Below are 71,225 nucleotides of genomic sequence, written 5' to 3' on the forward strand. Positions count from 1 at the left end.
TTGGTTTTTGTAGATGCATAGATATTATTATACATCTAGACATAGGATATATCTAAGTGCGTAATAAATTCTATGAATCTAATCAAGTCAAAATGATCTATATAATTTGGAACACATGAAGTATATATCTAAGTGAATAGTAAAATCTAGTAATCTAAAAAAGTCAAAATAAAAGGACGGCTTCTCATCCACAGCTCCCTTCTATGTGCACTCCAACCAAATTTTCCACTTACATCTATTTTATTTATATCTTGTGACTACCAAGCTAGCTGTTTTACGAGTAAAAAATGGTTGTCTTTGTTACTAATATTGATGAAATTATTATTTTTTGTAGCGTTTGTTTTTCAAAGAGCTATTTATAACGCTTATTTTTAATTGTTACTTTTAAAGGCTATAGTCGACACATAATGACAAACTGAAGTAAACATGATGTATTGTTCCTACGAAGTCCACAATAATTAAAAATACACTATTTAAAGAAAGAGAACACATGGCAGATTGATAAGAAATTAAAGAGTACTCCGTCCATTCCAAATTGGATGTCATTTGATTTTACTAAGTTCATAGATATTTTTATGCACGTAGACATACACTATATCTAGATGCATAATACTCCCTTCGTTCCAAATTGTAAGTCGTTTTGACTTTTCTAAGTTCTTAGATACTATTATGCACCTAAACATACTATATCTAGATACGTAATAATATCTATGAACCTAAGAAAATTAAAATGACTTACAATTTAGAATGGAAGGAGCAATATGTATGAACTAAAAAAACTAAAATGGCCAACAATTTGGTACGGAAATATTATATGATTTACTGCAGGAGAGACGTGAAATTTGCATACGCAGCACACAAAACGACTTTACAAAGCTGTGATTTTCTCTGTCGTCTCCGCTCTCTACGGCACCAGCAGTCGCGCGCTCTCCCTCCCGCGCTCCCGGTCTCTTCTCTCCCTCCATCCTCTCCATTAGCGTGGTGGCCCAGCCACGTCGCCGCTCCCCCATCACCGCAGGGCTAGGGGATGGGCCGCCGCCGACGGGAGGAGATTCGGCGGTGCGGATAGCAATTGGCAGCGCTGGAATTGCTAGTACGTGCACTCCTCTCTCTTGATTTGAAGGCTGGAGACGAGACATCACTAGTTGTACTCCGGTGAAGGTCCAGCCGGCCTGATGAGTAATCGGGCTTCTAGCATCTGAAATCCGTCATCAGTGTTTCCTCCCTGCACCTAAATCGAGAATCACACCTTAGATTTCTTCCCCAGCGCTCGTTCAGTGGTGTCTCCTGCAGCCGCGCTGGGATTTGCTCCTGTTCCTTTCAGCTTATTCACTTATTCAGTCGGTTTATCAGCCACCGAACAGTATTTTTTTCTCACAACAAATCAGCCGTTTCAGCTTTTCAACCGGCTTATAAGTCCAGCCGAACAGGCCCTTAGACACAATTTTCTATTTGACATCAGAAAAGTTACTTGTTCCTTTCTTAGGGAGTGTTTGGATCCTGGAGCTAAAGTTTAGTCCGTGTCACATCGGATATTCGGATGCTAATTAGGAGGACTGAACATGAGCTAATTACAAAACTAATTGCAGAACCCCTAGGCTAAATCGCGAGACGAATCTATTAAGCCTAATTAATCCATCATTAGCGAATGTTTACTGTAGCACCATATTGTCAAATCATGGACTAATTAGGCTTAATAGATTCGTCTCGCGATTTAGCCTAGGGGTTGTGAAATTGGTTTTGTAATTAGCCTATGTTTAATACTCCTAATTAGTGTCCAAACATTTGATGTGACGGGGGCTAAAATTTAGCCCGGGGATCCAAACACCCCCTTAGCTATCAAAATTTTTTCTTTCCCTATTGTTCCTCTCAAAAAATTTTCTTTTCTTATTTGACACTGGGTATAACTTTGGTTCCTTATATGACACTCTGTTAGATTTTTTATAAATACTCTATGAAAAGATGATTTTACCCCTACTGGAAGAATGTGGACCCACCGCAGCCACCTTTTCCTTCCGCTCCTCCCCTTCCCTCTTGTTGCGTTTGGATATGCCTTGGGTTGGGGATAGGGAAATGGGCTAGGATATATAATTGGTTGGGTTTGGGTTAGGGATATAGGGGGTATTTGGATACTAGGTGCTAAACTTTAGCAATATCACATCGGATGTTCGGATACTAATTAGGAGGACTAAACTTGAGCTAATTATACAGAACCCTATGCTAATTCGCGAGACGAATCTATTAAACCTAATTAATCCATCATTAGCAAATAGTAACTGTAGCACAACATTATCAAATCATGAACTAATTAGGATTAATAGATTCATTTCGCGAGTTAGACTCCATCTATACAATTAGTTTTATAAGTAGTCTATATTTAATACTCCTAATTAGTATCAAACATCCGATGTGACAGTGCTAAATTTTACTGGGTGTCTCCAAACACCCCCTAAGTTTTATCCCATTGCCATGTGTACATCTGGGTTGGGTCTGGGTTATGTTGATGGGGCCCACGCGTTTATAAAAAACCAAAATACGACAACAACTCCGATCCTCTTATCCATACGCATAGCAAGGGTAGCATTTCGTCGTTCCAATCTCATCCCCAGCGCGGAAGATTCGAGGCCCAGGGCGTGTGGCAGTGTGCGAGGAGCGGCGGCTCCGGTGGCCCGACGCGCAGGAAGTTAGCGCGGTTCCGGCGGCCCGGCGTGCGCGAGGTGTGAGCAGCTTCAGCGGCGCGCGCGTGCGAGGGGAGCGGCTGCTCCGACGGCCCACACGTGCGAGGGGAGCTGCTGCTTCGGCGACGACGCGCGCCAGGCGAGCACGGATTCCGGCGGCGTGCGAGGCGAGCTGGGGCTCCGGCGGCTGGCGAGGCGCGGTTCCGGCGGGCGGCTTCAGCGGCAAGGCGCGGCGGGGAAGGCGTGGGCGCGTGGCCGGCCCGGATAGCGGGATGGCACGGCGGGGGAGGCGCGGCCGGCCTGGAGGCGACGTGGAGGGGTGGGGGAGGTGCGGCCGGCCCGCGCGGCCGCTTAGAGCGACCGGGGTGGCGCGGCCAGCCCGCACGGCGGGGGAGGCGTGGCGGTGTGGAACGGCGGGGTAGGTGGGCGGGAGAGGAGGGAAGGAGAAGGGTGGTGGAGGGGCAAAATTATCCTTTCACGTGGCGTTTAACGGTGTGCCGTTGTTGTTTTGAGCTTTGAGCTTGATTGGTTCGTTGTCAAAATTTTAGCATGCTAAAAGTTTTGAGGCTAATCCCAGTGGAAGTTTCATAAAGGTTTCATGCACATTAAATACGGTGACACATCAGTATATGTGATGACATGGCATGATAGTTATGAAGTGAGAGAGGGAAGGAGTTTCATCAGGATGAAACTGTGTATACACTGTTTCCAAGACTATGAAACCTATTGATACTGGCATTGGGGGCTATAGAGTTTCATTTCATCTAACCATATCCAATCACATGCCTCACAATTAAATGTTATGGGCATCCTATGAAATCGTGAAATGAAACTGTGCACTGGGACTCCCTATTTCATTCATGATAATACACCTCATAAGATGACGTGGCATCCTTAGAAACAGTGCAATGAAACCTTGCCCTAGGACTCGCCCTTTACGATATTTGAGCTACCGTTCGGTCTCTTTTTTATCTTCTCAAAATCGTGACGATATTTTTGCCAAATTTTGGCCTGCCAAAACTTTGGCATACCCAAGTTTTGTCGAGCAACAATCAGGCTCTTGCCGCGTCCGAGCGGCCGATTTCATCTTCTGGTTGTCACGCAAAGAATGCTGCTGCTGCAGGACGCGAGGCCATGGCCGGCGAGCTCCACTTGCAGGTGGTGCTGCTCCACGACCACGGCCGCCATCTGATTGACTTTTCGGTCAGGTGAGAGAGACGACCACTGCTGCGCTTTTGCCGACGTGGAGGTTGTCCAGCGTGGCGCGTAGGGAGGCATGGCTTATCCTCTGTGGCGGTGCGAAATGACGCCCCTGCCCCAGAAAAGAGCAGGAAAGCGAACGCGGCGGGCCCCGCCACCCCCTCGCCTCGCTCGCCCTTTACGCAATCACTACGCTCTGGCTTCCTCTTCGCATTCGCATCCCCCTCTTCTCTCTCTCTTCCCCTTGTGCCGGTGCCTCTGCTTCTCTCCTGCGCAGCCTTTTTCTCTTCTCGCTCCTTCCTTTCTCTCTCTAAAAAAGTGGTTTTCAGCTGGGATTCTCACCTCTTTCTCGAAGCTCCTGGGCTTCTGTTGCCGGTCCTGACCCCGCGGAGGGCTCGGGGGGGCGCCGAGACGCCGCCCGCTCCGGCGGATCTGAGGAACCGGCGAGGCTGGTTCGCCTCTGGTGAGTTATTCAGCCTCTACCTTGTCGCGGGGTTTCGGGCGTGGGATCGAGCTTGGAGGCCTCGGAGCTCCAATCCGAGCGTCTGATTTGGGCTCTGCTCCAACTTTTAGCTGGAAATTTCATTTCCTCCTTTTCTTTCTGGTGTTTCCGATGCGCCTGGCTTGGATTTTGATTGGGTTAGGCTGTAGGATTAGTTTTGTGCGGACTAAGAGCTTTAGAAATGACTGTTCTACAATGTTTTTTAATCGCTCGGGTTATGTTTTCTTCGACATATTCCCCGAATCAACCAAAATGGTAGCTTTCTCTTTTTATTTGTGAAAGATCTTCCGTTTCCTTGAACAACTGTAAATAATTCCTGCTTAATACGCGTGAGCACTGCGTATCTGTTTTAGCTCCCTATAAATATGGTTACATAACTTCTTTTGGGGTTTTTGTTCTTGATCTAAATGGTCATCATATTGCTATTTGGCTTTTGCTACTTCAGAATTTTAGTCTTCAAAGTAAGATATTCTTTTTGCATCCTAATTTGCCTTTTAAAGTCAATTTTTTTTCGTGAAAATCTGTATTTTTTATTTATGTCCTAGCGTTGTGTCTACAAAGATGTGAATTTATTGATTCAAAAATATTCATACTTGTAATCTTTTTGGTGTGCATCGTAGGAGCAGGCTTCCTGGAAATATTTGATTGCCCCCTTCCTAACAGAGTTTTCCACTGAAGTCACCTTTATTGCTTGGTTTGCAAACATAAAACTTTCTTTCAGTCCGGAACCTTCTATGCAACTCTTTGCTTATTTTACTGGTGAAAAAGTAACCTTGGGCCTTTTCATAATAGTTTAACATAAATAAAATTATCACTGACCTGTGTCTTTTTTATTTCATTGGTCCAATCATTCGTGTTTCATATGTTTCGTCTCTAGCATAGTGTTGTACATGCTGTCCTTGGTTGCTTGGAAAAGTGGAGATATTATAGAATAGGATTTTCTAGTGAAACCAATGTCAGGTTTGACTATAAATTGTGTCTTGAGATGGTTCGCTTCCATTTTTTTTGCACATTATCTCTTCTAGGAATCGCAGTGCCTAGTGACCTCGTGGAATATATACTTGTGTTCCTGCGAGCAGTGAGTGGGGGCTCGAATTATAATATATGCTAAGAACACAAGATTCCAACACTAGTTGCCTGCACTTTTGTAGTTCTTTATGCCTTGGTCGGCAAATTGGGGCGGAGTCCACGGATTTATGAGTCCATTGATACCTAGAATTGTCTCAATGCGGATGGCGGCTATATGTCCTAATTAGGAAGTAAATCTATATTATCCATGATATTATATTGCTGGCAGCTGATGCAAGATGTTGATGGTGGAACATGTTTTGAACGCTTCTCTTGGATTAAGTTGAAAAAAGCTACCCGCTGTGTGGGTGGGTACCATGGTCATAGTATCCACCAGTAGCAAATTTCTGTCTTTATGTCAGTGTCATACTATTATGTACACACCATATGCGCTAGTTCGTAAAACAGAAGTGCATACAATAATTCGTATTCCTGTTGTAAAGAGTCAGGATGATTATTGATGTATTCTTTTTAAAAGTTGCTTACCTACACTGCACAGGTTCCTCGTAAACTTGATTGACCGGGAAACACACTGAAGAAGAGTTTGTTGGCAACATATATTCTCCTGAAGTTGTTTTGAAGTTTGCTGATAGGAATCATGGGCGCGCTCTGCGATTTCTGCGGGGCACAGAGGTCCATGGTTTACTGCCGATCAGATGCAGCATCCTTGTGTTTATCATGTGACCGTAATGTTCATTCAGCTAATGCTCTTTCTCGGCGCCATACAAGGACCCTTTTATGTGATCGGTGTGCTTCACAGCCTGCTATGGTCCGCTGTCTAGTGGAGAATGTCTCGCTTTGCCAAAATTGTGATTGGAATGGCCACAGTGCAGGATCCTCAACTGCCGGACACAAAAGGCAGACTATAAATTGTTACTCAGGGTGTCCATCATCTGCTGAACTTTCTAGAATCTGGTCCTTCGTTTCAGATATTCCTAATGTAGCACCTGAGCCCAACTGCGAGCAAGGAATCAGCATGATGAGTATTAGCGACAGTGGTGTCAGTAATCAAGACAATGCTGCAGGGGACAATAATTTGTTAGATATGGCTAGTGCAACACTTATGAGTGATCTTGATACTTGTGACAAGCCTTTGGTAGGCTCCTCTTCAGGAGCTGGAGTAAATCTCCTTCCACTTGCTACTGATCAGGCAGCTGGATCTGTGGATTCAACAACACCTAAGGTGCTATAAGGCTATTCACATATCCCTGATACCTCATACATAGAATTAATTACTCACCTCTGCTGCTGCATAATCTACTTCCATGTGCAATATATGTAAGATAACCAATGACTTTTCTCCCTTCAATTGAGGATTATCATTTGACATGTCACGTAACTATTTTTCTTTTGTATGATCTATCATCTGATTGTGTATTTCATTTTAATTCTTAATAAAAAAAGATAAACAATGAAGTATGAACAAAAGAATTACTAATAAGCTTGAGAATCTACTGTACCATGCATGAAGTTACAGATGTTGCTGAGTTTGTATAAAAAATTGCATATCCCTGTCTATCTGAGGTGAAAAACTGGGCATAGTATGTGTCCTTTTTTTTGGTTATGTTCATTATTTGGCATTCACATCTGAATCTTTCGCAGATCTAATTTATTTATCTAGCCACATCTTAGTAACTCCTACACTGCAATTTTTAAACTATCTATGCCCTTTTTGCTTTCTTTGGCTGTGAGAATTCACAGATGTGGTAGGGTGAAAGGACTTATTTGATCTTGTCAAATGTTATGTGTCTTTATAGCATATGCAAAGTCTGTAGGCCTTTTTTCCCCAATGCACTGTGACTTTTTGAATATTAATCTGTCACTAATGTCTCTCATGATTGCCTTAAGCAGGTGCCCTATACGCCAGATAAAGATATGTTCAGCAAGGACAGCATATATGAAGATTTTTGTGTGGATGATGTTGACCTTGCATTCGAAAATTATGAAGAATTATTTGGTACCTCTCATATTCAAACAGAGCAACTCTTCGATGACGCTGGAATCGACAGTTACTTTGAAGTGAATGAAGTGCCTGCTGGGAATTCTACTGAGGTTTGTAGTTTGTTGGTTTGCCAATCAACTGAGCCAATTTCATATTTCTCCCAATCTTCCATGTTACCTCATATAAATTGAATTGAAGGACCTACCACGAAATTGATCTGAGTGATAAGTTTTTCCATGTGTGACTATAATCCATATTTGAGGAAAGCAGCCAAGATACTAAAAAAATACTGGTATATTGTTTGTCATTGACCTCATACTTTCAGGCTAAACTTTTGTGCAATTTAAGTCCTAATTTTAACTAGGGTTAGTAGTCCAGAAGATATGGTATATGGGGTCCGTGTTTTATTTTCTTTATCCATAGATTGTAATTGGCAAATTCTTCAGATTGGGTATATGTTCTGAAGTGAACAAAAGGAAGGAGCAGTCTTGCCTTCTTTCTGTGTGTCTTGGATATATGTTCAGATTGGGCATGGGCCAAGTATTGTATTTGGGATTGTCTTCAAGAATAATCACAACTAAATGTAAATTGTAACCTACAATCATTTAAATGCTCGTTAGTGGATCTGTAATCCATTTGCTATTTTCCATTTGTTGAACATAATTGACCTTTTGCTTTTTTCTGGTTTCATTATATATTTATATAAGGTTCATGTCTCATGCTTTTCAGCAGCCCAAGCTGGTGCAGCCTGCGAATAGCAATGCGGTATCTGCTGACTCTGGGATGTCGAACCCAGGAGTGAAAGGTGATTCTAGTGTTTGCATCCCTGCAAGGCAGGCTAGGTCCAGTCTGTCTCTTTCCTTTTCTGGTTTGACTGGTGAGAGCAGTGCTGGAGATCATCAAGATTGTGTGGTATCATCACTGCTCCTTATGGGTGAGCCTCCTTGGCAGGCTCCTGGCCCTGAGAGTTCCACTCCTGGAGGTAGCAGAGACAGTGCTATCACACGGTACAAGGAGAAGAAGAAGAGAAGAAAGTAAGTTCATCTATTATAAATCCTTGTGTGCTTTTGTAACATTGTGCTGATTTATCATACAATTAAGGAAAAAGTCCATTTTACTCCCCTCACATATTTACTTTGTCCGCTTAACCCCCTAAGCAAAATTTAGGCTCGCTTTAGTCCCCCAAACTATTTCATATGGTCCAATAATCTACCCCCTAATTAGATTTCTCTTTTTTGTTTCTTCGCGTAAAAGTTGAGTTTTAATTTCAGATTTTGTCACTTGACTTATAATTTGTTGCTCTATGTTAGAAAAATACTTTAGAATTTTTTCATGGTTACTTTTCGTACAATTTTGTATATCTAAGATCAATTTCGCATTAAATACTCATAGGCCTTGTTTGTATACACTTTTCCTAGCCACGTTTGGATTATAATCTAAGCGAAGACTTTCTCGCTTCTCGCTTTTCGCTTCTCGTAGTTTAAATCGTTGAAGCGACTTACCACATAAGCGAGAATCGGTGGAAATAAGCAAAGCGTTTGGCGGGATTCTCGCTTATTTCCACCGATAAGCTGCTTATAAGCGGATACGAACGGGGCCATAACCTATGAAAATAATCACGAAAAATTCTTAGTATAATTTTTTTACTAAGGCATCATGTTTTATACCTGCTCACAAAATTTGAACTCAAAATTCAACTCATACATGGAGAAATAAAAAAGAGAAATCTAATTAGGGGGTAGATCGGACCAAATGAAATAGTTCAGGGGAGTAAGGTGAGCCTAAATTTTGTCCGGGGGTTAAGCTGACAAAGTGTATAGGTGAGGGGACTAAAATGGACTTTTTCCTACAATTAAATGAAGAAATTTTAGTTGCAGTAATTTTTAGCATAATCATGTTTTAAGAGCTTTGTTACAATGCTTGTAAAGTACCAAAGTACTTTCCTTTCTTATCCTTCTTACCAGAAAAGAATTAAATAGATTTACACATAATTAAAAGGGCATCATAGTAATTTCTCACTATTTTTGGTACTTGGTCCCACCAAATTGGTACTTCTTGTTACTTTTCTTTAGGTCCTTCATGGTACTTCCTTTGTTTCCACTGTTTGATTTCGCCATATGGACGGCTCTCATATTTTTAAAGAACTCTAAAATTTCTCAAGTTTTAAACACTATGTATCGTTCTAAGTGGTGATTTGCTCATTCTGATAGGTTCGACAAGAAGATCAGGTATGCTTCTCGCAAGGCTAGGGCAGATGTGAGAAAGAGGGTGAAGGGACGGTTTGTTAAGGCTGGCGAAGCATATGACTATGATCCTCTCAGCCAAACAAGGAGTTACTGAAGCATATGACCTTTATCCGGTGTTAGATTAGCAAACTTAAACCAAAGCTTGTTGCAGCTGGCACAACACAAAAGCATCTGATACTCCAAGCAATTGGGCAAGATAAGTGCCTTTGAATGAAAAGGAAAAAAATGAAAGCAGTCAGCAAGACAAAAAAGAAGTGAAAAATATTTGGATGTTTCAGAAGTTTTTTGGATGCACTTCCTCCTTTTTCTCCTGTACAGTGGATGGAGTTTGCATCTTCCGTTTCTTTTTGGGGGAGCGATTTGAGTCACTCTTCACCCTTTTGTGAATTAGACTGGATACGACTAAACAGACTCTTGTTGCATTTTGATCTCCATTGTGCTGGCTGTGTGGCGTTGGTCCGCATAGCCTTGCTGCGATGTTTTTGGCTGTGTTCTTCCTGATTAGACACTGTAGACCTGACCCGTGAAATTTCCTGCTGTACTTTGTTTATTATTATGATGTAAACTTTGCTTGGATCTGGAATCTTTCTGCTATTATGAATGAGTAAATACCAGGCCGGAGAAAAACTGGTGGTGAGTTTGATCTTTTTTATGTTGGTGATGGAGACCACGTATCTGGGCACCAACTTCCTGTGCTCACTCTGCCCAAGCCCACTTCCAAACTGACTGACGGGGTGTTTGATCTTTAGTCGGGACTAAAATTTATGTCACATCGAATACTCGGATGCTAATTAGGAGGATTGAACATGAGCTAATTATAAAACTAATTACACAGATGGAGGCTAATTCACGAGATGAATCTATTAAGCCTAATTAATCCATCATTAGCACATGTTTACTGTAGCATCACATTATCAAATCATGGAGTAATTAGGTTTAATAGATTCGTCTCGCAAATTAGCCTCCACCTGTGCAATTAGTTTTTTAATTAGTTTATGTTTAATACTTCTAATTAATATCTAAATATTTGATGTGACAGAAATTTTAGGAGCTCCTAAAGAAACAAACACCCCCTATTAGTATCTAAATATTCGATGTGACAGAAATTTTAGGAGCTCCTAAAGAAACAAACACCCCCTGAATGTTGTACTGAGCAAGTAAGCGTGTGCTGAAATCTCGAATACGTCCTCTTGTAAACGATATTTTAGGGGAAATTTTTATCCTTTTGTTTTTTGTTGAAACTTTTGGTATGGCTCTTTATACTGGCATTTGTTTTTGTGGGACATTGTTCTTTTAGTGTACGAAGTTTAATTCTACTTCGATGAGATACATAGTCAAAATGAGTAGTAATTTGTGATGGATGGAGTAGTTGTTTGTTGTTTCATAATCGTCCGTGCTAATTTTACGTTAAAACTAGAGCCTTGACTGCTGGTATTGTATTTGTCGGTCTAATGCCGGTACATCCTCTATGCTGCCACGAGTCGAAGTGAATCCTTCGTTAACTATCTTTGTTTCAGAGTTCAGACAAACACAATCTGAACTTCCGAGTCAAACTAAGGCGTTATGATGGATGAATCAAATATGCTTGCATCAATAAGGATAGAGAGAGTATCACACCAACAAGTTAGCGTGAAAAACAATATATTGTTTTTTACTTTTATCCGAAGAAATCTGGATGCACCAACAGAAAATTTAAGTATATTCATCTCATGCAGTAACATCAAACCATGGACCAACCTATTATTCTAGACAGATTTTGGATTGAACCCCCTTGATATCGAAACAAAATCAGCTATGGCTATGGCTGTCCTGCATTTTTCCTTTCTTGTCAGTACTGAATATACATGTGTTGTTTGTTCAGTCAGTACCCAACACTTGACTTCATGTCAGGGGGATGCAAATGTTTACCCACTAGACAATCAAACCTCGACTATATAAGGCAGCAGAGCCGCAGAGGGATATGATATGCAAGAGCAGGAACTTCCTCTGTTTCCTGACATATTTTGTGTACAGTATAGGCTTTTGCGGGGCATCAGGAATTCAGAAATGAGGCTTTCCAAGCATGCTGGCGTCCTGATTCCTTTTGGTGTTTGTTGTTCATGGACTACTATGCAAGCAGTTATGCATATGAACTGCAGGCAAGGGGTATACAGCACTACACCACAGTAGGATACGTATCGGTTCTCCACTGAACTCAATACCATGACAGTGGAGCGCAAGCACAGCCGGGACAGGGATGCTACTGCGGTCTTTTGATGCGATCTGCAATGCAATCATGGCTAGTGGCGTGTACCTGCACTGTAGACTGTAGTTCCTTGTAAGTTGTAAGAGGAGGGGGCTCGGGTGATGCTCTCACATTTGCAGCATTGGAGATGAGTTTTTTCTTGTCAATTTCATTGGTGCCATGGAGCCGTGTTGGTGGAGAAGATTTGCCTAGGCGATAGAGCCGCCAGTGATTTATTGTTAGACAAAACTAGTGCTTTTTTTTTTCCCAGTCTCGGCAATATTTCTGGTGTCCTCTAGCACTGAATTTTGTTCTTGTCTTTCTACAAATAAAACAAGAATCGGATTTTATATTTGGCAGCTGCATAAAAAATCGCACAATTAAAGCACATGGTGGGAGGTTCAAAGAGAAATTGCATTCCTTGACAAGAAGCAGCCCATATGGATTGTTGAGGATGAGAAGTTTTAGACCCCGTTTGTTTGAGCTTCCTAGTAGCTTCTCGGCGTGAAAAGTCAAAAGTTCAAACAAACAACAAGCTTTTTGTGCAGCTTCTGGAAAGCCAGAAGTTCAGAAAAGCTGAGTTTATATGGAAAACTTGAAAGCTCATTTTTCTAAGCTTTTCGTAGCTTTTTTGAGTCCACGAAACTAAACACATCTTTGAAAAGGTATTGTTGGCTTTTCAGAATAAAAAAAAGTTAAGAACAGCTTTTCAAGAGGCTCCAAAAGCTGTAGCTCAAACAAACAAGTCCTTACTAACCATGTGCTCGTTGCTTCTGTACTTGGACCACCCTTGACATAAATTGCAGCACAGGTCTTGCTTTAGTTTAAATCATTTTGCTATCGTTGTCCTGTATTTTTTCCTTTTTTTTTGCGTCAGAACTAGATACGTATGCCATGTTATTCGGTCAGTACCGAACCACATAACTTAATCTCAGGAGGATGAGAATGTAAGTCCACTAGACTTTTGAGGAGATATGTACATCTTTGTATTAATGAAGGAAAGCAATTTACAGGATACAACGCGCGGCCATAGCACGGACGAGGAGAGAAGCATCATGAGGAAGCTGAGGGACAAGCAGAGGAATATGGTTCTATTTTCTGATATATTTTGTGACAATATAGGCTTGTTGGGCATCAGAAATTTAGCAATTAGGGAATTTTAGCACTAGGTAAGCACATAAATATAGATTTAGGTCATACAGCTACCGTATTCTTTGTAGATGGTGATTACAGGTTACGTTAGCCTTTCGATTTTTCAGTAGCGTTGCAATCTAATAGCAATACAGAAAATTTCTCATCGCACACTCCATTGCAAATTTAAGGTTAACATATGTAACATTAGGAATGACGCTTGCAACGTTAAAACATAGCTTAAAAATTGACCCTGCCATCCATTCTAGGATAGAAATTTCTCACCGCAATGTGATATCAATTATATTTCACGCAACATCCACTGAGAGTTGTACGTAGAGAAACGAGATTTGCAATACCAACACTTACCTTTTGCAGTATTTAAAAATTATAATCATAATATTTTAAAAATACAGTTGCAACATCCTAAAAGCATATTGAAATGTTTAAGGATATGGATTTCTTAATAGCACATAATGGAAACACCCAAGATATAAGGTTGCAAAACATTCAATATGTACGTGATATTACAACGTATGTTACTTTAAAACAAATATAACATACTAGTCTACAAAGGTGTAACATGGCGAATCAATTATTGAAACATCTAGAGTAAACTTTTGCAACATTCTAAAGAAATTGTTGCAACATCACATCACATATCAAATATCCTCAAATAAACACTGTGAACTCGCCAGTGCAAGCCACTCCTCTATCTGTCTGCAAGAATCTGTCAAGGTGGTGGCAAACACGATGCTAGTCGGATATATACTATGGGACAAATACCTGTATCTAGATTTCTATTGGAGAGAGATAGGAGAGAAGGGATTGAGCAAAACAGGGGAGGATGTAAATAGTGGAAAGTGCAACTACAAAGTTTTGGAGTATAAAAGAATCATCTTCCTCCTCATGAAATAGGCGAAATCATGCTGGATCCGCCTCCCATCGCCTCTCTCGGTGCAGGCGAAACGGTCGAGACAACGAGTTCGAGCACGGCTCGATTCTCCTAACCATTGTGTCCTCCCATCAGAGCGGATGAATTGCAAGGCGATGAGGCCATTGGTGATATCGACGAGGCTGGGATTTGGAAGGGCCAGAAGGTGAAATGAAATCATGAGGAATTTGGAAAGCAAGGGGAGGATAGTGGGAGATTGGAATCATATCGGTAACCAATACCGACATAATACGAAATGGAGAGGGCTGCAGACAGCTACATGACATGAAAAACGAAATGGTGTTGCTAGCGCCCAGACGTCCGGACGGACGCCTGCGCCTACACTCCATTTTGCACGCCCATGCGGGCTCCACACCGCTCGACCCCACGAAGGGACCACTCGCGTCCCTTCAGCTTCCCACGCGCCGCACGCCCGGACGTCGCCCGTGCCGCCCGACCCCACGCGGGGACCGCTCGCCACCCCCTCCGCTTCCCACGCGCATGCACGTGGTACCGTCTGCACCTGCTCGGCGGCACCCCAGCAGCTATGGTAGGTGGGTCCCATTGCAACATGTGTAACACCAGATCTACTTTTGCAACATCCGGATGAAACTCTTGCAGCATAGGTCTGAAATAGCTGAAACACTTGCAACATACATCTGAAACAGTTGCAAATGCCAAAAAACACTTGAAAAGCCATTGCAAACATATGCGACATCCTGATAAAACACTTGCAACATATGTGTGAAACGTATGCAACATCCAGATAAAACACTTGCAACATACGTCTGAAAAACAGTGAAACATTTGGAACAGACACTTGCAACATACGTGTATAGCCATTGCAACATATACAACATTTGGATCTACTTTTGCAACATCCATATGAAACACTTGCAACATACCTCTGAAACATCTGAAACACTTGAAACATACGCTTGCAACATGTGCTTTCAACAAAACCTGGCAGGCGAGAGGGCTGGTAGAGCACTGCACAACGGGATCCGGCGCTCCCCTGCCACAACCTTCGCTCGGAGCTCCTCCTTCGCAGCCTCTTGAAGCTGCCTACCATGGCCGCCGCATGGAGCTCCTGCCCGGCCCTTCCTATAGGTGACGATGAGGCTCCGCGGCGCACGGGAGATAGCTGCGAGCGCCACCGCGGGTGGCAACGAGGTAGTGCAGCGTGGGGAGGGAGCGGCGAGTGCGAGCGACACCAGGGAGAGAGATTGGTGGGGGTGAAAGGAGCGGTGGGTGAAAGGATAAGGCAGGGGGAGTCTCGTGGGACCCGTGTCCGATATTTCTACTAGGCATTGGACGGCCAGGTCATAGCATTATCAAAAACAAAAAGGGAAAGTGGGGTCGCGTGAAGATGGATGGATATAGGGGGGTCGCTGCTATGGTTTCCAGCGAACACGTGCCAACTAAGGATTTTGATTTGGTATCAATATATGTACGAGGATCCCTCTTATGTACTAGGCTATTTTGTTTTCATGTATTTTTTGTTTGAAATGTATGCTTTAGATCTCATTAGTGATTCCAAGGGTATTTTAGGAACTAGACTATATATTATTAGAAATCATTTTTTTGAAAGGCTATTATTAAAAGACTAAAGTGTATTTTTCATCCCCTAAGTATCACAAAAGTGTGACTTTCATCCCTTATGTTTTAATCGGTGCAAATCAATCACCTAACTAATTAAACCGATGCATTATTCATCCCACCACGGTTTAACAACGATTTATGCCACGGAATCAGCTAACTAACCAACCTCTTAGCCACGTCATATGCTGACCAATCCTCGATGCCATACGGTGGTTAACATAAACCCTAGTGCGCGCGTGCTCGTGAAGACGGTGGCAGCAGCGGCAGCATACATACGCGATGGCAGATGCACAAAATTGATTCACGCCACTAAGCCTACAATTCTTCTTGTAAGCTCTCCTGTTTGCATCTCGTTTTATATTTGTGTTGTGTTCGTCCTCTGTTCGCCAACATGGCTGGCTCGTCGTGACCATCTAGAACACATCTTCATGTAGGGTAGAGATGGATCATGTCGAATACCTAGTAGTTCATATTCATTGGGATGGCGATCTTGTGAGCAATGGTGGCAATGTCAGCTACGTTGGTGGGTCTGATGAGTTGATATATATTGAGTGCAACAAGATGTCTCTAAAAGATATTAGAGGGCATTTCAGGGAGGTGTCTGGTCAGGAGGCAAATGACATGGGATTCCACTGGTTAATGCCTGGTAGGGATATGCGTGATGGATTCATGTTGCTATATGATGATACAAACTTTGAACTCATGAAGAATACCATTCTAAATTGGAGTTATGCAGAGGTATATGTTGAATCTAGTGGTGGTAATATGGCTACAAGCAACCTGATTACTCCAATTGTGCCTACTCCTCCACCAATTAAAGTCAGATGCAATGAGACAACAAACTGTAATGATTTTTATGATAGTCCAAAGTCGAGGTCAAAGATTGGTACAATGACTGTAGCTAATAAGAAGCAACAAATTGTGCAGGTGGTCGAAGAAGAAGATGAAGAGAGCAGCGACGGTGAGTATGTGTATGGTGATCGAAGAAGATGATGAAGTAGCTATTATCACTACAAAGTTCAGGGAGTATAAGAAGATGCTTCGTGAAGGCAAGTATGAGCACCTAGACGAGATTTATTTTGAGGGGTTATCGATTGGATCGAAAAACATGGTAGGAGATGAGAATGAAGATGACAATGTATATGAAGACTCAATTGACTTTAATGATTCATTTGATGAAATAGATGATGAAGGGCACCTTGCCAAAAGAGAGTCAAGGTATCCTAGGTTCAGCGAAAATCATGAGGTGCCATAGTTCTCTTTGGGTATAAAATTTACTGACAAGAAAAAAATTCAAGGAGGCAATCATAAAGTATGGACTTCATGAGAGGAAACTAATCAGATTTAAGAAGGATGATCTAGAGAGGGTTAGAGCTGTGTGTGATTGGGTTACATGCCCGTGGACATGCCTTCTTTCTGATACAACCAAATCTGAAAGTTGGCAAATCACAACCTTCAATGATCTACGCACATGCCCACAAAGAAAAGATAACAAGTTAGTGACTGCAAAAAGAATAGCTATGAAGTATGAAAAGCTAATCAGAGCCAACCCATGTTGGAGGATAGACAGTCTAAAATCTCATATTGCAGAGGAATGTTTGCTGATGTTAGCATTCATAAAGTAAAGAGAGCTAAGAAGCTTGTTATGCTAAAGTGGCTTGATGCAACAAAGGGACGGTATGGCAAAATATATGAGTATCAAGCTGAATTGCTCAGAAGTAACCCTGGATCAACTGTTGTTGTCAAGCTTGAACCTAATAAAGAAGTATCTATCTTTTAGAGAATTTATATGTGCCTAGATGCAGTAAAGAAGGGATTCATGGTTGGATGTAGGAGAGTGATAGGCCTTGATGGTTGCTTCTTTAAAGGCACAACCAATGGAGAGCTATTGTGGGCCTTAGGGAGGGATGCAAACAATCAAATGTACCCAATAGCATGGGCTGTGGTGGAAAAGGAGAATAATGAATCATGGGATTGGTTCTGTTATCTGCTATTCAAGGATGTGCTAGTGGGTGATGGTACTGGGTGGGTGGTAATTTTTGACCAGCAAAAGGGCATTATCAATGCTGTGAGCTTTTGAGCACCTCAGGCTAAACATAGAAACTGTGCAAGGCATATCTACGCCAACTGGACAAAAACCTACAAGACAAAGGAATGGCAAAAACCCTTTTGGAGATGTGCAAAGGCACCAAGTGTGCCTCTGTTCAATTTAGCGAGAGCCAAGCTTGCACAGAAAACAAGAGATGGAGCTAACGCTATCCTTAAAACAGCCCCTGAACATTGGTCTAGAGCTTACATCAAATTAGGATCCAACTGTGGCAGTGTAGACAATAATATATGCAAGATCTTTAACAAATCGATTGTTGAAGTAAGATTTTTTGCTATCATTTCTATGCTGGAAACTATTAGGAGGAAGGTGATGGTTAGGATCCAGGAACAAAGGATAAAGTGTGACAAATGGACAGGGCTAATATGTCCCAGTATTTACAAGAAAATAAATTCACACATCAAGTTGACTGCAAATTGTGAAGCAATCTCGAATGGTGCAGGCAAATTTGAGGTGAAGTATTTTACTACTCACAGATATACTGTTGATTTGAATGAGAGGAAGTATAGCTGCAGATATTGGGAACTGTCAGGACTACCTTGCCATCATGCTATATCATGCATACACTTGCTTATTAACAATCTAGATGCATATGTGGATGATTGTTACTCGGTAGAATATTTCAAGAGGACTTATACACATTGCCTAGAATCTATTGAGGGCATGCAACAATGGCCAACATTAGATAAACCTAGATCTATAGCTCCAGGGTATGTGAAGCTTCCTGGAAGGCCTAAGAAAGAGCGTACAAGAGAAGGACATGAGAAACCTAAAGCAACTAAGTTGTCAAAGGTAGGAACACAAATTAAATGCAGCTGGTGCAAATGTACTACTCACAACAAGAGAACTTGCAAAAAATATAAAGCTCACCTGGCTGCACAAGGAGGAGATGCATGACAGGATAACCCTCCACTGAAAGCACCGTCACAGAACAAAAGCATGGTTAGTTAAATTTTTTTCATGTTTTATGTCCTTTTTCCCTACCTAAATACACTTAAATCTAAGTATATACTATGCAGGTTGGTACAAAGAGGAGGAAGAAAAGTGACAGCACCAAGCTCTCCGAGGAACAATGCTCATCTTCCAACCTGCAGTCAGCTAATGCGCATGTAAGAATTCAGGAACTTAGGAAGAAAAAGAACAACCTACCACAACAATGCCTGGAAGATTGAGATGGCCAATTTGTGTGTTTTATTCATCTTTATTTTGTGGAATTCTTTATTTTGTTCCTTTTGCGAATCTCAGACATGTATGACTTATTCAATTTGTGTTTCTAAGTTTCGCATCTCTATTAATCATGTTAACCTGATAAGGGCATACATTTGCATCAAGACCAATTGACCACATGGCAGCTGTGAAAAAAGTCTGAATTCTTGAAGCCATGAGCTCCCCAATTCACAAATTAACAACACTACTCCTGGCTAAGCTACTGATTACCTATTGGTGAAGATCGAGCAGGCCAAAGCAGAAGCTCTTGACACATAGCAGTAGCACGCACCTCCTGGTTAAGCAATCCGCGCCTACTCCAGTTTTCTAGCTCATGGTCGCTGCCGCCGCAGTGCCACCGGCTAACACCAGCGCCTTTTACTCTCCTCTTCCACTCTTCAGCAGCAGGACACCCAGGAAGGAGATGAGACGGGAAACTAACTCATCCCACAGCGTTTATTCCCTTGCTATTGCTTAGCATGCCTTGCACCGTAGCTCGATGTGGTGACGGGGGAGCTTGATGCGGCGGCGCTGGGGCTAGATGTTGCGGTCGGCAGGCCTGATTCGATGGCCGGCGGGGCTGAAGCGGCGGCGTTTGAGCTCGATTCAGCTGTAGCGGTGCTCGATTCGGCGGCGGCGGGGTTCGATTTGTCCACAGCGGCGCTCAATTTCGTGGTGATGGAGCTCTCGATTCATCTGCGGTGGGTGTTGATTTGCCTACAACAGAGGTCGATTTGGTGGTGTTGGAGCTCGATTCAACGCGGCTTGGGTGGCCCACGCGAGCGCACAATTAATGGAAGGCTTGCTGTTGGTTCGCTGGCTGACGTGTCTAAGTACTAGTGATTAGTCAGCTGATTACGTGGCATAAACCGTTGCTAAACTGAGGTGGGATGAATAATGCACCGGTTTAATTAGTTAGTGGATTGATTTGCACCGATTAAAACATAAGGGATGAAAGTCACACTTTTGTGGTATTTAGGGATGAAAAATACACTTTTCCTTATTAAAAATCTTACACTCATGCCATCCGGGATAAATTCGTCATTTTGTCCTATGCCCTATCTCGTCCGCTGATCGAACTCCGAAGGATATGGCCGCGACGGCGCCGGTGCGCATCCCTCATGTCGGCGTAGCCAACGCTTTGCACCTCCCATCCTCTTCCGCGGGCAGCCACGTTGTCGCCGAGTCTCCTCTCCCTCCAACCACCGACGCCCAGCCGCACCCGCCTCCTCTGCGACCCACGCCGCTGTCCAGTCGCCACGTCATGCTTGAAGGCTGTCGTCTCACATCGCCGGTCATGATGCCTTGCTCCGACGTACTCATTCTAATCGGCATCAGACAAGAGGTAGCAAGCAACCTGGTCGATTCTACCGCAAGGGATCTCTCATCCAGCACAGAAAAGGTACAATGAGTTCCACAAACTTGTTTAGACTATGGATACAATCATACAATACAACATCTGCTCTGCATCCGTTATGTCTGATTCTAGAATAGCTGCGGAATGTGATTAATCGTCTTCATATTATAGACTACAGACTACTAAACCCAAGTAGAACAACAAACCGTTAACCACTCAAACTCCAGCAAACCAAATTCAGAAATCTGCACAACAGAAAGGGCCACTACTGTCCACTGCAACTTGACTGTCTTTCGATGAAAAGAAATCCACCGACAGCATTAATGTCGGATGTTTTTAGGAAATAAACAAGAGAGAGACACAAATTTATGATTATAAACAAAGATAAAAAAAAGAAAGTGGCATGCATTTGAAAAATTAAGGGTGGCCGGGGTTCTGCACCCATATACCAGATTCATCAGGGTGCCGATGAATAGGAATACTAGATGATGCCATTGTGGCTGTTCCCATCACCGGATGGACAATCACCTGGGCTGACGAAAAGGACTCTGAAAGTTTCATCTTCTTAAGACTAGAATCTAGTCCGTCATCCAAACATGGTTGGGCTAGGCACCTTTTCCGCTTCTCCCTCGTTGCAGTATGCCCCAGTTCCTCGTTTTCCATCAGATTTTTCATTTTACCCAACAATACTCTGGGTCGATTGGGGTGGTTTATTGCTGCGTGTTCCCAATCTTGTCTTGTTTGTGCATTTGCCTCGGTGTTGAGTGTGATCTCCTTGAGGTGCTTGAACTGCCTGATGTTGATGCCTGAAAGACCAACCAAACCTCGACAGAGAAGCTGAAGTGAGACGAGGTTTGGGAGAGCTCCTTGCTCAAATCTTGGCAGTGCTGAAGTGAGACTTTGCACTACAAAGCACAGTCGCCGAAGACTTGGGAATGCCCCTGGTTTTATTTGAAAATCCTCAAGCTGCTCTGCAATCAGTTTCAGGTAAAGCAATTTTTCCAAAGTTGCCAGCGCTGATAGAAGAGCCAGTGTCAGGGTAGACGATGAGATGCACAGATCAGTGAGACCTGACAAGTGGATTACAAAAGGAGGCAACCGAAGCAACTTTCCATGCAGCTTTAGTGACCTAAGATCATATTTTGAACCATCAGAGCAAGGTTCCAAATTGAGTGAACTCAGGAAATGTTCAGAGGATTCACAAGAATCAAGTGAGAGGGAACAACCATTATCTCTGTCGATAGGAACCTTTATGAATTTCTGAATGGCTTTTGAAAGGTCGCTGATATAACTACTGCTACTTGCAGCACACGTGCACCATATCTTGACCTTCCTCAATTTATTCATATAGGCAATAAATTCCAGAAAACCTTTGCTGTTGTCAGTGACAAATCCAGCTAAAGTCTGCAAGTTACTCTTTTTTCCAGATAAAAACTTTTTAAGTTTACTAACCTTGTTGTCATTCTTCAAGTCATCGTTGTCAAGCATAATCTTTCCAAACAGATGAGTTAAGTGTGGCAGTTGAATGGCCTCGATGGGCAATGATTTTATCTTTGTTGCCCTTAGATCCAGTGTCTCTAAGCAGTGTAGGCCATCGATGCACCTGGGAAGCTCATGGATGGTGGGCCCTAAGCTGAGATATTTCAGATGCCATAGTTTGCATATGTGTTTGAGTTCAAGTTCTTCCAGGTCATTGCATTCTTCTAGGTCCAAGACTCGTATGAGCTTACACTTGAGAACATAAGAAATGGCTCCACCTGCATCCCCCAAAACTGTTAGGGATCGAACGCGAGACAAATCTTCATCAGATGCCACACATTCTGTCAGTTTGCCATCATGGAAAGATAGGTGGCGAGCATTATTAGCGTTGGTACCCATTCTTTGATGTTCAGGAGACAATGTCATGATGAATCTCTGTGACAAGGACTTTTGTAGTAGAAACTCGTGCATGATCCCATGAGTTTTGAAAGTCTTCACTTGTGAATTGTTTCTTGTGTCAATAGGCCGAATGATATTCCAATCCATAAGCTTATTAAAGTGCTCATCTGCAATGTCCTGCTCAGGACGAGGAGATTCACTTCGAGCATAACCTTCGGCTAACCACCTCCTAGTTATAACCTTTCTCTTGAGAGGATGATTGTTTGGGAAGATGCCAAGATACAGGAAGCGAGTAAGAGCATAGCCTGAAAAACTGTCATAGTTGTCAAGAATAACCTTTCTTAGATCTGAAAAGTTGTCATGGCCATGCTTTTCCTTCAGATGAGAACCAAGGTTGCGGCATAACTTTGCACAAAGCTCTCCTGTTGGCTCAGTTGAACTCTTTAAATAGTTGGAAACACAAACGAGGGCTAGTGGAAGGCCACCACATTTTCCTAGCAGAGCTGCTGAACCGTGCTCCAACTCAGGTGACCTTATCCCTGGAAAGGCTATTTTCTTGGAGTCTTCTTCACCAAGGGTGTCCATATGGTAGACATAACCATTGCCATGGCTGTACATGTTAGCCACCGACTGAATATTTGTCGTCAATATTATTCTGCTGCTTGTACTGTTGTCTTCAAAGGCTGAGGTGATGGTTCTCCATTCATCCATCTGGACGTTATCTATGACAATTAAGTACCTAGAATCGAAATTTGAGTGATAAATATCAAATAGAGGTTGATTGATGTTTCTTGATGCTATTAGGGAGTTGAAGGAAAAAAAATTATACAAAAGTAAATATGCACACACACACCTCTTGTCATTGAGGTATTCCTTGAGGGAGGCCTCAAGATTGTTGTTGTCAACATCCATGGTGTCTTTGGGAACAACTTGCTGGTGTATATCACGCAGGACATCCCTAATCGGTCGGCCAGTGGTCTCTAGTGAGCTACCAGTGGCAGAAACCCAAGCACCGCAGTCGAACTTTTCCTTGGTGTGAGGGTTGTCATAGACTGCCCTCGCAAGGGTTGTCTTCCCCAAGCCACCAAACCCAACGATGGAGATCACCCTCAGCTGTTGTGGCTCACCATCCACCTCGTCTAGCAGCAATTGTACCTCCTCCATGGGCTTCTCGATGCCCACCAGGTTGCGAGTCACGCGATGACATGGCTCTGTGGAGGCGACCATAGATGACAATCCGTTGGGTTGACCACCGCAAACAACAGGAACAGCATCGACAACCCGTTGATGCACTTCCTTGAGGCGCCTCTTGAGCTTGTGGATCTCGTCAGCAAAGCTAGAACGGCTTTGGACCTTCTTCAGCTCATGAGCCACCCGATGCACAAAGGAAGATGCTGCTCCCCCATTGCTGCAACGCTGCCTGCACCTGAGGCGATGCATGAAGCGGTCAACGCAGTCCTCGATGTCGTGTGCGAGATCAAGAATCTCCTCACTGTACAGCCTCGCGATGGCGGTGCGCTCATGCCTCCCCATGCCGCGCAGCTGGTCATCCATGGCAGCAGCGATCATGCGCAGATCCTGCTGGATGGATTGAGTTTCTTGCGCAAGGCCCCTGTGCTTGCTGTACTCCTCCTCCAGCAACGAGAAGAGCCTTCCCATCACGGGCTTCAAGAAAGCACTCACTGCCGCAGACTCCATGAATGTGTATCGATGTGTGAGCCTTGATCCACACCTCAACACCTATCTCTCTTTTGTAAATTCACCGCTTAGAGAAAGGATATACTAACAAGGAAGAAAAAGCACACCTCCAGCTTCTAACCTCCTCGTAGTGGTGGACGCACTCATGCTGATGGTATAGTGGTACACTGCTCTTGGTATCTCGTGTCTCGTATCACCTTTGGCCACCCAGAAACTGATTTAAGGAAAACTATTTGTGCAACTGCAGAATAGTTTTATTTTCCACCCTGTCTCTATCTACAGGAAAGAATAGTTCTATTTTGCAGAAGCACTAAACTTTTGGGGTGATCAGTAAAGCTATTTTAAATTACTAGGATGTTATTTGCTACTTTAAGTAATTTATGGGGTTGTAGTTGCAATTTTATTTTTGCTGTAGTGGCTTCTTAAAACGCACACCGATGACAAGCTAAATTTCATCATAGTCAAATAATTCGCAATTTGAAGCATATGCAGATAAGGTAATTGGACCAGAAAATCTCCCACTACACGTCTTTCTTTGAAAGTGCTTTGCTTCCTTTGTCCAATCTATCGTCTCCATTAATTGTTATGTACTTTCTGTTACCTAAAGCTCTGTGGCCATGTTGATCAAGATATTCAAGACTTGTTATCATTTAATTTCTTATAGAAAGTTAACTATCCTATTAGCATGAGAAAATAGGATTTATTACTAAAAAGTTAACTATCCTATTGGCATGGGAAGTTAACTATCCTTAATAGTAATCAATTTCTTATATAAAGGTTTTGCAATTACAATTTAGTCTCCATTACAAATTGCGTTTAATTCCTTAATGGGGACTAAATTGCAATTGCGAAACCTTTGGTTACTTATTTTGCATTTCTAGATAAATGCAATTTGTGTAAAGTTTGAGCACTGTTTTGTTGTTTTTGATTTGATGAAAGCTCAAGGATTCATATGTAATGCATATATTGAAATATCATTGTCCTCATCAAGTAGGCAGACAACTCCAACTTATTGCTTTGTCTTTGATCGATACAGACAACTCCAACTTATTGCTTTGTCTTTGATCGATAAAGTGTACCCACATGGCCAAGTTGGTGTCCTAGACCCACCACCATGCCAAACTTCAACATTTGGCTTTAAGCTGTGAGAGTGATGGCCATACTGTTATTATTAGACGCATAGATCAGAGACCTTTCAAAAAATTAAGAAAAATGGAACCAGTCTATCCAAAGGCTATCCTTCGGCTTCTGCTGCTCACATAGGTCCGCTCATGCTATTTGATCTTACCGATGCCTTCACCTTCAAGGTTCGTATTCCATACTTTGGTTTCTGTTTCACCATGTTCGCTCCTAAATTTACGCATCGCACCTGGCTAAGTAATTTGTAGCATGCATGCTCAGCTCTTAGGTCTCCAAGAGATCTCAAGTATGGAGGATCAGACCAGGCCTTTGGATGGCACCATTTGGAAGCTTCCAGGGAAGCTCAGCAGGTTATTATGTCATGGTTGCATCCTTCCCAAGGGCGTGGAGAATGAGATACCCCTCATCAAGCATGATCTTGAAGAAATCCTAGCCATTCTCTCAAACCTCGATGACGACCATGCTATGATGGTGAGATGCTGGAGAAAGGAGGTGCGTGAGCTGTCCTACGATATTGAGGATTTCATCAACCAGTATGAGCATGCTAAGGCTGGGTCCTGGACTGGATCCATTCCTCGCCGTAAGATTATTCAGCGGCATAATAGCAGGACAACTCTCTATAGGCTTCGTGAAAAGCTCAGGCACCGCCTTTGGATAGCCAACAAGATTAGAGAGTTCAGCGTGCGTTCGCAAGAGGTACTTCAACGGCACAGTATGTATAACCTTAACTCCATTGCTGGTTCTTCTTCCAGAAGATGTGCTGGTGCGCACTTTACCTCTTCGCATCCCACACCATGTTGGGACGGCAACACTCCTATTGGTATTAGTGCCACTATGGACAAGCTCGAAGAGCGGCTCATGAAAATGTATGATGAAGGCCACCAGAAGCTCAAGGTGGTGTCTATTGTTGGGTTTGGTGGAATCGGTAAGACAACACTTGCAAACGAGCTTTATCGCAAGCTTGGACGGCAGTTCGAATGCCGGGCATTTTTGCGGACCTCCCAGAAGCCTGATATGAGGAGGATTCTCATCAGCATGCTCTCCCAAGTTCGCCCGCAGCAGTCACCTGACAATTGGACGGTGCACAGCTTAATTTCCACCATTAGGACACATCTCCAAGATAAGAGGTGCTACCATTAATTACATACATAGCATTGTAATAAACACTAAGAAAACCCAACTAGTATATAGTTGCTATTTGAAATTTGCCACTGGTCTGACATAATAATGTTTGTACAAACAACATTTGGCAGGTACTTCGTTATTGTTGAGGATTTATGGGCTACATCAACATGGGACATTCTAAAATGTGCTTTACCAGATGACAGTTGTTGCAGCAGAATATTAATGACAACAGAAATTGAGGATCTAGCACTGCAATCTTGTGGCTATGACCCCAACTATATTTTTAAGTTAAACCCGCTTGGTGAAGATGACTCAAGAAAACTATTTTTTAGTTCAGTTTTTGGCCCTCAACAAGAATGTCCTCCAGAACACAGGGAAGTTTACTGCGATATTATAAGGAAATGTGGTGGTTTGCCGCTAGCTATTGTTACCATTGCCAGTATTTTTGCAGGCCAGCTGAATGTAAAAGAGCAAATGGATTATTTAAACAAATCCTTAGGTTGTAGTTTGATAACAAATGCTACATTGGAAGGTATCAAACAAGTGATTGACCTAAGTTATAACAACCTCCCCCAGCATTTGAAAGCGTGCATCCTATATACTGGTTTATATGAAGAGGACATAATAATTTGGAGAGATGATTTGGTGAATCAGTGGATAGCTGAAGGTTTTATCTGTGCAACAGGTGGGCAAGATAAGCAAGAAATTTCAAGGGCCTATTTTGATGAGCTTGTTGGTCGAAAAATGATCCAGCCAGTACATACGAATGATAATGGTGAGGTTTTGTCGTGCGTTGTTCACTACATGGTACTCAATCTCATCGTTACATATAAATCGATGGAAGAGAATTTTATCACTGTGGTACACCATTCTCAAGCAAATAGCACACTTGCGGATAAGGTTCGCCGACTGTCTCTTCACTTTGGTAATGCAGAAGATGTTATACCACCATCAAATATGAGATTGTCACAAGTTCGGACACTAGTCTATTTTGGGGTCTGCAGGTGTATGCCTTACATATTACAGTTTCACCTTCTTCAAGTTCTAATCCTACACTTTTGGGGTGATAAGGATAACATCAGCTGGGACCTCACCAGAATTTCGGAACTTTTCCGACTTAGATACTTGATGGTCTCATCTAATGTCACCTTAGACCTACGTACCCAGATGCATGGCCTGCAATATTTGGAAACACTTAAAATAGATGCAAGAGTAAGGGCAGTTCCATCAGATATTGTTCATTTGAGCGGCTTGCTGAATCTTAGTCTACCCACGCAGACAAACCTGCCCAGCAGGATGGGCCACATGACATCGCTTCGCACACTTGAATACTTTGATCTCAGTACTAACACAATGGAGAATGTGCAGAGCCTTATCACGCTGAGCAATCTCCGAGAGCTTCAGCTCACCTGTTCCACAGTACAGCCTGAAAATCTGAATAACAAAATGCAATTCCTGCTGAACTCGATTGGGAGACTCAGCAACCTAACGTCTCTAAATCTGGTACCACGAACTTCCTCTTGTGCAAATTCTCTCGACGATGCTGGTGCTGCAAGCATTACTGTTTCTGATAGCATCAGCAGTATGCCTACCCCAACCCTTCTTCAGAGTCTTGAGGTTTCGCCACGAATTTGCATATTTTTGTGCCTCCCCAAGTGGATCGGGCAACTCTGCAAGCTCTGCACTTTAAAGGTCGGAGTTAGAAAACTAGCCAGGAATGACATTGATGTTCTCAGAGGAATGCCTCTTCTTGCTGTTCTCTCGCTGTATGTCCATACCAAGCCTGCATCAAGGATTGTCATTGGGAAGACAGGATTCCCAGTTATAAGATACTTTAAGTTCAAGTGTTGTGATCCTTTGCTAAAATTCGAGGAAGATGCTATGCCCCATCTCCGTAAGCTGAAGCTAGTTTTCAATGCCCACAGTGCTGATCTACAGAGTACGATACCTGTTGGTATCGACTTCTTGTCAGAGCTTAAAGAGTTCTCAGTGAAAATTGGTGGTGCTGGTCCTGACAAATCCCACAGAAGGGCTGCCGAGTTGGCAATCAGAGAAGCCATCATGGTTCACGGGAGATGTCAAAGAGTCAATGTACGATGTGTACAGCACATTATTGGTGGTAAGGAAGGTCAGAGTTGCATAACAACGCATGATGACCACGACTCCTATGAACATGACGAAATTATGCCGGACAACTCCGGACAAGAAGTGCTGTGTGCAGTCAAAGAGGCCGGAACAATTCCTTTGCCTGGAAAAAAAGAAGGGAACAATGATGCTGACAACAGGTGTGGATCAGACGTTTCCCATCTTTCTGTTCTTAGTGCTTTTATTTTTGAGGAAGTTATATAACAGTGATGCCATTGTCGTCAGGTCTACAATATCCGAGCTGGGCATTTTGCTCGTCTCGAGGAGAAAGCTCGATAACAAACACAATTTTTTTTTGAAGTATTTACATTAAAGTATTGAACAACATGTATATGTGTGGATGGATTTTTCTTGAAGATACATTTCAACTGCAACAGATTTGTCAGATTTTTACTGTACATTGCAATTGAAATGAAAGTTAGAGCTACCAATTAGAGACTGTCATTAGATAGAACGTTGAGTGTTTGTTACAGCATGTTCATCATTTTCTGACTTTCTTGATTAAATGCACATATTGATGAATGAATGCTCTTTATATTGAGTTTTTTTAATATGCACCAGGTGGATTTACGTACCACTTGACATTAATTGCAGGAAACGTAGGAAGACGCTCGTGAAAGATATCTTGACGAGCAGCTCCGATGGCGATGATGGCCACAGCTGGAGGAAGTATGGGCAAAAGGAAATCCCCGGCTCAAAACACCCAAGGTCAGTGACATTCTATTTAACCCAACTAAAAAACTAGTGTTTACTTTTACGGTGGCATGCACGCATGAGGAAGCGCTGGCTGACCCCTGTCTCCCTCAGAGCTTACTTCCGGTGCACAGACCGGCACTCGATAGGCTGCAATGCGACGAAGCAAGTGCAGCGCACGGATGGGGACCCGAATCTCTTTGCCGTCAGGTATTATGGAGAACACACCTGCGACTATAGATCAGAAACCACAGTAAGAGTGGAAATGGAGCAGTCATCAATCACAGAGCTCGGAGTAAATTCTGTCAATCCTTCGACGAGCAGTGCCTGTTCCACTTCATCCGTCTCCTCCCGCCGGTCAATGATCAGGGGCAATGTAAAGACGAGCAAGCCTGATGACGACGGCTACTTCTGGAAGGAGTATGTCCGGGAGGACATCCTCGGCGCCAAATACCCGAGGTATGTGACGACTGACTACTACTCATCAAGGCACCTCGCTCAATTGCAGACTCATCAGTTGATATGGAGGGATGGGGCTAACTGTATCGAGTTTGTGAACTGAAACTCCTGCAGAAGTTACTACCATTGCGTTTGCCGGCACACAGAGGGCTGCAGGGCGACCAAGCAGGTGCAACGCACGGACGCAGACCCGCTGGTCTTCGATGTCATCTACAATGGAGAACACACCTGTAAGCAGACCGCCCACTTCACTGACGAGAATAAGTCTTTGTCTGTACCACTGGATCCACCAACTCCCGGGTTGAGCGAAATGCTTTCTGCGGAAGACACGGCGAAGATCTCATTTGACAAATTCAGAGGGTTGTTCAATGATGACTGTCCCATCAAGGGCAAGATTGATGTCGACACTCCCTGGGGGAACATGAAGCTGCCCATAAGCAAAGAGGGTGGAACCACTCGCATCAAGAAGGAGGAGGAGGACGACGGCAATGATAACTGAGGTACCATCTGCTTGCTTGCTTCTGGTGCTGCTGTTGATTGATTCATCATCATCTTTGCTTCACCAGTCCAATACTAGTCAGTACTGTTTGACTTGCTACAAAGCTCATGGAAAAGAGATAGCTTCAGCATAAGCATGGATCTTTTTATTTTAATTCTAGGGATGTCTTGACAAGCTAAGTTTTCTTGTACATGATGCAATATACGACGAACTTGCTAGGCCGTCAATTTCCGTCAATCCTGAATTCTGGTCGAAGATAGATACGTAGTAGAAATTATTGAGCAGGTTGACTTGTAGTCCCTCCATATGGACTTCTTATGTACTGAAAAGTGCAGTCATTTTTTTCCTTCATTACTCAGATTTTGCAAGTACTTGTCTAGCTTGTTATGCTATAACTTATAGTATGCCTACGGCAGATATTCCGTACATGCTCATATACCAGGTCATATTGGGTTGCTTGCTAGTGTAGATTTGTACATATCATTACTGTCGTCTCCTGTACAGAGCCGCACTCTTTGCAAAATCGTTCATACTTGTGCCCTGGAACCTTGCTAACCTCTGTTTCTGAACCACCCTTGTCCCTTGTTGCAGGATTCGAGTGCTTCTGTTACCAAACACAGATGAGTAGATGACACTGAAGCAGGGAGGATGCTATAACGGTGGTTGTTGTCGTCCGCGGGATGCCCTTAACGCTCGTTGAGTTCTGAATTGGTAGCTTGTGGTGTCAGTCGATCTGCATTATCTGAACATATCCTCTGTGTTGTATGCTTCAGTTAGTTTGGGCTCGTCTGTGCTGTGAATTTCTTCTCCAAACTTTGTGGTTGGAACATGAAGAATAAGATCCCATCACCCCTGGTTCTTTGTGGGGTTGGTTGGGAGTGTTCTTTAGATCCTGAAACGTTGTGCTGCTGTAATTGTCTAGTGCCATATGATCCTCTTTTTTTTGGAACAATGTCGGGGGCATAGCCCCATCTACATTTTATTTAACAAAAGGCGAACGTACTGGCCAGTAAATACAAACTACACCCCGGCATAAAGGGACGAGAAACGGCAGGTAGTTTTTGCAGAAAAATACTTTCATTAACAAGACCTGTCAAGCGGGAGGTTCAGGTTTAGGTGGGTTGCTTCAGCCAAAATTTCAGAAGCAGCTCAGGCAATCGCTGTTCAACAACCCAATCATCCGAAAAATGCTGGTGACACGAAGTCCTAAACAGGGATCACAAAAGAGGTCTTTTAAATGTACCCATCCATATTTCATCAGGTCCAAAAGTACATAGGTCTTATGGCCATGAAACCATGCATCTACAGAGATCACATTACAGAAGGTGTTTTCATGGTGACCAAGAAAAAAGGAGCACGACAAAGTGATGTCATAGTACAGCAAAAGGAGCATGGCATACAGATGTGTCACATTCACATTATTACAGCACTGTTGCTCACAACCTAAGCTTTCTTTTGCTTCTTGTTGACATCGCTGGGCCACTTAGAAATGCTGTTATGCTTCTGGTGCCCATTGCAGGTCCATGAAGTGAAGGATCATGTTTCAGCTTCTTGAGGTGTCACTTTTTCTTTTTTTCTCAGTTGAAACTTCAGGGCTTTGACTATGAAAGAAGGCATAATTCAAATCAGTGACTACTACTTGCTACTGCTACCAGTCCGAACTGTAGGAGGCCTAACCTTGGTGGCATGCAGGGTGCTGGTCCCAGTGCTGCAGGAAAACACAAAGAATAAAAAAATAACATGAGCTAAATGGAGCATGTAGCATTGTATATTATCAATTAAACATACACAGTCAGTTAAAAAACCACTGGACTGTTTCGGACATCTTGTGGACTCCAGAAGTTTCCCTGAAGCTGCAATAGACTTCATGGATCTAGATGTCCACATGAAGTAAAGAGCCAGACAGAATAGTTCATCCACATCATTACCGCTTGTATAACTCTCCATGTAGATTGAAATGGCTGCATCTCTGGAGAGCTGAACGTGAATTTGTCTCCCAAGAGAACTTTTGCACAAGCAGAAACAGAATTTGCTATGGACCTAAGGCACTACGGGAAACCTCAAATTTGCCGAGTGTAATTACTTCGCCGAGTGTATTATTGCGGGCACTCGGCGAAGGACAGTTTTGCCGAGTGTAATACTAAAAACACTCGGCAAACATAATACACTCGGCAAAGAGCCTATTTGCCGAGTGCCACCAAAAAAACACTCGGCAAACACCCACGGGGCACTCGGCAAAGATGGAGCACTCGGCAAAGTGATGAGCACGTGACTTCCCCGTGCCGCGACGGGCCGGCGCCGTGACGGACGTTAGGCTTTGCCGAGTGTCCAAGGGGGGCACTCGGCAAAGCCACTAGTTTGCCGAGTGTCGTGATGGAACACTCGGCAAACCTACCACTTTGCCGAGTGTCGGCATGAGACACTCGGCAAAGTGGCGAGTATGCCGAGTGCTACGGGGAACACTCGGCAAAGTAATTTTTTTCCCTCCTCCAACCTCCAAACTTTTTGCACTCCACATGTATGGCATTTGGCACTGCATGGTAGAAGGTGGACTATTTTTTGACCTGTTTGCTATATTTAATCAATTAATTTCATTTAGAGTAATTTTTTGATTTAAGTCAAATTTGAACTGCAGGTGATTGGAATAATGGAATAATATGAGTGGAAAAATCATATTCATGTTAGTGAGTCCAAATTGAGGTCTCACCCAGAAAATGAAAAGGAATTTCGAACATTTTGCTAAGGAAACACGACTACGAACGTGTGGCCAAATGATTGTTTAATTCTCAAAAATACAAACGAAGTTTGAAAATCACGAGATTTTGCAAGATGCTATGATTTCATATGCAGAGGCTGTGGTAAAAAATTGACAAGGTTTCGCACAAGTTTTGACATATGATGTTTAGAATTCGAAGCATCTCCGGAGAGGATTCGTAGAAGTTGGAAGGATCCGGTAAGATTTTGAGATGAATCGATACATGTATTTCTCATTGAGTCCAATTTTTTTTTATAGGCTATAGAGAACATAGATTGGTTCATGTCAAATTTTGGGAATTTTTCAGATCCGTTTGGTAATTTTTATTCATTAATTGCACGTATATGAATTTAATAGATACAAATTTAATATGAGCTATAAATCCATGAAATGATGGAACAATATTACTTAAAAAATGAAATACGCAATGTTTAGTGATATTGACTAGGTTTTTGCAAACTTTACAATCTTTTAATTAATAAAACTAGTTTGACATGAAATAATAGTACTTAGTTGCCGAGTGTCAATGGATGGCACTCGGCAAATAGCCTATTTGCCGAGTGTCAACCCGGGGACACTCGGCAAACATCGCCGCGGTCCAGCTGTCAGCCGCACTTTGAAATCCGAAAAAAAAATTAAAAAAAGTTGTTTCCCGAGTGCTCCTGATCTAGCACTCGGCAAAGGCTTTGCCGAGTGCTAGATCAGGAGCACTCGGCAAACAGGGCGCCTCCAAAACACTTAGCGCCTCGCGCACGCGCCTCACACGCGGACACACAACAACACCCGCCCGGCCCCCCGCGCCCGCTCCGCCGCCCCGCGTCGCCCGCCCGCGCCGCCGCCGCCGCCCGGCCCCGCGCGCCCGCTCCGCCGCCCCGCGCCGCCCACCCGCGCCCGCTCCGCCGCCTGGCCGCGCCGCCGCCCGCCCGTGCCGGGATACGGGTGCCGGCCGCCGGCCCCCCGGCCTCCCCCGCGCCGCCGCCGGCCGCCCGCGCGCGGCCGCGCCCGCCCCCGGCCGGCCGCCCGCGCCGGCTCCCCGCGTCCGCCGCCGGCCGGCCGCCGCACCGGCCCCCGGCCGCCCCCGCTCCTCTATTCGTGGCCGTCGCCCCTCCGTCACCCCTCCGGTAAGTTTCTATGCCGCTACACATCATAAATTAGAGTATGCATGAAATTAGAAATTAGAAATTAAATGTTGAAAATACTAGAGAGGTGGTAGGATGTGGTAGCATTTATTTTAGAAATTAGAGGCATGGATTTAGAAAATTCGAGAAGACGGAAGAGTAGAAATTAGAAAATGTTGAAAAGAATAGAGGTGTGGTTGGTTGTGGTTGGGGTTGTTGGCCATCGTGCCAACTCTTTGGTGAGATTGTGGTTGTCGGCTATCGTGCCGTTTATTATGTTGCAGGTTTTGGAAACCTCCTCGTGCAGGGGAGATGCTGCCAAAATTTTGACTTAAACAGTGCTTTGTTTCTTTTGTTGCAGGAGAGGCTTACAAGGACCGTCCTCGACTCGTCACTTTGCAGGATAGCAAGGTGAGGCATGCTACACCTCTCTTTCCGTATAATGTTTGTATATCACATAACCTAGTTAGGCGTCTCCCGTTCGAAAGAGATACGGTTGGAAATATGCAGATCTTTGCATATCTATAATCGTATATGTTTCGAATTGTCCACGTTTTTTGGACAGCCCGAGGATGTGTAGGTGGGTTTAGTATCCATGATCTATTTCGGTCCGAGATAGAGTTTCGGTAGCACCTCCCTGTTGTTCTCCAGATACACAATCTCCTATCAAGGACGTGTATTTGGAGAACAGCGGGGAGGTGCTGCCGAAATTTTATCTCGAGTCGGAGTAGACCATGGATACTAAACCCACCTACACATCCTCGGGTGGGATTAGGACCTATCTTTACCTAGTAGACAATATAGGAATGTGTATATGCAATGTGAATTTTGTATTACTCATTTAAATGGTAGAGGATGGAGGATCGTCAGTGGATGTACACGGGTCGTCAATTCTGGCGTAAATCAAGGAAACCGTACCCGCACGAAGCTGAGACTCTTCTGAAAGAGGGTGCGGGAAATGGAATGCCCGATTTCATTTCTTGGTTCAAACAGAAGGTACAATTTCATTTCTTCGAACATTCTCGTTCTCGTACATACGATTAATATAACGAACCGTCCTGTTTGAACTTGCAGGTCCGAACCGATGCGTCTATGAATGTCGAGTTGAGACAGGTTGCCGATGGCTGTGACTATAGGGTTAGGTCGTTTGCCGGTTATGACGTCAACGGATATAGGTTTCACACAACAAGGCACGAGCATAGTCGGCCCAATCGAAGAACCACAAATACCGGAGTTTTCACGCCAGGCTCCGATGGGGTTGAGTACTACGGAAGAATTGAAGAAATATACGAACTCACTTTTCATGGGTGCAAACCTCTTAATCCAGTTATATTCAAATGCCATTGGTTTGATCCATCTGTCGTGAGATGGGCCCCTAACCTTGGGCTAGTCGAAATTCGACAGTCATCCAGGTTACCAGGAGACGATGTCTATATTGTGGCTCAACAGGCCACGCAAGTTTATTATTTGTCATACCTGTGCCAAACCGACAGTCGTCTTAAGGGTTGGGATGTTGTGTACAAGGTATCGCCACACGGTAAACTACCTGTACCAAACAATGAAGATTACAATATAGACCCCGACACGTACGAAGGAGAGTTATTCCAAGAAGATGGGCTCGAAGGGAGTTTTGTGATAGATTTAACCGAAGCGATCGGAATGGAAGTAGACAACGAGAGGGTTGCTGCAGAGGACGGTGGAGACGAGGTTCAGAATGTGAAGGACTTAGAATTACTTGAACGATTACAGTTAGCTAATGACAGTGATGACGACATTCCTTCTTCGGAGCACGAGCTTGACTATATCGACACGCGTGATAGTGATGATGAGACTTATGATCCAGCTAATCCCGATCATGATGATTATTTCTAATACATGTATGATTCGTACTAATTTAGTTATAATTTAATTATAATTTGCATATCTTTGTAATTATGTTTTGTTTGCCTATGCTGACTCGTGTACTCTTTTTAATTGCAGGTCATTAAGCAATGGTGGGCGGTATGAGGAAGCTCACGTCGATTTGCGAGAGACTGGCCGCGGCAGGGACTGGTTCAGGGTCAGGGTCACGTTCAGGGAGCGGTCGAGGAAGGCGTCGAGGCAGGCCTCGACGTAGGGTTGAGGAGGAGGAGGAGGAGGAGGTGTCCAGAGGCCTCGGGGGAAGGGTAAAGCGGCGAGGCCCCCATCGCCTGAACTTGAGGTGGAGGAGGAGGAGGAGGAGGAGGAGGAGGTACCTTCCGCACACGCCTCTGGGGACGAGGAGGCGGAGGAGGAGGAGCAGCAGGAGCAGGAGGGGGACGGGGAGGCAGGGGATGCCCAGTCCAAGATATGGTTGCGAGGTCCCTCATCCCTCCCGAAGCGGCCGATACCTGAGCATTTACGCCCGCTGATTAAACCGGTTGGGACCAAGTAAGTAACTTTAAATATTCTTAATATTGTTCTTATGTTGAAAGTTACAAAAACTAATAATTCATATTAATGACTTGTGCAGGAGTTGGATTAAGCTCAGTGGGGGTGACCACAACCGTAAGGCCAACGGGATCCTTAGCCTTTTGTGCAGGGTTCACTTCCCTGGCTTGGTGGTGTACGCCGGACAGCAGCAGCCGGCCTACACGTGGGACCACTACGTCGCCGCCCCCGACGTCCCTGATCGTCAACAGAGAAGATTCCCCAACATAGCGGAGCGGGTCAAGGCCGAGCTGTGGGTAAGTACTCCTCGTACTAAATTGCTCAATACATCACTTACTTTCGACATTCTTGAAATAATAACTGTATACACGTGTATATGCAGGATTTCTATAGATGCCAGGAGGGGTTCGAGGCCAAGGCGAAGGCCGTCTGTGATGTAGCCGCCAAGAAGCTCGTGAGGGACATGCATTACGAGGCGCGCATCCAGGCCATCATCGAATTCCACGCTCAATACAGACATATGAAGGTTAGAAAAGAGGAGGCAAGAACAATGAACATGACTAAGGACCAATTCATGAGGGTAAGTAAAGAACGTTGATGCTTACTATTTAAGATTAATTAGGCTCATTTTCTTTTTCATACGTCACACGCTTGATGATGTAGGTGCCTCCGTGGTGGTGTCGTGCGCATATGCCGTGCTGGGAGAGGATGGTCGACGTGTGGTTGGAGCCCGGGTGGTTGGAGAACCACCTTGCTTGCCGGCAGCGGCGTTTGCAGATGCCGACTGCACCACACCATCAAGGCAGCCTAAGCCTTGATGAATATAGAGAAAAATGGGTACGCAACTTCAATTCTTTATTGTAACGTTCAGTTCTACGTAATTTTTAATGATTTTGTATTTTGCCGCAGTCGGCGTCACATGATGGCCGACCTTGCTCCCAGCTCAAGGCATGGGTCCTCTCCAAAAAGGGCAAGGCGACGGCCGATATAGATTTCAACCCAGACGACCCGTCCGAGGCGTATTGCCACCCTAGCATACACAGCCGCGTCAGCGAGTATACAAAGATGGCTAGGGAGGTTCACGGGCCAGACTTCGATCCGAGCTCGGAGGACATTGATGGAGAAATCGTGATGAGGGTGGGAGGAGGCAAGAAGCATGGCCGATATTGGATTGGCGACGGCGTCATCGACACGGCCTCTACTCCCACTCTCTCCCAGATCCGAGCTAGGAGCACGGACTCGAGCCCGGCGGTACAGCCACGACCCACTGCTGCACTGTTCCAGATGGAGGCTCTACAGGTTCTTTCTCTTCCATTCATCGTTCGTTTGTTGTTATACTTTAGCTTTGCATTATAACATTGCAATGAAATATTGTAGGCCCAGGTGGAAGAATCAAGGAAGAAACAAGAGGAGATTAAGGCGCAGATGGAGGCGCAGATGGAGGAAATGCGGCGGAGGATGGAGGAGGAAAACCGGATTAGGATGGAGCAGATGTTCCAGTACATGCAAAACTTTGCTTCGAGCATGGGACAGTCTTTGCCTCCGCCACCGCCGATGATGTTCGCTCCACCTCAGCCACCCACGACTACTCCTGTGAGTCACTTGACATATTGTGCTTAAGATTTAATACTTTAAATTTGACAACTTTAGATGTTACCTCAGAATGTCCTATCCTATGTGCAGAATCAATCGGCGGCTTCGAATAATGAAGATCAAGATTTGTCGCAGTGGTCTCCTTGGCCTCCACGGAAGTAGACTTGGTTGTGAACAATGTGGAAACTAAATTGTGACAAGAACTTGGATTTATGGATTATTTCGTGCTTATGTTGAATTATGCCTGTGGTGTTTATGAATTATGCCTGTGGTTGTGAATTATGCATGTGGTTGTTTATTACAAATGCCTGTGATATGTGTATTGTGAATTGAGAGGGGTTCGTTATACGTGGCAAAATGTCGGAAAAGGGGGGGTTCTGGTCACTTTGCCGAGTGTAACACTCGGCAAAGAGGGGCCTTTGCCGAGTGTTTTGGCTTTAACACTCGGCAAAGGGGCATTTCCCAGGTGAAGGAAACCTTGTTTGCCGAGTGCTAGGGACAAGGCACTCGGCAAACATGGGCTCTTTGCCGAGTGCCAGGCGCGAGGCACTCGGCAAAGGACCTGTTTCCCAGGTACCCGGGCAGCCGGCTTTGCCGAGTGCCCACCCTAACACTCGGCAAACATGGGATATTTGCCGAGTGCCCGGGACACGGCACACGGCAAAAAATCCGGATTTGCCGAGTGCCCAGTCCGTGACACTCGGCAAAAGGGCCGGTCTTTGCCGAGTGTTGGCACTCGGCAAAGACCCGGTGTTTGCCGAGTGCCTCCCGTCTGGCACTCGGCAAACTCGACATTACCCCGACGCCGTCAGCGCGTATTTTGCCGAGTACATCTTTTCGCCGAGTGTTTTTTGTCCGTCGGCAAAATGTTTGCCGAGTGCTCGCGTTTTGACACTCGGCAAACTAGTCTTTGCCGACACAAAATTTGCCGTGTGCTCTTTGCCGAGTGTTACACTCGGCAAAGCCTTTGCCGAGTGTTTTTGGGCTTTCGCCGAGTGCCTCTGGCACTCGGCAAAGCTTCTGTTTCCCGTAGTGAGGTTATAACCTCCTTCAAGGGCCATCACTATCCTTCCTTTAGCAAATCCTAATAGCTGCAGGATTTGGCATATAAGTAGTAAGAGAAGGCAATGGATTTTTAGAAGTTTCTTGCATGATAGGCGCAAGTGTTGATCAGCACAGTGGAAAGCCCAAGATGTATAGAAGAAACACTAGACAGATGGAAGGAATTAAATGAAAATCTTCTAACAGGCATTAAAGATGCCACGTTACAGCTTTAGACAACTTTGATCCATTTAATCTATTCCAGTTCATCCCAACTTTTTTGAAAGTTCAAGCAAGACTATTGACTTCTTCAAGGGCAGCGAACTGCATAACGTGGTGAAATCTGATTAAAAGCTGTTTTTTTTTCTGCAGCTGTGTACCTTTGTTAGTAGCAGTGCATATCCATTTGGTGTGATGCAGCAACCACCGAGAGGATCACCCAGTGCTAACCATGAAAAACAAATAGAGTAGAATTTCAAATCCAATGAATGATAAGAACAGACATGATCTACCACATAGATACACCAAAAGAATATATTTTAATATTCAAATAATCAGTCACAAAACATGTATTTGATAGCTCAACTTACAGCTGCAATGGAAGGGCTCCTATCTTCACAGTGATGAGGATGGGTCCTGGAAAGGGAGGAGGAGCCGCCGGCGACATCCTGGAGAAGCTAGAGGCGGTAGTGGCAGGCTGGGAAGGGAAAGGGAGGAGGAGGCAGCAGCGGCGGTGGACGGGAAAGGGAGGAGGAGCTGCTAGCGACGTCCTGAAGAAGCCGGAGGCGGTAGCGGCAGGCTGGGAAGGGAAAGGGAGGAGGAGGCGGCAGCGGCGGTGGACTGGAAAGGGAGGAGGAGCCGGCGGTGGCATCCTGGAGAAGCTGGAGGCGGCGGCGGTGGGCTGCGAAGGGAGGAGGAGGAGGCGGCGGCGGCAGCGGTGGCGGACTGGAAAGGGAGGAGGAGCCGGCGGCGGCCGCCTGGAGAAGCTGGAGGCGGCGGCGGTGGGCTGCGAAGGGAGCAGGAGGACGAGGCGGCAGCGGCGGTGGACTAGAAAGAGAGGAGGAGCTGGCGGCAGCCGCCTGGAGAAGCCGGACGCGGCGGCCACACGCTGGAGATCGACGGGCGGCGGGGCGTGCGCTGTAAGATCGTGCGGGGAAACGGCGTGTGAAAAAAAAATCTTCGAATAATATATGTATTATTCGTGCTAATTACAATTTTACATATACCAAAAAACAGCCTATACATTATACTACCATCTGATAGTATTGTGCACCGTGAAAGAGTTCTCTTACTAAGCCTGGATCTTTCCATGTGTAATGTTGCTGGAACAACACACCCATGTGCGCTACCAAAAACGTTGGTAAAACTGTTTTTTTATGACTACAAGCATAACACACACATACACATACACTGTATGGGTACATCTTATTCCGAGAGAGTTAGGAAAAGTTCTAATTTCAGATTGAGGTGATAGGAACAGAACAGGTGTGTCCCAAATATGACCAGCACTGTGACCATAACAATACATATTTTTAAAACAGAGTACCAGCGCACCGAAATGCAGGACAGAAAACTATTTATAATTTCACAACACTTGTGGAGCACACTAATATGAATCATCCAAGACTGTAAATGTCCAACTCAGTGGCAAGGTTTCAAGTTTCATGTTCTATACTAAACTCGTGTCAGCAAACGATACAGGTTTTCATGATCAACTAAAGGAAGGGTCCTGCACATGCCAGCCCTTCTCCTAGATTTGAAAGCAATGTACGTACCATTATCTGTTGTTCGGATGTTGTTGGGAAGACAATGCTTTGCATGGCCGCTGATCGTCATGAGCTGACAGGTACCTGTCGACCATCTGGCCTGTATTTTCTCAATGCCTCTGAATCCAAGCTGTTACTGCTTGAAAATAAACAAAAGTCATCTGGAGTTGGATTCTCCATTTAGATTCAGCCGAAACAAATCGGCTTGGAATTAAAAAATGGCTTCACTTATAACATTGTGATGGCTTCGGGCTCAACAAGTTTAGGAGATGATATATACAGCTGACGATTGTTATTTGTGACGACAAATGAATTGACAGGTGAAAAATATTTACAGCGGGGATGACTGAAATGATCGATGGTGTCCACGTAATTGTGGTAATCTACTGAGTACGAATGTCCTGTACTACGCATTAATGTTCAAGCCATCTATAGAATGACACCCTTCATATCATAGCTGATTAATATTTTTTTTTTGGGTCCTGCCAATTACAATGTATCGTCGGTTGAAGGGTTCGATCATGTTACCCTCAATTGTGCTTGCTTTTTGAGGATGGCAATAAAGAACAATGCACATTATATTATGGAAAAAGTGCATTCCATATCAGTTACGACATAAGTCAGTGAGCATAAACAGTGAAGAAATAATTCATGTGTGACCCACTCCGCGTCCCCCATACTCTCCTTGCATACCTGGCTCGGCAATACCACGAAAGGCTCACTGTTGTTGACAAAAATTGCCTATAAAATTCAATGATAATGATATATAAAAACATACAGGGGTGAGCCAGAATCTCGTTTGTCTTTTTAGTGGGGGCAACAGTGTTACTTTTCTTCAAAATTTGGTCAAATTCAAAATTTCCCCTCCGCCACTGTACAAAGACTCCCAATAAACATTAAGAAACATCAAATGAATGTAAGGCAACAGGTCATGCTTTTGATTTGAGTATCTAGGTTGATTCATAGCAGAAAATGAAGTGGGTAACAAACCTGACGACACGGTCCAAGTAATGTAGTATTCCCATATATATAAGCAAGTAGCTAACCATGGAATTTTTTAGCACACTGGGTGCAACTGCCTGCATCCAAAATCTGCTTATAATAACCAGTCCCGTTTCTAGATAACAATCGTGATTTCACTGGCTTGTGGACAAAGGTCAAATACACAGAGGACAAGCAAATATTGTCGCATAAATATGATCTTGTGTGCAGCTTGTATGGCTGTATCTTCCATGACTACTTGACCTATGCATAGAAAATATATCTTCATTTCCATGGGAGCAAAAAGATGGCTTCCACTATAACACCCAGAGGCTAAAGACACGAGTTGAAAATGATAAACATCGACGTTGTTGGTTGAGAAGGTAGACTTGAAGAAGTAATTGTGTGACCTGCAAAAAAAGATGCTATCTGCTGGTTCAGCTAATTATTAAAAAAATTGTACTGAAGTAGTTGGGCTATTCGTTATTGGATCATTGCTTGTCGAACTGACAAGGATACGACAAAGAAGTGCTACTATATATTTAATTTGTCCGCTTGATACTCTTATTTAAATGTGGTGGTAAACTTGTCGCATATATGAAAGCTGTAGAGTTGAAGGACTAATATGCCAAGCCATATCATCTTATTTTTCTATTTGAACCAACAATACCTTTCATGATTTGATTTGAAATTGGACCTCAACCTAACGGTATATGCATATAATAAGTTTATGCCACTCCATGTTCTGAGCAAATCTTAGTTAGCCTTTGCATGGGGGTAAATTTGGTAATCCATCGGGTTACATCCCCTTCATGTGAAGTCCTTCTCAATGCCACCTTGCAATTATCAATCCACTGCAGTAGCGATAGCAACCAAGATTGATATTACATAGACGGGCTAAAGAGATGGCGGTCTCCTCTCCTCTCCTCTCCTCTCCTCTCCTCTCCAGCGTCAGCCATGGCGAGCTCTAAGTTCTCCGTCCATGGCTGGCTCTCCGACCTTGATTTCTCTCCCGGTTTGGAGATCCAACGCCTTTATCTCGAGCGGTATGGCTCATCGGTTAGTTACTCTTCGTCCTTCTCTTCCCCGGCCTTTTTTCTCATGGCTTCTTTTGGGCGATCGGCCATTCGCCTAAACATCTAATACTCCAATCCTATCTTGGTGGAGTTGCGAAGGATTTCAATGTAGTTCACTTGGCTCATTCTACTTTTCGCTTCTACGTGCATTCCAAGGCCATTGGTTTGTTGGTTTACAAGATGCGTTCCTTCAAATGTGTGTCTTTTGCCATCTTCTTTGCTCTCTGGAGAGCTGGAGGCCCTAATTGGGACAAAGAGCACGCGTCTTGGATCTCTGAACAAGAAGTAGAATGGACTTGTGTTCAAAATAAATCCTCTAAGAAGTCCTATGAGCAAGCAGCACACTCTGCTCATAACAGTCATGTTAGCAGACGCCCAGGTCCTTGAACAATCGTGGTAGGGATTTTAAGTCTCGGCCATCTGTTTTCTCCATAATAAGCTTCTCTTCTGATCATGACGCTTTGCGTGCTGCGGGCAGTAAATCTAGAAAAAAGTCGATCTTTGACCGCATCTCTGTTCCTCTATGTTCTTTGGAGAGGGAAGGCCCATCTACTCAAAATTCAAATTCTAAATCTAACCTAAGGCAGAACGTCAGTAATGGTCACCGGCAATCTCGTGATTTTTCTCACCTTTCCTACTTCCGTTGCTTGGCCCCTAGCCATCTAGCTTCTTTCTGTTCCTAGGAGATACGCTGCAAGTCATCTTTCCGGTATGGTCACATCGCCAAATCGTGCAGATCCCGGAAGATGCTCCGTTCCATGTACCGCCCCAAACTGAAGGAGGGCCCATCTGGTAAGGTACCTAACATAGCCAAGGAAAGTGATATAAATTTGCAGGCGCCGCCCTCTGCCAACCCTCCTCCCTCCGCCTCTTCATCTCCTCCGAGGTACCATAGTAAACCCTCCCCGAACTTGCCGGCGCCCCAAGAGATGGCCAACTTCGCCATCGATCCTCAGCCCCAGGCTCCAAGGGGGTTCGAGGTCCTCCCCCATCACCCCAATGTGCCTGCTCTCCAACTCTTCGCCTACCTAGGGAGCTGTTTGGATCCGTACAATGACGACATCGCCATCACCATGCTGGTTCCTGCTTTGCAAAGGAAGACTCCGATCTGATGGCAGCTACTCTGAAGGACTACTCCATCCACACCCACAACATCCGTCTTGCTGAGGTACAGCCTTGTGCTTTGGGTAATGCTTACATCCGGTTCATGAGTCCGTTGGAAAGGGAAAGATTTCTGGATAGGCAGTTTTAGTTTACCCCTGATTATCAGTTGCATTTTATCAAGCATGATGAAGCTGAGAATGCTAGAGTGTATAATCTGGATAGGGAAGCTTGGGTTATGCTTATGGGGTACCCTTTGGATGCTAGAAACAATTCTGCTGTTGCAAAGCTATTGCTAGCTTCGGTCTTCTTAGACACTAGCATGACACCAACTACCGTGCTAGGATTGCGGTCCAAATTAAGATGGCATGACACCAACTACCATGCTAGGATTGCGGTCCGAATTTATCTTAATGATGATGCTAAGATCCTGCATAATGTCGTGGTTTCTGTTGGCCTCCCTCCGCGTGTCAGATCTTGGACATGTCCTATATTCGCCCTGAAGAAGAAGAACGCGACCTTTCTGGCAGATGAGGATCTTGTTCCCCCTGAAGGACCTCTACATCCTTTGCCCATGGATGCACCTCATTGGATGGGTCTTAACCCTGCTGTGCCGTCCTCTGTGGAACAAGGACCTGGACACAATGCGGAAGGGAAATATGAATTTCAAGCACCATCAGGAAGATGCTATGTTAGAGGCTGCTGCAAATGTTGACGCTTTGGATCATAATCCTGTTCAACTGGATACAGAGGTCGCTGACAAGGAAGAGATGGGCAAAGAGGATGTTGTGGCAATGGAGATCTCTCCTGCAGAAAAAGTTGTTGCAAAGGTGATTCATTATCTTTGAAATCCCATCTCTCATATGCTTTCTTTCCGCTCATTTAGATACCTATCTCTATTAGACATTGATCTTGATACTTTAATTCCCTCTTATATTAAAGATCATGATATTCTATCATACTTGGCCCATATTCCTGATCCTTTCAACCCTTTGGTTCAGCCATCTAGGGTGATCATTGGGCCTGCCCTCCCTATGAATGGGCTTTCTTTGGTGTCATATGGTGATGATGAAGAGGATGATGATGAAGTCCGTGAGATCCAAGGGCCAATCCATGCTACACCGGCCAAGCGCCGCTCCCGCAAGCTCAAGGAGCCACTGGATGATGTCTTCCTCCACCACAGCAAGCGCCTCAATTCTGATCTGGGTGGCTTCTGCACTGAGGAAAGTGCTGTGGCTGCTGCTGAAAACCCAAACATCTACGTCATGCCCCTTGAAGTGATTCATCCCATCTACTCTAGGTCTGCGGCTATGGGATCCTCTGCTCATCCAGCTTCACTTCTTCTTGTTGAGATCATCCACAGCGTGGCCATTGTCTTCCTTCAGATGCAGCCTAGCACTGTCTCTGCTTCAGCCCTTCTAGAGCTTGATGATAATGACAATGAAATGTAATAGGGCTAGTTTCCTAGTGTGTTCTAGGCTTTTGGATATTTCTAGTCAGATAAGTGTGTGGCTAGGCCCTTCGGGTTATTTTAGAAGTCTGCTAAACCTAGTTTGCCATGTCATGTATCTAAACTCCAGTTGGTTGGTGCTTTATCTCTAGCTATATTTCTTGTGTGCTCTTTGTGGGCTATGATTTGCTCCTGTCTCATGGTTGTGCCAAAGGTGATGTTACCCTTTTACCTGAGTTTCCCAATGAGTAGCAACAAAAGTTTAAACATTTTGGTTTGGAATGTAAGAGGGATCAACTCTCAAGCTAAGTGGAATGTGTTAAGAGATAAAATCTCGGAAAGTGCTACCTCTATAATTTGTGTGCAGGAAACTAAGAAAGAGTCCTTTGATACATCATATCTCAAAAAGTTCTATCCTAGACACTTAAATATGTTTGAGTTCTCTGCCTCTGCTGGAGCTTCTGGGGGTCTAATTGTTATTTGAAACTCAAATCTATTCTCAGGGTCACTTGTTTTGAGCAATGCTTACTGCATCACCATTAAATTTGTTTGCTGCTTGTCTGGGCATTCTTTCCACTTGTCTAACATATATGGGCCCTCCAATGCTGTTGATAAAGATGCTTTCATTCTTTGGCGGTATCATTTGAATATCTCTGGTTATGAAGATTGGATCCTAGCAGGAGATTTTAATCTCATTAGAACTCTGGAGAACATAAAAAAACTAGGAGGTAATGTGTATGACATGATGACTTTTAATGATCTCATTCAACATCTTGATCTGGTTGACATTGCCTTTCATGGACGCAACTATACCTGGAGCAATATGCAACTCAACCATCTGTTAGAAAAACTAGAATGGGTTTTCACGTCTGGTTCATGGACTAACACCTTCCCTGACACCTCTGTCACGGTTCTTGGTAGGCCTATTTCAGGTCATTCTCCTTATGTAATCAACATTGGTACCTTAATGCCCAAGTCCAACCTTTTTAGGTTTGAAAATTATTGGGCTGATTTTGATGGTTTTCTTGATGGGGTGGACCTTCACTAGAATTCCACACCATTCTTTGCTAATGCTGCTCAAACTCTGCATGGCAAATTGAAACATGTTCGTTTTGGCAGTGGAGCAAAGAGTTATCCAAATTAGGCAAACTTATCAACACTTGCAGTTTTGCCCTGACAATGTTGGATGGCCTTGAAGATCAAAGGCCTTTGGATAGTGTTGAAAGGAAGTTTAGACTCCTTGTAAAATCCCACCTAAGTAAACTCTTGGAGGCTAAAAGGATTTATTGAAAACAGAGAAATACAGCTAGATGGTTTTTTTTGTGATGAAAATTCTAAGCTTTTCCATGTAATAGCTACTTATTCATATAGAAGGAAATCCATTCCATAGCTTCATTTACAGGATGGCACTATATTGACTGATCATGAGTAGAAGGCAGGTGCTCTATGGAAATATTTCAACGATAGGTTCGCAGTCACAAAATTTTCAGATGTACATTATGATTTGGCCAACCTTCTCCAACAAGGTCTGCTGCCAGATATGGATGCACCATTTTCCTTAGAGGAAATAGCAGCTGTTCTGAAAGATATGCCCGGTGATCATGCACTAGGACCTGATGGCTTCAATGGTGTTTTCTTTAAAAAATGCTAGCCCGTCACTAGAGAGGATATTATAAGGATGTGCAGAGACTTTGCCTCAGGAGATGTGGACATTTCTAGCATTAATGGGTCTTTGATCACACTCATTCCAAAAAAGGACAACCCTAGGACTATAAATGACTACAGGCCCATATCACTCTTGAATTACTCTCTTAAATTTCTTACAAAGCTCTTGCAAACAAGTTACAGTAAGTGATTCTCCAAGTAGTGCATACTAATCAATCTAGTTTTATCAAGGGCAGAACAATCGAAGACTGTCTTGCCTAGGTATTCCAGTTTATGCACATTTGCCACAAATCTAAGAGGGAAATAGTCATTCTTAAGCTGGATTTCGAAAAATCGTTTGACAAGGTTGAACATGAAGTAATCCTTCATGTATTTCATCACAAATGCTTCTCCAACAAGTGGGTCAATTGGATCAGAAGTATTCTGTCATCAGGCTCCTCTTCAGTGTTGTTTAATGGTTTACCAGGAAAGCCTTTCAAATGCAAAAGAGGTGTTAGACAAGGAGACCCCCTATCTCCTCTTCTCTTTGTTTTAGCTACAGATTTGCTATAGTCAGTTGTTAATGATGCTGCTAGCAGGCATGTCCTCTCACATCCACTTGGATCAGATTATGATGGTGACTATCCTATTGTGCAATATGCAGATGATACTCTCCTAATTCTTCCAGCTGATAGTGATCAGTGAAAGATATCCTTACTATTTTTGCTGCTGCCATAGGCCTAAATGTGAATTTTGATAAATATTTCCTGCTGCCTATTAATGTTGAGCAAGACAAAATGGGACAATTGGCTACTAATCTTGGCTGCCAAATTGGCACTATGCCTTTCACATACCTAGGACTTCCTCTAGGTACTACAAGACCATCAGTGAATGAATACATGCCAATCTTATATAGAATGGAGAAGCATTTAATAGGCATCTCAAGGCTTGTCACACCCGATTTTAAAACAAAACCAAGTGCTATCTATATATATGTCAAGATCTAGTTTCATACATATAGTGACATCATCAGTAAATAACAGTAACAATATCATGTAAAGGAATATAAATAATGACTTATGAGTCTATGAGAGGTATACAGCTTAATCCTAGAAACGGATGCTCCAAACTTCACAGGTAATTGACTAGGGGCTGCGTATGCCTAGAACTCAGCATCATCTTCAGAAAATTTCACACACCTTCCTCTTCTGAGCAGCAGTAAGCAAGGGTGAGTACACTTATGGTTGGTACTCAGCAAGGCCACAAGAAATAAGCAGAATAAATGATTTAAGTCCATCTTCAAGTTCAATTAATCATGTGAGGGTCCAGGCTGCTCTTGATCGTGAGCACGGCTGTTATAACAGTTTTACACTTTGTAGAGGTTGTACACTTTCACCACATATCACATAAAAGTTTAGAAGAACTTTAGACCCAACCATACTGTGCTGATCAGGCACTCATCACACTACCGAGGTGTGATTGCATATGGACGCTACAAGGCCTTTACAAAGATTTCCTAATAAGAAGTAGCCCGCTAAGGTTTTCGGATCAGTAGTAGAGCATAAACCTCTCTCAAGACTGCGAAGCTACCATAGAGCAGATCAGTCTGAGGGCCGGGTTATACCCCATATGCTGCCACCCCTCTTGCCCTTTCGGCAAGACCGCTTCAAACTAGAGTATCTAATTAATTAGCCAAGACCAGAGCCATATAGTTCTTGCGGTTGCACTATTTTCCTGGATTGTTCTTTGTGTTCCAATTAACGTTATCATGGTATTATAAATAAGCATAGACAGAAGGGTGGTTAGGGACACTTGCCTTTCTTCAAAGAAAAATTACTTTTACTGCTCTTCAGCTCTTGCTCTCTTGAAACTCTTAAGCTTCAAATTTTTCAAATAGCGATCCTTCTACTTCAAGCAATCATTGGCACAAACATACAAGCGAACAAACAAGTACAACTAAGAACAATACACCAAAACAAAAGAAAAGCTTTAAAAAAACGTACTAAAGGATAGAGCTCAATTCTAAGATCATGAGGATGCAAGAAATTCTTAAAACGGAACTATGGTCGAAAAGATAAAGATATCGAGAGATTTGAATTATAAAAGAAAGAGAAAAGCCTATGTGCTTCATATATTTTAATAAAGAAAAACAATGTGAAGATATTTTAGAGAAACATCCTTAGCAAATTTTATTTATATACATTCAAGTACAATTTATGCAAATTAAACATTTAATTTGAAAATAAAGTATATGTAAACATCTAAGCGCATAGCTTTACGATTCGGTTTGAACTAACCAAATTATAATTCAACAACACATTTATATTTATATTAGCCAAATTAACATTTAATTATGAAAGCTGGAGATATAACATACATAGCTTTTATTTATAAAACAAATTGAATAAGCATTAATCAAATAGAGTTTACTTATGAACAATTGTGGTGTAGCACTTAATTAGATTTTATTAATAAAAACTATTTTAACAGGTATTAGTCAAATTAACACTTAATTACAAAAGTGAGGTGAAGATCTAAATAGCTTTTAATTAGGAAACAAGTGTATAAATAGTTAATCATATTAACATTTTAAATAAATTTCAAAATACGGAATATGCTTAACATTGCTTCTAACACGTAACTTAAGTTGATATGAATCTAACGCAACAAGAATGACGTTAAACGGAGGTAAAACATAGAATCTATGAGCTAAACAAGGTTCAGGGGCTTAACTACGAGAAAACTAAACTTCCAGGGGCTAAACTTAAAGAAACTGAGGGCTAAAATATCATTACACATATAAATCGAAGGTCTAATGCGCAAAAGAGCAATCTAGGATGGCGGGCAGTATTTTACAAAAGCACAGGGGCTATAACAGAAGAAAAAAGGACCTAGATCTAATTACTTTTGAACTGCGCTGGACCTCGGGTGCAAAAACTATAAAACTCAGGAGCTCTTTAGCAAAAAGAATGGCACGGCGGTGGGACTGACTAGTATTGACTTGGGTCAGATCCGTTCTGGGCCATTGGATCGCGATTGGATGGCCATGGTTGCTTGGAAGTAGACGGGCGGTGTGCTGGCGGCGGAGAGGGCGGCGTGAGGCAGCGGCGGATGGTGGACTCGCCGGAACTTGCTCAAAATCGAGCGTCCGGGCACCGTTTGCGATGAGATCTGGCCCTAGAAGAAGTGGGGTGCACGACGAAGTGATCTAGGGTGTTCTTGCGGTGATTGGAGTGGTGACGGTGATACACGGCTCGAAGACATGGGTCGGCGGCGAGGACGGAGACTTCGGCGAGCTCCCTCACATGAAAAGAGACACGAGGGTGCATAGGAACTTCATGGACGGTCTCCTCACCTCCTTGCGGTGCTCCAGGCGTTGATGTTGATGTTGTTTCTAGGAAGACAATGATAGAGGAGATCAATGGTGGCGGGCGTGCGCTTGCTTAGGCTAGGATGGCGGCGGCGGCAGCGCTGGAGCTCAAGGCAGGGACGCTAGGGTTGGTGAGGGCTTTGGGGTGTGGCGGCGGCTTTTATAGCCCCAAGGAGGGGTGGGGGCTGGCCTTGGCTCGAGTCCGAGTCTAGCGCGGGCGAGATTGGGAGGAGGGGATGATAGGTGGGTCCCGAGCATCAGTGGGGCGTAGCGGAGGAGCGGCACGGGAGCGGGCTAGTGCCGGGAGATGGGCTGAGCTGGGCTGGCCTGCTGGTTGACTTGCACTACTAGCAAGCTAGGCCAAAAGAAGCAACCGAGCCAAAAGGACAAGAAAAGAAGAGATGGAAAAAGAGAAGATTTTTCCTATTGTTTAAAAAGATTCAAACATGAATTCAAATGCAAATTTGAATTCAAACAACCAAAATCAATGCACTAGTATGAATGCAACACACACAGAACAACCTTGTTTAATTTTAAAAAACAACCAATTATTTTCCTATACTGAATTTCCTATCAAGAAAATAAATGTTGGAAAATTTTTAAAGTTATGAGAAAATCATTGTTTAATTATTCTTTTTAATCACATCCTGAAATCCAAAAATTTCAGGGTGTGACAAGGCTCCTATCCTATTCTGGGATACTAATATTGGTAAACTCCATATATTCAGCTATGCCTACTTTTTACATGTGTGTCATGAAATTGCCCTACCAAATCCTGGATCAAATTGACAAGTACAAAAAACATTGTCTCGGGAATGGTGGGGATGTCTCAAAGAGGGTGGTCATCTGGTTGCATGGAAATATGTATGCATGTCTAAAGATGAAGGGGGTCTGGGCATTATTAATCTCAGAACACAAAACACAACATTGCTACTGAAATTCCTCCACAAGTTTTATAACAAGGCTGACCTTCCCTGGGTCCATCTCATGTGGAAACACCTATACAGAAATAGGATGCCCCTTCATGCTAGATCTCAAGTTGGATCCTTCTGGTGCAGGGACATCATGTCTATTTCTGAAAACTTTTTCATGCTGGCCTCATGCAAGGTCTAGAAAGGAGACTCAGTGCTATTCTGGAAAGACCTTTGGGATCTTTGAGTTCTCTAGTGGAGATTCCCCCAACTATTTTCATTTGTGAGGAGTGAAAAGATTTCTGTCAAGGGTTTCCTTGCTAATCCCATGCATAGGAAATTTTTGTTACCTCTTTCTGTAGTAGCGTCAGATCAGCTAACTGATCTCCAAGGTTTGCCTCTTGGACATCATTTCAATGACCAGCAATGTGATTAGTGGACTTGCATTTGGGGATCATCTGAGTTCACTTCCAAAAAGGCTTCCTCCTGCTTGGGAGGTACCATCCCTGCCTCCCCTCTCTTCAAATGGATGTGAAAATCAAGCATGCAAAACAAACATAAGTTCTTCTTTTGGTTGTTTTTGAGAGACCGGCTGAACTCAAGGAATATGCTAAGGAGGAAGCACATGTTCTTGGAAACTTATAATTGTGTTCTATGTGTCGAAAATGTTGAGGAGACTAGAAATCATTTGTTTTTTGACTGCCCCTTCAGTCAAGCCTGCTGGATTTTCTTTGGCATCAACTGGGATTCAACTCTTGACTCTCTAAGCATCATCATTCTTGCAAGATAACAATTTGGAAGTGCCATCTTCAGAGAAATTGTCATCATAGCCTGTTGGGCTATTTGGTGCCACTGTAATGGAATTATCTTTGATGGAGAGTCCCTATCTTTTGCATCCTGGAGGCACACTTTTGAGAAGGATTTAAAGCTGATGACCCTACGGGCCAATGCAGCTACTACGGATAAAATTCTTTGTTTGTTGAGTAATCTGTAAAACATTTTGCTTCTTCTCTTTTGGGCATGAGGCCTATGTAAAATGCATTGTACATACGCGCTTTTCTTATATATATAAGAAAATAGGTAGGGGTCTCCCCTGTTGATTCCGTAAAAAAAATTAAGTTTATGCCAATGTTCAAATGTTTTGTTTTTGTATTTTTCACAAAATAATTGGCCACAGTGTGAACAATTTGTCAAGTGGTTGCTGCTATACTGTATGGTGTCCTTGGCCAACTCAGTATTACTCCTTGTACCGGCACTGGAATCTGCCATTGATGGTGGTGGGAAACACCTATGTTTCCAATCCAGCTGTGTCACTTCACCAACAAAAAGATATTTAGTACCACCTTGCTATTTGAGCAAGGGTGGAGCCAACTTATAAGCCTTTGTCCTTCAGCCATAGCACCTTCGGATTAACCCTTTCACATGAAGTGAGGACGTGTGTACGTGTGCTCGCCCCTCGGAAGAGCTAGGCGGTGCAGCTTTGGAGAATGAGTTGTTACACTCGCCATTTGTAGATGTTGTTGCAAAAGAAGACACTGCCTCTGTTGATGGATCCTCTATCAGTGAAGCCTCTTCTGCCTTGACCTCAACTATAGAATGGGTAGGACCATCTTTGATGGTGATGAGAAAGATGGGATCCTCCTTTGGCATATCCACACTTGAGACAGCTTCCTCATCATTGGAAGAATCTTCCACCACAACAACGTCGTCATAAGAGGTTCCCACTTGATGGATCATTCACTATATGGTCATGTCCAAAAGAGTCACCTTGGGTTGTTCGCAACGTATAGTGGTCATGGCCAAAGGCCCTTCCAGTGCAACTGTTTCCTTGATGGTAGGAAGCACACAATCCTTGGTGATCAACTGTCGAGCAGTAGCTACAACAGCACCATCTTAAGAAGAGGTAACAACTCGGAGCTCTGTGTGCTCCATGGAGGGCTCCAGGTACTCTTTTACTTAAGAAGAGGTCTAGAGGGCATTGCATCCAACTTGTTGGCGAGATCTTTAATGGCTACAAATCCAATGATGGAATCAAGGACCTGCAGCTGCTCCTCCTGCTCCGTAGTTATGGGTATCACATCCATCACACTTGCATTAGAAAGCTTTCAACTACCAGCATCTGCAACGATCGCAGAAATGTCATTGTGTAGCAAGGAGTCCTGAGAAGGCGTGCACACAGCTGGTAGTGAAGTGAAGAAAGCTAGATTTGGAGAACGCCGTACTAGGGAACATGGACCAAAGAGACTAGCCAAAGGGTCCTCACAATGCGGCTCCACACTTTCTAAATGGTTAGCGACCCGTGCCAGCCACATCTTGATCGTAGTTGAGACTTAGTGAACTCTTGGAGATCAAAATGAAGCGACTCCAGTAGCGGCTCAGTTGAGGCGTGCAATTCTTTTGTGGCGTGACAAAGGCACCCACAAGCAATATAGACGGTGTCATTCATATTACCCATAGTTGATGCTGGCAATGGGTCACATGGCCCATTCCGTAGAGGCATCGCCAGGACATCCGCCGAACTGCGAGTATGCTGAGAGTGGAAAGATTGAACCGCAGATCAACTGTAACACGGGGTGGCAGCAGCAGCAGGAGACTACAAGCGGCATTGTTGCTCCTTATGCCTAGGATGACAACAACGGATGCAGCGGAACAAATCCTGGAAAGAGCCAATCCAATGGTCATGCGTGAGACAATGGTAGCATCGACCTCGTGCCCACCTCTTGAAGACGAGGGTCCACTGTGTCTTGGTCTTGGATGGTGGCGTCGACGAGTGCACAACGCGGCGTGATGGCAAGTCCTTAGGGTGGCGACCCTTCGCCTAAGATCCCGCACGGGGGGAGCCCAATAAAGAGGATGATGGCATGAGGTCGTCTGACATCTCAGCAAGGTGATGATGTTTACGCAAAAGGAGATTATGGCAGCGGCGCTGTCGGTCTTGAAGTGATGATCGTGAGACCATGCTACCACTGGTCTTGAAGCGATGACCGGTGGTGCAGCACGATGCGGCAACCCAAGAGCTGCAGGGGCATAGGCAACAGCAGTAGATGGAATTGTAGTGGAGGACAAGACGGCGATTGTGGTGCGACACTGCTAGACGGGGAAGACGGCTTGCTGCGGAGCAGTGGAAAAGTTAGCCAGTCAGAAGAGGTGGGGTTGGCGGCGGCAGCGCTCCTTGGTCCTCGTCGTGTCATTGAAATAGTTATCTTCATGTTTCTCCTATTCCATATTTAGATTGAAATAGGTATACCCATGTGTTGCTACGAGAACAAAACATTTTCAACATGATAAGATAAGCATGAAAAAGCATGATGTTTTGATGTAACCAGACACCACAATTTTCACTCTCTTAACACATGTTGTTTTGAGCCACATTGAGATACGGAAGCATCAATTTTACATCACAGTGTCAAAATAAGAATGAATAGAGAACACCAAAAGACATAATTGAAGCGCATAACTGAAACAGAAAGGATGCAAGTTTGGATCATGATAGCCAATTTGATCATAACTCTTTCGAATTGTGTGCAACTGCAAAATTCTAATCATGACAAAGAGTATACATGTGCATCAACTTTGGGATCTCTGAAAATTATAGCTCTATGGAAATGAATTATACTTTAACTTTTACAATGTGCTTTATGAAGGAACAATGTGATAATAGCAGCTACACTGGAAGTTTATTTATTAAAAGCACTACTTTTCATATCATAAATTTAGGTGATTTTTACTTACTTTTTAGCAACCATCTTGAGGGTAAACAACTTTACTCAAAACTTTTATGTTGTACCTAGAATGGCTATGATCCCACATGTTGGGATAACCACGCAGCGGAAGCTGATAATCTCCGCAAGCACAGGATGTCAACCTATTCATGAAGGGCAACATATGCATCACACATATTGGGAGAAAATTGTAGTAGGAATAAATCAGCGATTGCAACCGGATGCCAGCACCGATTGCAACTTGTAACTGAGAAACACATCAACTAGAGAGACACCAGATTTAATGTGAAAACCACAAATCGGGGAAAAATCATGGGACCAAGCTAGACAAATCTTCTTCCACTATATGCTTGTGGGAATACAACAAGTTCTTCTCTAGATAGCACTAGAGGCTCACATACATAAAGATTTCACAATCTTGGACAGTAACAACAAGATTTGGGGCTACAAGCTAGGGCATGGAAGTACCTCACCAAAGAGTGGTGGAACAACAGATTGGAGGCACCAATGTAAGGATAAGGATCTGCTGCTTCTCAACGTTGAGGACGAATCCCTCTTGCTCTCTCGCAAGTTCTCCTCTCCAATCTCCCTTATTCTCCCTCCCTCTCTCTCTCTTCTCCTTGTGGAGGCTGTTCTATTCTGAATCTCTCCCTATTCCCTATTTCTGGAGGCTTCTCTCTTCTCTTGTAAGGCAACACACAATGTGCTAAAGCCACCCAAGGTTAGTCCATATCTTAGGCATATTTCCCTTACATGTGGAGCCGCACTCTAGGAGCAATTACTCTCCTCATTTGCCCACATCATGAGGAGGATTTTCCAACACCATATCCATGCAAAGCAATTCTATGTAGTTTTATAGCATAAATAAAAAAAGTTTAATGGTATTTTGAAACCATCTTATAGGTAAATTAAACCACTTAGGTGGAAACTGAAATATAGTTTTCCAGGAAGAACTTCAAGTTGACACGCACATACAACAAAATAAATGAGGTAGAAATGCATGAATACATATGAAGAGAAGAAAGGAAGTTGCTGCAGCTGTTTGCTACTGAAGCGTATAGGCAGGGAAAAAAGAGTTCTGATAGAACATGAAGGTGTTCTGGCCAATTTAAAGGTAGGAGGAGGTTGCTGAATTTAGGACAGTGGTGATCGATGTGACGACTAACCTATTTTTCAAAGCAAAGTAGATTAAGCATCAAGAGATTGAAGGGGGGTCATCATGGTTAGGTACCGCTGCAGTGAAGAGATGAGGTCGTGGTCATCAATTGTTTGCCATTCACCAAGGTATGCAGGTCACCAAACTGAGAACAACAGGTCGATCGCCACTTGGAGGGGCCTCCATGCATATTTTTTCTCGTGCCGCCATTGCCTAGGCGTCTAGCCGCTGCCTTGTCTGTACTTTCTGGCACTGCATGATCCTCCTACACTGCACGCTCCTCTTTTCCTCCAGGATACGACCTTTCCCAGAGCCACCCAAGACTAAACCCGGTGCTCCTAAGAGCAGGGCAACAATCATTTTGGTAGAAACTTTTCCAATGAGAGTACCAGGAAGCATTCACTACTAGATTGTTTGAAATTTTCATAGGAAACAGCCGTATCATCTGAGCTGCAACAGTTACTATGCAGGGAAGAACATAATGCGAGGTCTAGGACTGAAGGGAGAGGGAAGGAACTAAGGTCGGGAAACCCCTGAAGATGTTTACACTATGGATGGAGGATGAAGGTGCTGGGTGTGTGCATATGTCCGACTGTAATGAATTGACATGTAACTAGGAAGCAGGTGAACATATTTCAGCTATTAATTTTATGGAAGAAGATCGTCTAACACCGGGCATTCGGCGTGCAGTTGTGCAGTCCTTTATGCGTGACACAAGATGGCCCATCACGCCACGCTACGCCACAACTTTATTAAGTGGTTCCGGTAATTTAAAGGTATGAGAAGCAAGGTTTTGTTAGGATCTGTCTACATGAAACCCGAATATTTGAGAAAAGAAAGCCTTTTATTACTCAGAAAAAATTATAGTCCCGAGCAGCAACAATTTTCTCCACACATGCCGGCGTTGTGAACCTCCAAACCGCATAATAATGTTTCGTTCGCTTCACCAGCTGCGCAATTCCGCTCTGTTTGTGTGGACAACGTTCCACTCTTGTAGCCTACCACCAGCTTCAAAATTAAAGCCTCCTCAAGTACGAACTTGAGCTTTTCCCATTTCTTAATGCTTGTGGTTCAACCTATATATGCTGAGTAACGAAATTCCCGAAGCTCTGCATCCTATGAATGCTAAATCCTTGTCTCCTACACCACGGGGCCTTGGACCATGCTGCTGCTGGGGTTCATCATCATGGCAGTGGCCACTGATTTGGGACGAACTCATCTTCGGACGCTTTTCACACCAGGGTTGAGCATGTCGCAACGCAGATATCAGGTCTCCGCTCAGAGATGCCTCCATGTTTTTCATGCGCCAGCATAGCTTGGAAGTCTTGCCGCCTCACGCGCGTATGCTAGTGTCGCACAGCCTGTGAACCTGTACCCCGTTCCATTTGTTAGGGAAGGGAGGTTACACCTGCATGGGAACTTGGACTGTATGCTCCGTATTTCTCCATTATACAACCTTTCCCCAACACCGCTCAAGCCCAAGCCAGTGCTCCTATGAGCAGAGCAACCAGCTAGTGTTTCCGGCGAAAAAAATTTCCGATATGGAAGTATCTGAAAGCAATCACTAGATCCCATGACCTTTTTTTTAGGAATCAGCTGTATATTTCAGAGCTGCCACATCATTTGGTATGGACTGAACAAGGTAATGTGAAGTGGAAAAGCCTGAAGTGAGAGTGAAGGAAAACCAAGCTAAGGAATGTACTAAAGAGGTCTACGCTATGGATGGATGCAGAAGGCGATGTGTGTGTGTGTCTATGTATATATATGTATATAAAGAGTAGGAGCATACATTCTCCAGTTATACACATTTGAGCTTTTAAGCTCATGAAAAGAAGGGATTGAGCAAAACAGGGGAGGATTTTATGGTGGAAGGTACAGCCACCTAATTGAGCTGTACAAAAGAGTCTCTTTCTGTAAGGATAAATACCATTACCTTTGCACAATATAGAAGTCGTATTGCGAAAGAAACAAATGTTCTTTATGGTTACAACAGAATATTTTCTTTAGAGGCTAAGGAAAACTTGCTTATTACAGAATGATATGAGGAGTTTGCCGATTGCTTAACCTTACAGAAATGCTTAGCGTTGTGAGCGATAGACATGGTTCAGTACAAATAACAATTAATAAACGATAATAAAACAGTAAGTGCATGAATTTATATCTTTCCCGTGGTTAGACACATTTTCTCAACTTGTGCAAACTAGATTTATCTGTATTGCATATGTACAGTATGGCCGGAAGCTAGAGAAAGAAAATAAATTAATTACATACTTTTTTGAATTCATTATTTCCACTCCAGGCAATGGAAAAATAAAGGTAAGAGAAGTTCATAGTATTATAGCTGGAGAGCAAGGGAGTTGTTGATATATAGAAAGTATAAGGCGAACACATGACAACCTTGCTGCGCCTCACTATCCATTTCCTTGTGTCACCCATTCCAGTATTTTTGTGTCTATACATGTCGACTCATTTCAAGTTGACACACACGTACAACAAAATGAGATGAAGTAAGAGAAGAAAGACAGTGGCTGTAGCTGCTTGTGTCTATACAGGATAGAACTTGCAAGGTTCAGGAACTCAAGGGCATGCGGAGTGGGACGAAAAGGCACAATAAGCAGTGCCTGATTTGGCATGTCTGCGGAGTCATGGAGAAGTCTCTTATCAATCATTCAAATTTGATAATGATAGCCAATTTGATTCCTAGCTCAAACTAAAGGGAGCAAGTTTAGATCATGCATTGCTGAAGAACTTGATTTTCGAACCCCCTTTAGTACCGGTTGTTTAATTAACCGGTACTGCTACATCGGTACGAAAGGGGATCTTTAGTACCGGGTCAAATAACTGGTAAGGGTACCTGTTAGTACGGTGTTTCCAACCGGTACTAAAAGCAGTGCTTGCTGGCTGCAATTCAGATTTTTCTGAGGAACTATTATCATGATAAGAGATTCAATTTGGGCTCTACCAAAATGGAGACGCTATTGGTTTTGCGCGGGACTTCCCTGTGCAGTTAATTTCTTTATTTGTCGACAAGAGGCACATATTTTTACTTATGCACGGGACTTACCGTGCCACGTTTTGTTTAGTTAAATCCGACAATGATCCTGTAAATTGTGCATGCCATCAAATTGACTAATTAATCACTAGTAGAGATTTGGGCTTTAGTCCCGGTTGGTAGGGTGCAAATATCACGAAAATCCATCCGGGATAAACCAACCGGGACAAAGGGGGGGTCTTTTATCCCGGGTCACTCAACCGGGACAAAAGGCCCCCTTTTATCCCGGTTGGTAATACCAACCGGGATAAATGGGGTCACCCACGGCCGGCGCTGCAAAAAAGAAAAATTCCCGAGCTCCCAGGAGGGCCCCCCCAACCTCCAGCGCGTGCGTGGTTCGTGGGATTCGAACCCACAACCTCCAGCCTCACGCGTAGCTTCCTTGCCAACCCACCTACACACCACATCTGACTATGTAGGGGATGCTATCCTTTTGTATTAACTCGTGGGGGACCCTTTTATCCCGGTTGGAAACACCAACCGGGATAAATTTTATCCCGGTTGGAAACACCAACCGGGATAAAAGACCCCCTTTTATCCCGGTTGGTGTTTCCAACCGGGATAAAAGGGTTCGAGGATTTAATCCCCTTCCAGTCACCTTCCAGTCACCTCGTTAGGGACCCTTTTATCCCGGTTTGAAAGACCAACCGGGATAAATGACCCCCTTTTATCCTGGTTGGTATTACAAACCGGGATAAAAGGCTCTTGACCCTTTTATCCCGGTTGGTGTTACCAACCGGGATAAAAGGGGGGGGGGTCTTTTATCCCGGTTGGTCTTTCAAACCGGGATAAAAGGCCTCTCAGAGTCTTTTTTTCCCACTAGCCTTTGCAACCGGGATAAAAGGTCCCGGTTGGTGAGTCCCCCACCAGTGACCGAGTTTTAGTCCCGGTTGGTGAACCTTTTGTCCCGGGTCAACTTTAAACCGGGATAAAAGGGGCGCATGGAAAGCCAATTCTCTACTAGTGAATGTTTCAGACAATAATAACAAGTCGAGAACCAGATGGCTTTGCTGTCTGAAACATCAAGTAAACTTGACTGATGATAGTATTTGATTAGTCAATACTTTTTTTTTGTATATATACTATTATCGAGTAGATGACCGGCGGGCTTAATATTCACAATGACATGCCGACTTTGCATGTATGAGTACACATAGAGACACTTTATTTGGTCCATGCATATATTTAATTGTTTCTTAGGTGTACTGAAACTTCACTGCCAATATCACATCATTCCAATTTACCTTTTTATAAAGAAAGCATATCTTCGTGTTTCATCTATTCTATATTTAGATTGAAATAAGTATGTGCTTGTGCGTTGCTACTGGAATCAACAAATTTTTAACAGGATAAGATGAGCATGAAAAAGCATGATCGTTTGATATAACCAGACACCATGATCTTTACTATCTTAACAACATGTTGTTTTGAGCCACATTGCAAGCATGAATAGAGAACACCAACTGACATGCATAAATGAAGCGCGTAGCTCAAACTAAAGGATGCAAGTTTAGATCATGATAGCCAATTTGACCGTAACTCTTTCAAATTGTTTTGCCTATGATGTGGCTAAGATATTCTCGCATGCATGCGATAATCATAAATCTTCATAAATTCTAGTCATACGTGCCCTAGTCCATGTTGAAGGGGAGGCAGATACGACAAAAGTACATCAACGTGTGGTAAAAACTCTCTTGGTAGCAATCTAGGTGATTCTTTCCAAGAACCTTCATATTTGGGTTGATCCTATACCCTTTTTTCAGTTTACCATGCTACGATATCGGAGTCACAGCCAATATCCGCACCGATGCAGTAATAATTAAATAAGCTTCCAAGTATGAAAAAAATCTCAATTACTATTTCCTAGAATGTGTGCAGCTGAAAAGTTCTAATCATGACAAAGAGCATAAATATAGTTAAAATTCTAATCAATTACTTTCTTTTTAGCAACCATCTCGAGGGTAAACAATGTTGCTAAAAACTCACATATAGCAGTTTCGGAAGAATTATTATTTCAAACCTAGAATGGCTACTATGATGCCATGTGTCTGGAGTTTTATAGCATAACTGAAAAAGTTTCATGATTTTTGGAAGCCATCTTATAGGTAACCCGCTTATGTGAAAACTGAAATATAGCTTTCCAGAAAGAATTTTTATTCAAATCTACAATAGCTATGATGTTTAGATATAAAAAAATGGATTGCTATAATTTATATCATCAACCAAAAAAATAAGATTTTTGAAAATCATCTTTATATAGGATAAACAACTCACATGACAACTTAAATATTGCTTTTTGGGAAGAATATATATTTCTAATCTACAATAGCTATGCTATTGTTGGTGGTTACTAGAACTCAACAAGTGTAGGGGTTCTTAGGCTTTCAAAGGCTACCTATAAAAGTAACTAGGTGACCGAGTGACTAGAATTCAATCTGCCTCCTAAATAGCTTGCTATCCTCCTAATTTATTGCCCGCACCAAGAGATCTGTGGAGTTGAAAAGATCTAAATACCCCCCGACAAGGTCCCATTGGCCCCGAAAGGTAAAATTTCTCTTGTACGACCACACTCCTCATACAATTGGGAGTGAGTCCCGAGGGGTATCGGAGTAATTTCTACAAAATCATCACCTAAACGAAATTGGCGCGCTAGTTGTCCGGTACCGCTCCTGTCCGAACTCACAGTACCAACCCTTACAGCCTCGGGATATGTACAATCTGGCTGGCTCAGAATATATGTTGTAGAAGCTCTCCAGGAGTATCCAAACCTGGGACCTTGACGCTAAACGGTGTACATTCCCTCTTACTCATCATGATTTGTCATCCAATTTTTTTTTTTGAGGGGGGGATGCGGGGGCTCCAGCCTTCGGGGGTCCCTCCCCTCACTGATGCGGATAATGGATTCCGTTGTTATTAGGAATATATATAGATTTATTCACCAATGTATTTTTAGTTAATATGGTATAAATATTTCACAAATTTAGACCAAGCAAAAAATAGTTTAAACAATGCAATGTTGGAGATACTTCTCCCTCAAATTTGGATTCTAGTTCAATCCAACTCCAATGAGAAATGGTGGGGATCATGGTTGTCCCTATGCCTTGGATCTTAAGAATTCTGAAGCTTTATCTCTTGCACGACTAACGAACACTTCTGGATCATCCAGGCGCTACATTGCTCACGTCACATCACGATTAGATATTTTGAAGATACTATTGAAGCTACCCACTCGTAAATCGTAATATGCAGGAATAAAACATGGGCGCCCCCTCCATGGTAATTTATCAACAATGATGAGCGGTATGATCCATTTCTCTCTCTTTTTTCTTGTAGTGAACATGATACCACCAAAAAAATAGTAGGTAGGACTCAGAAAGGACTCCATGATTTTCTTGGCTTCGCTGGCTAAACTCTCTTCTAAACCTCTTTCCGAGACATTTTCCATTTGTTTCGGTCAAAAGGATGCCACAGCCACTGGAGCTAACACTTCGTGCTCCTTTTTTCGCCATGATCTGATCTTTCCCGTTACCGCCCAAGCCCAAAGCGGCGCTCCTACTAGACAAGCAAGGAACATTTCCCTACAGATCCTTCATTATGAGAGTACCTGGAAGCAAACAGCCAGTTTCCATGCACATTTCTGAAGAAAGATTCATTCCCTGTCAGCTGCCACATTTGTAACATCCACATATATGCACACAAGGAGGTAGGGGGGCGAGTGTATGTATATAAAGAAGCGTAGCATAGTCTGACTCTTAGGTTGAAATCAGAATGTTTTTTCTTAGCCTTTATTTCCTATTCTTAAAGATAGACGCACTAATTTAACTTCGTGTGCTGCTTATACACCTCCGTCAAAGAGACATGCAACAACATTGCACACCATATTACCCGGCCGTGCATATATGCTAAAACCGATTTAAATAACCCAGAGATCATCCAAGCTAGTTTAAAATATGTTCTTCTACACCATTTGACTATTTCCATTTGCTACTCTGTTTGATCCAAAATACACCGGATCCATGTGGTTTCAGGCAACCAAGAAGACCTTAAGGCAAGTTGGTCTTCCTTAACAGGAGGTTACATTCACCAGAAGAACAATAATATCCCACTTGTGAGAGCATCGTAAATGTTTTTACAAGCAGTGCTCATGCCATCTCGACTCTAAGGGAACCATAGCAGAGTACAATCACCATTGGTGGCTCATCTTTACCCCCATGATCTGCAGTTTCCCCAGGTCATATCCAAACAAAACCAATGCTCCTGAAGTCCAAACTGCTAGCAGATGATCACTATAGACTTACCAGTATACTCTGGAGGTAGGAGTTTTCGATGTATTTTTATCGTGAAACACATGTACGGTGGGGTAGAAATGAAACAAATACCAACCCCAGTTTGTCTCCGCATTTTGTGTGGGAGAAAGAACGCGGGTGTGGTTACCAGTGATGCCTAAATCAAGTACGATGACTCGAAAATCTAAGATAAGAAAGGCAGCCGACAATTCAAAAAAATGGTAAAGGCTGTTTATATAAAAAGTACAGGAGCATTTTTATGTTCTTCTAGCTAGTAAACATGTGCGGTTGCACTTAAGTAATCTATAGTTTCATTTAACTGAATTATGCTTTTGAGCTTTATTCCTATCTTTTACCTCCTCTATATTCTCATAGTTTTTACCATATCATGATCTGCATTTTGCTAAGTTTAGGTCAAAGGTACATTTTCGGACAATATTTGAGAAAACTTTCCAGAAGAACCTAAATGAAGCACTGTGCTTGACCATTTACTGTTCTTTTATCCCTTTCTAAGTGCTTCCCAATCCAAGTTGAAGTTCTCTTCTACGAGACCAAAACGAGGTCTCAATACAAGAACTGTACATGTATATGCTGTCCAGTGTGATGGTATATAGATATTTAAGTCAGTGATTGTCAAATCAATATGGAGGAAAGAAGGGAATTGAACAAAACAGGGTGGATTTAAATGGCGGAACTTACAAGCACCTAACTGTGGTATATAAAACAGTCACTTTCTAAGGATAAGTGTCTTAACCTTTGCGCAATATAGAAGTTTTATTGCAGAAGAAGCAAATGTCCTTCATGATTCTAATGGAGTATTTTCTTTAGAGGCTAATGAAAATTTGCTTATAGAATGACGTGAGAAGATTGCCACTTGCTTAAGCAAAAAATCATGGTAGTGAGCATCAAGTGTGTCACATGGAAGATATTGGAAATGCTTAAGGTTCAAAGCGATTGGCATGGTTAATTATGAACAATTAATAAACAACAATAAAACCATAAGAGTGCATGAACGTATATATATCTTCCCCGTGCTTAGACATTTTCTTGACTTTTACAATCTATAATTATCTGCATTGCATATGTAGATCTACAGTACAGGCTACAGCAGGGAGAAACAGAACAAATTACACTTCCTTTTAGTTCTTTATGTCCTCTTGGGGCAATCTCAGTTTAAACAAAGGTAATGGAAATACGTATTATATATAGCTAGATGAAAGGGGGTGCTGGTACAGAAAGTATAGGACGAGTTACGAATGCTAAATCCTTGTCTGCCGCGGAACGGAGATGGCGGAATTTTAGAAAAGGATCCTGCTGCTGCGAAGGGATGAAGTCATCTTTTGACGGCTGCTCATCACGGTTGATCCGAAATAAGTCTCCATGTTTCCCAGGCGCAGTCTTTCCCAACACATCTTGCCCCTGCGTCATTCGCACAGGCTGGTCACCACATCTTTGCCCCATCTGTTGCATAGGGATGTGAACTTCTACCCCGTTAAATTTATTGGGTAAGGGGGAATGCCACTTGAATAGAAATATGGACTGATGCTCTGCTTTTATCCACTATACAACCTTTCCCAAGTCGGTGTGCTCCTATGATCCGAGCAACCAGTGTTTCGGTTGAAATTTTTCCATCATGACAGTATCTAAGCTGCCACATTTGCTATGCACCGAAGAACATGTTGTGAAGTGAAGGCCTGAAGTAAGAGGGTAGGAGCCATAAGTTTACTCTATAGGTAGAGGGAAAAAGTGGCTGGGCGCTGTGTGCACATATAAATGTAAAGTAACGTCTATTTCAATGAACCCTACATGAGAAGTAACGTCTCGTAAGTTGTAACACATCACAGCAATCACAAGATGACTAAATGTAAATTAAACAATAATCTTGTTTCAAAAAAGAGTTAGACATTCAACAAAGCCCATCAGATGAAATCCTATGAAGCTTGAACCTCAGCAATGTTTATGGCTGGCTTTATGAACCCAGCCTCTCAGGTTTCACCCTATCACAAATAGGATTCAGCAGCACAACTGGGAAACACAACTCCTAACTTTTTCAACCCAATACTTATTGTACTTTCTTCGTATCTAAGGCGTATGAGGATTAGTTGGCATGTCACTACTAGAGCAACCGTAGGTGCATCTGCCCAGACAAGGTCCCTCAGCTCATGGCAAGTGTTTGTAGATTTTCGCATTGAAACCTAGAAAACCGGTCAAAGCTGTTCCAGAAAATCGGTCAGACCTGTTTTCTCTTAAATGCAATGAGATATGTTTGTGATCTGTGTGTTCTAGTGCCTTGGTGTGTGAGAAAATTTCTGTCAACACAAACTATTAAATACAGGCCCGTAACAATCCTCTGTATGCCAGAACGTGTTAAGGGAGGATCTATGTCAACCATCGACGATGCAAAAGTTGCTGACAGGGCATTGGACAAATAAGTGGTGCGATGACGCGACATCAAATTTGGATGTTAAATCTTGCTGAATTCAGTCTTCACCTCCACAGAAAATATATCTGCTCCATGTCTATGTACATCTTTCCTGCGCCTTCCAAGCAAAACTTCAATTTTTAAGACGTAGTAGATCTTTCAAGTTGGTGGTCTACCGTAGGGTATATTTATATGGACCGTATGCATGTTGCTAGGCGCAAGATCACATGTTTTCTTGGATGCAGTTACAGTAAGCATGAATGGTAGTGAAGAAAGGAAAAACATAGGAGAGAGATTGAGAAGAAAATGACATCCGTAAAGAAGGTGAACTATGAAGAAGCCTGTTCCCAATAAAATAAGGCAGAGCTTTCATCACTGGGTAGGCCCTGTTTACAATCGGAATGTGCTGAAGTGACCACACTACTTGTTTGGGACGGTTTATGAAGTGGCAGTTTACTTTTTCAACGTGTATATGGCTCGTAATTTCTACATACTTGTGGTTTCAAGGCATCTGAAATTGCGAATATGGATGGCACAAAACCTAACTCTCACTGTCTTAAAGCTCACGTGATCATTGGTGTCAGTTTGCAAAAATATGACAGTCATACAAACTGTTCAGAAGGTAATCCTAGCTATAAACTGAACATGCAAATCATATTTTCTACATTGCGCGAGACGAAGTATCATTGTCAATCTGCTCTTTCCATTGGCTGGGGGCAATTTCCTTTTCAAGAATCTTTCCAGAGTGCTTTGATTGCCTATCAAATTAGTTAGCATAATTCAACACTAAAGTAAATACTGAAAGAAATACTAAAGTAATCACTACTCCCTCTGTCCCAAATTACTGTTCGTTTTGGCTTTCCTAGTTTTTATATGCATGTAGACATGCATGCATGTTTAGGACAGCGGAAGTAATTTGCAATTTTTGTACCTGACATTTTGTTGGAACGAATCTCCTTTTCAGGATGCAAGCATGAAAATTCCTCTTGCTTACGCTTTGACACCATGTAACTGAAACAAATGTTAAATAAAGTAGAAACCTAAGACCTCGTCATGTCAAAACAAAATAAAAAATAAAAACCCTAAGACCCCTACATCTCTAGAGAAATTTATGTACCATTGTAACAATCAAGGAATCGAGTTATCAATTGGTTACTCTTACCTCCTAGGCTCATATCATGGTGAGGAGAGATCATTCCCTCGCAGCTCCATGTCTCCACGACTCCGACCACCAGTATGCAGGGGCATAGACCGTGGGGTGACTGGGCGACGAGTCGATGTCAATCTATTTTTTCCGGAGTCTGTACTATTGCCCGCTTGGACCAATGGACGACCCTGGTGCGCCTCCTGCACCAAGCTGTGAGCCTGACGTGGGCTTGGGGCTTTGTTGGGCGTGGACGTGTGCTGCCTGTGTGTGCTGGGCAGCTAAGCCGACCGGTCCACTGGGGTCTACGTGAATTTTTACCGGGGTCCAAGCTGGTGAAAATCGATGGGTACAAGAGGTTCCCCAAAAATCGTCGGGGTCAGCCCTGGCATGTGGCACCTATGTAAAAAAAATACCATTATGTGTTTCTCTGGTGCTTTGGAGAGATGATAGTCTACATGGCCGTTAAACAATATGGTCTGGCTGTATTTGTCGACCATCTCATGGCCTACGTTTTCTCGATGCCTCTGAATCCAAGCTGTTACTATTAGAAATAAAACAAAGTCATTTAAGGTTCTGTTTGTTTGAGCTTTCTAGCAGCTTCTCAGCGTAAAAAAACTTCCCGTGCAGCTTCCGAAAATCTAGAAGTTTGGAAAAGCTTGAGTTTATATGCTTCCGAAAATCTAGAAGTTTGGAAAAGCTTGAGTTTATATGGAAAACTAAATCCAGAAATCTAAACACATCTTTTAAAAGTTAGTGTTGACTTTTCAGGAAAAAAAAAGCCAACAGCAGCTTTTAAAAAAAGCTCAAAAGCTGCAGCTACAACAAACATGCCGTGAGGCTACAAGCTTGGGTATAGAATGACATTACCAAAGAGTTACGGAATAACAGATTGGAGGTACATGAATACGAATCTGAATCTTCATAACATTAAGGATGGATCCCTATTGCTCTCTTGTAACCTTCTTCTCCCTCTCTTTCTCCTGTCTTTATGGAGGCTCTGCTATAAAATTTCTCTTATACCCTCTCTTTCTCTTGTCCTTATGGAGGCTCTGTTCTAAAATTTCAGTTGCTCTCTCTATATTTTCATAGGATTCTTCCATGTCTTAAGGCAGCACACTGGGTGCTAAAGTCATCCAAGATTGATCCACAAGAAGTCCATGCGTTATTATTTCTATCAACACATCTCGAATACCCTCATGAGAGATACCACGTAACATTGAGCAATCATAGCTGAAACACCTGCTCACTCGGGAGCAGGGAACATGCTGGAAAAAAAGAGAAAAATATGACCAACATTAACACGGTTCCATGTTACAACCATTCTAAAATTTCTCATATTAGAAAACTAGATTAATCTAGCGCACTGGCAGCAAATAGCTAGCGCAGTTAGATCTACCTTGGTCTAGCCATCTGGCTCACACATAGTTGATGCTCGAGTCTGTGGATCCCTGTTATCCACATTTCACTGATGTGTCCCAAGGCATGTTTTGATTATCAGATATGGAAAATAGCCCTATTATACAGAACAGGTGCAACGGCTGGTCCAAATAAATAGAGCTGGAAAAATGTAACTCCATTATAAATAACAGGTACTCGGAATGTGCTAAATCGGCCATGTCATTTGAAGCATGCATTATATTTTTTCTTTTATATGGAAAAAAAGCTTCTAAATTCAAGCCAGAGAGGTCACCTAAACACTTGGCAAACTGAGTTCCAATGACAAATTACTTCATCGTGCTCAAAAGCAAACTCCCTGTAGCAATACAGAGGTCTGATGAAGTCTACCCGATACTTTAGGGTGGTCACGTTAACGTTACCCAGTCATTCATATTGCATCGTTTCCTCAGATGCCTCCAAATCCAAACTTTAACCACTAGAAGAACATGTAAGAACAGGGCTTGCTGTCCAAATTTTCAATGTGATCGATGCACAAATGTGGTGTAACATATCAACAGTTTTTAGGAAGATTGTTTTGTTTGCTATCTGATGAGATGATATATATAGGGTGTCAGTTTTGAAACCATTGATGCAAATCAAATGTGGGACTCAATAAAATTTATAATGGAGGAAAGCTCATTGAGTCATCGGAGGGATTGTGTCAACAGTAGCATAGTGGGTAATTATCCTACAACTCCATGAGGAGGATTGAAATGTTGTTTTCTGGAGCACCCCTAGAGGAACTTCACAAAATCCTTCGAGCTGGCTCCTAGATCCATGTTTTTTCTGGAGTTGGAGTTGGTGGAGCTAGAAGTGTTTGACTTGATGATATGGGAGTGGAGCTGAAAAACATGGAGTGGAGCAGTCCCAAACAGGCCCTAAGTTGCACTATGTCAGTGGAGCAGTTCTTTCTTCTCAACATAATAATGGTAGATCTAAAAAACATAATAATGGCATTGACATCCTCAGCCCATGCCTCTTAAGTTTATTATTCTAACCATCTGGTTTTCCATATGGCAAAGATTCTTTCCTACAAAAATAACTACCCCATCATGGCATTACGTCACATCAGGTCACATCAGGTGATATTTTGATGAACACTAACCGAAAAAATACAGTTCATCAGAGCACAGTAGTGCCAAAACTTGTTTAAGTACAAAGTAAACATGGATCTTGTTTCAAAAGGTGTAGATATTGAATAAAATTGTTGGATATTGCAACACTTTATGCTTGACACATAAACACGTTTAAGGTTGTTCAATGATCATGGTTGAAATAGTTCTTGTTCCTGCCATTTGAAATGATGAAATATATTTCTATGGATTTCATCTAGGATATGATTTAAAAAAAACAGCAATCTAGAGCACGCAGTTGACTGCACCATTGGGTTTAAAGTGCTCACGCATTGATTAATTTTTATTATGAAGACTAAAATTTATCTCAGAATCTGCCTTAACATCCTACACAAATCATGCTTGATGAGTCTATATGTTATCAGATTGGCCATCTTTATATTTTCATGCAAGCTCCACAACCTTATATCAGCATGTAAAAACAACAATTCATGAGGTCACTAGTATTCACCATTTCTTAATGTCTCAGAAACCAAGACTAGGCAATAATTGTATTTCTCATCGTTGTGTTGTGTCTCCAGCCACTACTACAGAATCCTATATCACCGCTAGCTTAGGGGCCATCGGATAAAGGTCGGCGGTGATGGGGTTCCCACCCCATTGCCCTACCACCGCCACCCCACGACACCGTCGCGCGCTGCCATAGCCCCATCACTGCCCACTGAGAGAGAGATAGCAACAGAGATCCGAGATCTCGCCGGATCTGAGGGAGAGAGAGTGAGCGCCAAGACCTCGCTAGCTCTGAGGGGGGTGGGGGAGCTCACCAGAGAGGGGTGGAGGATCCTGCTACCCTGCCACCACTCCCACCCCGCTGCCCCCCTCCCCCCCCCCTGCCCCGCTGGGCACCGCGTCACCGCCGTGGCCCTGCACCGCCCGCTACCGTGGCCTCGCCTGCAGCCCCATCCCAAGCTCCTGCCGAGGCCGCGCCGCCGCTTGAGTGAGAGGCGAGCAGAGGGGGGGAGGAGAGGGGCGGTTGAGATCCGGTTGGGGGAGGAAGGAGAGGAAGTGAGGGAGGGGAGGGAGAGGGGATTCAGTCAGGGGTGGGAGGAGAGTGAGAAAGGGGGCTGGATCTACCGGCTGGTGAGAGGGAGAGAGAGCTGCGCAAGCGAATAAGGGAGACGCGGGGGGAGGGGTTTTGGATGCAAGCTCTAGGATTGAATCGAAGTTCATAATAATTTCGGGTTGGTGAACCAACCATCACCGTCGGTCCCTATTACGAGCCGGCGGTGATAGCATATTATCACCGCCAGTTCCAATTTTCACCGTCGGATCATGTAAAATTCTATCGATGATAACTTATCATTGCCGGTTCATTGAAAACCGGCAGTAATGACCTCCTCTCTAGTAGTGAGTAGGTTGTATCTCTGGATGTCAGATGAAGCAAGTTTGGAGGAGAGAAGGGATTGAGCAACACATGGGATATAGAAACTATGCACGAAAAGAAAGCTGGTTGAACCTAAGTTTCCATTTCCCAATGTGACCCAAAACAAAAATTTTGTATCACTCACGTCCAAACAAATTTATGCCGAAAGAGAAAGGCATCATTCATAGGCAGTAAGAGTCGCTGCAGCAGCTTGTTATGGAACAGTACAGGCATAAGGAACAAAGCTCTGATAAATCATGAAGTAGTTAAGGTCATTAAAGTTGGGAGAACGTTGCCAAGTTTTATTAATGCCTCAGGTTCAACATAGATATGTTGCTTTTCAAATGCTTCTGAGTTTTGTTCACGTCGCTGCTCAAAGGAACCTCCATGTTTTCCACGCACAAGGTCTGCCAACACATCCTGCCTCAAATTTTCTCAATGATACGCACTTTCCCAAT

At 43.3% G+C, this 71,225-nt stretch overlaps 4 protein-coding genes and 1 pseudogene across 7 annotated transcripts; 4 read left to right on the plus strand and 1 right to left on the minus strand.

Moving 5' to 3' along the window:
* Positions 1–4,078: 4,078 nt before the first annotated feature.
* On the plus strand, positions 4,079–10,219 carry LOC117845008 (zinc finger protein CONSTANS-LIKE 9). Of its 2 annotated transcripts, none has more exons than XM_034725877.2 (5): positions 4,079–4,341; positions 5,948–6,631; positions 7,300–7,500; positions 8,120–8,424; positions 9,601–10,219. In XM_034725877.2, exons 2-5 carry the CDS (start codon positions 6,047–6,049, stop codon positions 9,728–9,730), a joined length of 1,221 nt encoding a protein of 406 aa, XP_034581768.1. In that variant the 5' UTR covers positions 4,079–4,341; positions 5,948–6,046; the 3' UTR covers positions 9,731–10,219. The 2 variants fall into 2 exon arrangements, with proteins under 2 accessions (XP_034581768.1, XP_034581769.1); XM_034725878.2 differs by having other exon boundaries at positions 8,123–8,424.
* A 4,742-nt stretch (positions 10,220–14,961) lies between these two features.
* LOC140222060 (uncharacterized) lies at positions 14,962–20,752 on the plus strand (annotated as a pseudogene).
* Positions 19,983–30,748, plus strand: LOC117843919 (disease resistance protein RGA5). Of its 3 annotated transcripts, XM_034724680.2 has the most exons (8): positions 19,983–20,242; positions 24,810–25,080; positions 25,175–26,040; positions 26,167–28,323; positions 28,778–28,891; positions 28,991–29,335; positions 29,450–29,835; positions 30,426–30,748. In XM_034724680.2, the coding sequence occupies exons 2-7, from the start codon at positions 25,045–25,047 to the stop codon at positions 29,832–29,834; spliced, it is 3,903 nt and encodes a 1,300-aa protein (XP_034580571.1). In that variant the 5' UTR covers positions 19,983–20,242; positions 24,810–25,044; the 3' UTR covers position 29,835; positions 30,426–30,748. The 3 variants fall into 3 exon arrangements, with proteins under 3 accessions (XP_034580571.1, XP_034580572.1, XP_034580573.1); XM_034724681.2 differs by lacking the exon at positions 19,983–20,242 and having other exon boundaries at positions 24,001–25,080; positions 25,162–26,040; XM_034724682.2 differs by lacking the exons at positions 19,983–20,242; positions 28,778–28,891; positions 28,991–29,335; positions 29,450–29,835; positions 30,426–30,748 and adding an exon at positions 28,409–28,568 and having other exon boundaries at positions 24,001–25,080.
* On the minus strand, positions 20,467–23,960 carry LOC117843920 (disease resistance protein RGA4). Its single transcript, XM_034724683.2, has 2 exons — positions 22,929–23,960; positions 20,467–22,814 (listed from the first exon to the last, which is right to left on the minus strand). Exons 1-2 carry the CDS (start codon positions 23,771–23,773, stop codon positions 20,615–20,617), a joined length of 3,045 nt encoding a protein of 1,014 aa, XP_034580574.1. The 5' UTR covers positions 23,774–23,960; the 3' UTR covers positions 20,467–20,614.
* Positions 30,749–36,412: 5,664 nt separating the features above from the next.
* Positions 36,413–43,685, plus strand: LOC140221884 (uncharacterized). Its single transcript, XM_072291842.1, has 4 exons — positions 36,413–36,696; positions 36,780–36,953; positions 37,026–37,171; positions 43,310–43,685. The coding sequence occupies exons 1-4, from the start codon at positions 36,493–36,495 to the stop codon at positions 43,683–43,685; spliced, it is 900 nt and encodes a 299-aa protein (XP_072147943.1). The 5' UTR covers positions 36,413–36,492.
* Positions 43,686–71,225: the final 27,540 nt, after the last annotated feature.

The sequence above is a fragment of the Setaria viridis genome, chromosome 2 (genome assembly GCF_005286985.2).
Source record: "Setaria viridis chromosome 2, Setaria_viridis_v4.0, whole genome shotgun sequence".
NCBI lineage: Eukaryota > Viridiplantae > Streptophyta > Magnoliopsida > Poales > Poaceae > Setaria > Setaria viridis.

Excerpts from the sequence above, each read along its gene's own strand:
- LOC117845008 (XM_034725877.2), top strand. The coding sequence starts at position 6,047 with ATGGGCGCGCTCTGCGATTTCTGCGGGGCACAGAGGTCCATGGTTTAC. Across the intron at positions 6,632-7,299 it reads TGGATTCAACAACACCTAAG|GTGCCCTATACGCCAGATAA; the intron begins GTGCTATAAGGC and ends TGCCTTAAGCAG. Across the intron at positions 7,501-8,119 it reads CTGCTGGGAATTCTACTGAG|CAGCCCAAGCTGGTGCAGCC; the intron begins GTTTGTAGTTTG and ends CATGCTTTTCAG.
- LOC117843920 (XM_034724683.2), bottom strand. The coding sequence starts at position 23,773 with ATGGAGTCTGCGGCAGTGAGTGCTTTCTTGAAGCCCGTGATGGGAAGG. Across the intron at positions 22,815-22,928 it reads GAATACCTCAATGACAAGAG|GTACTTAATTGTCATAGATA; the intron begins GTGTGTGTGTGC and ends TTTCGATTCTAG.
- LOC117843919 (XM_034724680.2), top strand. The coding sequence starts at position 25,045 with ATGCTATTTGATCTTACCGATGCCTTCACCTTCAAG. Across the intron at positions 25,081-25,174 it reads CCGATGCCTTCACCTTCAAG|CTCTTAGGTCTCCAAGAGAT; the intron begins GTTCGTATTCCA and ends ATGCATGCTCAG. Across the intron at positions 26,041-26,166 it reads ACACATCTCCAAGATAAGAG|GTACTTCGTTATTGTTGAGG; the intron begins GTGCTACCATTA and ends AACATTTGGCAG.
- LOC140221884 (XM_072291842.1), top strand. The coding sequence starts at position 36,493 with ATGCAGGATTTCTATAGATGCCAGGAGGGGTTCGAGGCCAAGGCGAAG. Across the intron at positions 36,697-36,779 it reads CTAAGGACCAATTCATGAGG|GTGCCTCCGTGGTGGTGTCG; the intron begins GTAAGTAAAGAA and ends TTGATGATGTAG. Across the intron at positions 36,954-37,025 it reads ATGAATATAGAGAAAAATGG|TCGGCGTCACATGATGGCCG; the intron begins GTACGCAACTTC and ends ATTTTGCCGCAG.